Raw genomic sequence first — 52,736 nt, 5'->3', positions numbered from 1 at the left:
CATTGCACCATCCATAATTGTTAGGCAAAGCAGTGGACAACGGCATGATGTGTAGTTCAATGCTGCATTTTTCAGCATGGTGTTGTTCATCACTTCTTCCCAAATGCTGTGCTGCCCCAAACAAGATGGGACGATGTTATGAACAAGCCCTGGGCATGCACTATTGGGCATGCACAATAAGTGATCCGCATGATATATCGTTCCGATCTGTGTCAGAATGATGCATTTTGCAATGGATTGCATAGTGTGTACTTAAGGGGCAGAACTATGGGTGATAATGGAGGTGCCTGCCACCGGACTCCAGCACTGAAGGGGCACCTCCTCCATTGCCCACAATATATTCATCCCACTTAGGGCTATTTTATATTAGTGTTTTTTTGCATATGTAAGAGATAGATATGAGATAGATAGATAGATAGATAGATAGATAGATAGATAGATAGATAGATAGATAGAGAGACACCATAATTATTTACCCTATTTTTAGAGGTGGGGGGGCAACAAATTATAACTTGCCTCTGGGCTTCTGGGATGAACTTAAGCCACTGTCTGGTAGAGGGATGTAAACAATTCCAGCTGACCTAATCTGTCATGTAGATACTAGAGCTTATACTCTTTAATACCAAATTACCAAATGCTGGTTTCCAATACCAGAGAGGCTTTATGATATTATATACTGTATGTGCTCGGTAAATTAACTTAAAATTAATATGTAAGTTTGATAAAAGGTACCCAAATATGATGGTCAAATACAGAAGCAAGTTAGGTTCAATCCAAAGCCTGGTAACAAGTATCAAATATGCTTGGCAAAGATAGAGGCAGGTCATGCTCATTCCAAGGTCTGGAAAAAGGTAGCAGCACTGCTGACAGACACAGGAGTTAGGAGTCAAACATGGTATACTATATAGTCACCAATTTGATGGCTGGAATCCCCCTAAAATAGGCTACCCCCTCCCTAAGGACAACCAATCTGGATGTTTTGGGTACAGAGATAATGAATTATTGATAATATTAAGACTGTTCTTTTCATGTAGACTACAGGTCCCAGCAAGCCTGTCAGGGCATGATTGTAGAAGCGTTAGCATGCATGGGCATTAAGGACCTACTGGCACCTGCAATACAATCTATGGATAATAGCAGTGATGTACAGGCAGGTGAGGCAGGTTTGCAGAGCCTTTCCTATCATATTATATATACTCCAAAGTTTTGACTATAAAAATGATAAGAAAAGTTATAGAAAATGTTATAAATATCTTCTTTGTATTATTATAATTATTTTTATAGTAAAAAACTTTGGAGTAAAAAGTGTATGACAGGTGAGGCACTGCCTCCCCTGTCTATACTTTGCGCACAACAATCATCAAAACACACCAAATTTTCAGTACAATATACAGTACTTCTGTACCTTTGTATAATACCCACGTGTACCTTTGGGTTCATATATGTATCTGTAAATCTGGATCTTATACCATCCAGTGGCTCCACAGCCATTTACCTCACTGCATGTCACTGGATAATAGCAAATAGAAAAAGAAGACCAATTGATGTCTATATGGAACAAAGAGGAGTACACCAAAGGATTTGGTAAGTACTAGGGATGTGCAGGTTCAGATTAGTTCAGATTTTCCCGCCAAGTTTGGATTTTTCCTGCCAGAAATCGGGTCTTAGAAAGAGGCAAAATGTCATCTTTCATGGACAACCATCATCATTCCTGGACCAAAGTCCATGAAAGATGATGTTTGTCTATTAAAGAAGACATTTTGCCTCTTTCTGAGACACGATTTTTAGCGGGAAAAATCAGAACTTGGTGGGAAAATCCAAACTAATCCGAGCCCACACATCCCTAGTAAGTACGTAATTGGTGTTTTTTTTTATAAAATACCACAACCTTCAGTGCATGTGTACTGTGGTTATTTTAATATTTTTATTATAGGTGGACCACAGGTGCCAATGGGCCATTGATGTCTGGGCATGCTGGCATTTGTTGGTCCACAAGTGCCAGGATCAAATAACAGCTAAAAAATAATACTAAACAGCCACTTATACTAAACCCTCTCTAGGTGCAATAATATATGTGGGAATAAAAATAATGTATTAAAAAATATTTAACTGTCTAATCGTCTCATAGTTTGAAATTAGTATAAACAATAAGCTAATAACTCTCTGGTATGGTCATCAACACAACATAAAATAGTCAAGTTGTCAAAAATTATATTTAATTACACAGAAATAAAAACATGGATACATATCAAATATTTTAAAAATTGAATAGAAAATGGACACGTCATGTCATATAGCATTAAACTTTTTCCCATATATACCTCTAGTGAGTTTCAATAATAAAAATGTTACAGATCTCTTGGATTACAACAATATACTGTAGATCACCTCTGGATTTTGGGTCCAGTCAATACGAAAGTCAATTGAAAGTATATCATAGAATACTTCCCAACTGGATACATATGAATCAAACCAGCTGGGTGGTGAATATTGTTTATAACAGATGTATAGCGGTCTTAATAGTGATTTAATATTGATAATATCCAACACAGACTAATGTTCCTATATCAATGGTGTATGGTAACTCACAGAAACTCCCATCATCCGGAGTAGGTATATCCGCTTATGTCAATATACTCACAGTCCCAGCAGCTATAATCCTTGTTTTAGACAATCGGTGGCTAAATAATTCAGCTGGCTATGTGTTGCAGTGTCCCTGCCAGTGATAAAACTTTGAGGGTAGAGTATGTCCGTATAATGCGGGGGGCCACCCTGTTGGTCATAAGCCTTGTCAGGAATCCTATGCTTTTAAAGTTAGATTTTTTTTGTTTTAAAAATATTGTGCAAATTAGTAATAGATTAAAGCAATAATAAAAATGTTGGTCTATTGAAAAAAAAAACCATCCCCAATGCCCCAATGATAAATTGTAATTCTCAGAATCAAACAATTGAATTAAGTTAACTGACAAATCAATCCATCCTTCCTTTTTTTCCTGTTTTCTACTACTTACATAATCCATCTCCCTCTAAGCCTCTGATCTAGTTCTTGATTAATGAAAACATTCATGGTTTAAACTATTTATGGGGCTGTATAGTTTATTAAACTGTCATCCTGTCTGAAGCTGCAGCGCAACTCTGTTTCCTAGATGCACCATGTTTGAAGTTGAACTGCCACATGTTTTTCCGCCCACTGCTGTGGCTTATTTTAGACAGCCAGCTAACTTGGTGCAAACTTTTGGCCTAACCTGGATAAAAACAATATTGTGAGAAGTGAGGTGGTCAAAATTGACTGAAAATTAATGTTCTTGATGTTTATAATACATTAGGAACCAAAACAGGCCCAAATTATATGACTTTAGCTGTTTTATTATTTTTTTAAAAAATAAATAAAATACAGATTCAAAACCAAAACACATTAGGGGGATGTTTTGTCTTATTTTGGGAACCAAATTTGGGGGAAGGACACATACTGTGACTCAGGGCCTGATTCAGACCCGGTCGCTATTTGTAGCCGCTCGCTGGCTAAAAGGGGCTGGATATTTATATCATGCGCTCGCACTGCATCGCATAAAGCCGCCCACTAAGTATTAGTGAGCGGCGGCACTATGCGCTCGCACCTGTATAAAGATGCCCCTTTGCCACTCTCAACACACGCCATCGGAGCTGCTCGCAGCGCTTGTGGTAGCCTTTTTCCACCACAACATTGCGAGCAGTTCAGGCTAAAATACTACCCAGTCACATGTGTAATGAGGCTACTTTGCTAATTATGCACACCCATCAAACTCCATTCTGACGGTTGGGCACGCCTGCATTCGCACATCCACACCCCCGTTCACAAGCACCTTCCCCTGTTACCACCCACAAACGGCATAATCTGTCAATCAAAATAGTGACCCGACTGCGGGCTATGGGTGAACACTTTCCCATCGCACTGACTGCTTCACGCACGTGCATTGCAAATTATACGCATGAGCAGATTGCAAAAAATTGCTCAATGCGAGTGCAGCATAGCGTCCGGGTCTGAATCAGGCCCTCAGTTCTACTCTGAAACCCCAAATTCAGTACTATGGGATATGTCAGAATCTGAAACTTTCATCTCTATAAAAACAGAAAGATGACCTAGTATAAGCCAGGCACAAAAACTGCCAACACAAGAAGGTAAGGGGGGGGGGACACATCTCTAAATTACACACACATCTCATAAACATCTAATTTCCAAGGTCTGGAAACAGGTAGCAGCATTACTGCTAGCCACAGGAGTTAATCGTCAAACATGGTATAGTATATGGGTAATGAGGAGAGTGCAATCATGGGAAAGGTTTCAAAACAACTTTACTAATAACAAAGCTCATGTACATCAAGGTTTAAAATCTTGCATATTACCTAGTTCTCAGCCCTTAAACAGCCGTTCATAGGACCTACTGGGTATCACTGCCTCTGGAAGTAGCAGAAGATGTCACCATGTCTCACGTCAGATGGTCATGCCCAATGCATTTCATCTATGACTTCAACAGGGGGTGTGGCTTACCCTTCTATAAGCTCTTTTTTATACTGGCTTCATCTTAGATGTTACAATTGTAATTAATGTCTAATTTTCTATATACAGCTTTAAGAATCGATACATAATATACTAATGATACTGCCTCTGAACCTCTATACACTCCTGCCTATACCTTCTGAGATCCTGCCTACAAACCTCTAAGGATGACGCTATTTTGCGTAAGCAGTTATACAGTAAATAAAGACTCCAGACCTAGAACCTGTGGTTCCAAAGCACAAAGTATTATTCAAGTAAAAGTACAGTCAGTTACACGCTAGTTATAAGTACAATTTAGCGCAAAGGAATTATACAGACCCAAGTACAGTTATACATACGCAGCGCTCTGAACCAGATGTAGGCATCAGCAAGAAACCCCTCGTCAATCAGCATTCAGCACGAAGACTAGAAACCCAGGGTCAGAGCACACATATTTATACCCCCCAGAAATAGACAACATAATAGAGAAGTTTGTTGCTAATACCATTGGTCCTAAAGGAGAGGGCATATGTTACAAGGCATCTAACAGGTTGGTTCAAATAGACACAGTCCAGCCTCTAACAACTGGTGGTCTCTGGTTTCCCGCCTCATGCAAATCCTAACAGTTGGTCATATAAAGTACATTTTGTTGCTTGAAGTCTCTGTGGTCCATAAGTTGAGAATGCCTGTTGTGATCTCTACATCGATGTTACCGAAATACTGTTGAGAGAGTACGCATCAGTACAATACCAAACATGGCTTACTTATCACATATAAAACCATAGTTACGAAATAATCTTTATTTCATAGCAATTATAATAAATGTGCATACTTGAATCTTATACCTTAAAGCTTATGGAACCTTGTATGTGAATATGTAATGTGTGAATATGTGGGGTTCGATGTAAAGATGCTAGTTAACTTGGGGCATATGCGTGTGCATGACCTAGGCATTCGCTAATATGCGACTAGTTAACAGCGCAATTGTGCGTAATAATGTGTGTATGAGAAATGGTGAAAGACGCAATCGCATGATGCTAATAGTAATATCGCCACATGTACTAAAGTGTGAGTTTATCTAAAATGGCGCTTGGGCGACCATTTGCAAAATGGCGTCTTGCGATCTCATTTCCAAGATGGTGTCTTGCGGCCAATCGCAAGATGGCGTCGCTGCAGTTCAATTTTAAACTGATCTTGTTTCAGCCAATTATCCAGCTTCGACAAAACATATGTTGAACTACTTTGTTTCCAGCATTATCAATACTTTTAACAATTCATAAAAAACATTGCAAAGTATAAAAATATATAAAAGAATATCAATTACACGTTTTTCATTCATTACAATTAGAATGCAGCTGTTAATAAAAACACACTCAATATGATAAAAGACATGGTGTAACACAAAAGGGGAGTCAATCAACTATAATAAATTGACAATTGTCTGAAAATTTGAACATATATCTTTTATCTTTCCTGAAAGGAAAATAAGAAATATATTATATAAAATTACGACACAAAATTGTCACATCATTCCATAAAAAATACATATAAATACATATAAATACATATAAAATTAATATATAGACAATATTCATAATCTGTCTCTAATATTTGTATTGGAGATTTATCCATCAATACTCACAGAGAAAGCTCTGATGGTAATTAATAGACATTTTCCAGAAGACCAAAAGATACAAAGAATATTTTTCTAAAATCCATATCAACCAAGGCATTATTAATATATGGTATCAATAAATGGCCCAGATAAAACCTCCACCCGCCATCTTTAAATATCATCCTATTTAAATTCGCTAATAAATCTGGATTTTTTACAATGAACAAGAATAACGGGGGGGATATATGTTATATATAGATAATGGGAATGAAAAAATGACATCTAATTCAAACACCCTAATCGCATCATGAGGCCATATAAGAGGACGACTGGGATATAGATCCAACAACAGATGACACTCAAAGGTGCCAGTGCCTTGGACTAGTCATGCAGGAAAGGAGTGATGTCATAGTTCTCATTAAATCCATATGGTACAAGACTATTCAAGGTATAGATCCAATAAGTCTCATATTTTGACAGTTGTTTAAAGATACAGTATCTCCCTTTCTTTCATCCAATTTTATTTCTTCAACAGCTTTAAAACTAAACCCTGCAAGGTTGGAATTACAAAATTCGGTGAAATGCTGTGGAACAATATGAGTTTTTAATTTGTGTAGGATGTTCCTTGGATGTTCTAATATCCTTACTACTATTTAACACTTTACTTCCCCCATACCAACAGCCCAGGGGGAAGCCTGGAGTTTCAGGAGAGGGAGGACCCCTTTTAAATATAGGGAGATCCCTACGCAATTTTTCCCCCTATATTTAAAACCAGGACTGGCCCTGCAGCCTAGTGCTGGTTCCTAAATTATGGAGGAACCCTACTCTTTTTGCTCCCCCAAATTTTTGGAACCAGGAATGGCTCACAATTCCGGGGCTGATTATGCTTTTGGGGGGGCACTATGTCATTTTTTTTTAACAATTAACCCATTTTTTACAGGTACAACACACAAGCAGCCTTCAGATATCTCACTGATATGTGCAGGCTGCTTGCTAGGGAGAGTTTTGCAGAGAGAAAACACTGCAATCTTGGGTTAGTAATCTCCTTCAAAACTTGCTACTCGGGGTAGAAATCTTGATCTGCTTCACCATCAGACATCTCACTCTCAGCTAAACTCACTTCTTTGTAAATTTGTGAGTTTCAGGAGCCTCAAATTACCTGAGTTTTGGTGATGCTAATTGAGTTAAAAAAGAAAACTTGACGACTCGATTCTTAGTAAATTTACCCCCTTGTGTAAGTCAGGCACAATAGCTGCCAACTCGGGGGAAGGGGGGGTGGACATCTCTAAAAGTGTTTTACTTTACATAGGCTGTGTATGTAAATATGCTATTTTCTCCCTTGATTAATTTACCCTTGTTTTGCAAAGAACTCTGAATTAGCCCCTTACTCTTTTTTTAAATTGCCTTCAATGTTTTACTTTGGTATGATATGTTAATAATACCCCTAAGGTATAGTTAATGCAGAGGCAAACATTATTTATACAAAACACAATTTAATATAAATGTATCATGCTGTGAGAAAGGTAAACAGAAGGCGAAACAATATTGTAATGAAGAAGACCAGTAGTTGTGTTATTCTTTCATTTTAATTGCTGATACACAGTAATTGTAAAATATTTAAGTATGTATTATAACAGAGGGGTCAATGCAATTAGATACAAAGTTTTCATTGTAACATTGTGGAAATGCCACCAATTGCACTGTAACTGGCCCCCCTTTGTGGCCCTATGGGGCTGCAAACAAAAAGTTCATAGCTATCATATACAGTAGCCACACTTACTCTTGGCATGGCAGTGTTTCTGGAATGCTTACAGTATAAAGCTCCAAACATACAAATAATTTAAAATAAATAATTAGTTAAAATGTTACAAAATATGAAAATATGTAAAACATTTATAAAAGTAAATGTAAATTGAAAAGAGATGATGGAAAAATGGGGGTAGGTAAGGAGGAATCGGTATGTAATACCAACAGAGACGGGATCAAGGTGGTCAGAATCCCGAAGCCTGGATCCCGACAGGGTTAACATACCAACATTTGGTGGTCAGTATGATAACTCTCCCCATCTCCCTACCCTAACCCTCTCTCACTGGTGCCTGAACCTAACCTCCCCCTAGAGCTTAAACTTAACCTCCCCCTCCCTGCACCCTAATGCCTAAACCTAACCCTATACCCCCCACCATGCTTATTACCTTCAGCATCTTGGCGTTTGCGATGCTGGAGTTTCGATTATGACTCTCATCAGTAATCTGTTGCTGGTAAGATAAGCATCGGCATCCAGACCACCGGGATGCTGAATGCATACTGGAAAAGATAGAGACAGGAGTCCCCTCTAAGTGTTGCATGTTTTACTGGACACTCTACTTCTTTGGATACTATGAGGAGAAATTAGGCCTTCTGGGGTTATATAGGAGAGTAATACAAGGATAAAGATGATGTACAGATCTGGCAGAGGGATGTAAACAATGCCAGCTGACTGACTCTGTCATGTAGTTGCTAGAGTTTATACTCTTTAATAACAAATGATGGGTTCCAATACCAGAGAGGCTTTATGATATGATATATTTGCTCAGTAAAATATTGTATAATTATTAATTAAGTTTGGTAAAAGGTACACAAATATGATGGTCAAAGAAAGAAGCAGGTTAGGTAGAATCCAAGGTAACATATATCCAAATATGCTTGGCAAAGATAAAGGCAGGTCACTTTCAGTCCAAGGTTTGGTAAGAGATAGTGATGTGTGCCGACCCCATGTATTTGTTATAGCTCTAATTTGTGTTTTAGTTTTGGATCTGTATTTTTAAATAAAATTATAAAAACATCTGAAATCACATAAATTGGGCCTATTTTTGAACTTACAGTCTTAATAACCTCAATGATATTCATTTCCATTCATTTCCAGACAATTTTAAACAACTCAAAGCTTACAATACTATTTTCATCCAGTTTAGTCCAAAATGTTGGATTGAGCCAGCTAGCTGACTAAGATACTGTAAGCAACAGCAGTGGGTGGCAAAAACACATGGCAGTTCAACTTCCAAAATGGCACATCTAGGAAACAGAGTGGCACTGCAGTGACATACAGGATGGCAATTTAATAAACTATATGACCCCATATTAGAAACCATAAATGTTTTTAGTAATTAAGTACCAAATCTGAGGACTGAGGGAGGTAGACTATGTATGTAGAGGAAGGCAAGGAAAGGAAAGAAGGATTGATTCGTTTACAAATGTAATTTAATGTTTTGATTCCTGAAGCAAATTTATGAGGGGAGAGCATATAGTTATTATAATTATAATAAAAGAATATCAGAGAGTTGGAAAGGATTGTTAAAAAGCCTGCATCCAAAATCCCAATGAATGTTATTTGATTTATTAATTAATTAATTATTACAACTAGGTAAACATGTCTCATCTTTTTCCTTCAAAATTAACTTGGTGGTTTATAATTTAAACAAAATTATTAATAGGGCATGCAGAAAATGTCTGTAGCAATAAAAATTCTGGACATTTTCAGCATTTGGAAGTTCCAACATGGCACATCTAGAAAACAGAGTGGCATTGCAGTGGCCCCATATTAGAAACCAAGCTTTTTTTTATTAATCAAAAACTAGATTAAAGGCCCACGGGTGGTGGAGCATGTATGTAGTGGAAGGCAGGGAAAGGAATGAAGGATTGTTTTGTTTGTAAACTTCATTTTATTGTTTTCTTGCAAAGCTAATTTATGAGGGAGGAGGGGGATCAGATGGGATCTGAGTCCCGGTTCAGGTTTTTCATGCCAGGCTTAGATTCCAAATCAAGGCAAAACGTCTTCTCCCCGGCATTGGATTTTGTGGGTTTTGGATTCAATATATGTCTCTTGCATGGGGATTTGGGTGCCATTTCACACAGGACCACAGGAAGGAAAGCACACACTGCACTGTCAGGGCAGAAATTATTTATGAATTACAACTGGGTGAACATGTCCCATGTTTTGCAGTTTAATAAACTCTACAACCCCATATTAAAAACCAAGGGCAAAATGTGATAGGGCGCAAGTTTTGAAAATGTGCTAGTATAGAGCTATACTTATTATTATTATTATTATTATTATTATTATTATTATTATTAATTTATTTATAAGGTGCCACAAGTGTTCTGCAGCACCTTACAAAGTACAAATACAAATAGGTTGACCAGTGACTTATAGTACAATACAATACAGGATAAGGACAAGGATAATATACATTACTACATTTACGACCATGACACCCAGATAAGCAAAAGAGCAAAGCAATCAAGTGTTAGGTGCCCTAGTGGGGAGTAAGAAGTAGATGAAAGCAAAGTAAGGAGAAGTACAAGAGGGTAGAGGGCCCTGCTTGAAAGAGCTTACACTCTCAAGGGGAGGGGCAGAAAGGGAGGAAAGAGCATTTAGCAGCAAGTTAAGATGAGAGCTGGAAGGCTTTGATGAAGTAGTGGGTCTTGAGAGCCCGTTTGAAGGATTGTTGAGAGGTGGAGAGTCTGATCAGAATAGGAAGAAAGTTCCAAAGGTGGGAAGCATCTTGGAGGTGGGAGTGGGGTGGAAGTAATCAATTGGCATTTGTTGAACAAAGAGGGTAGACAGGAGAGTGAAGGGGGATGAGGTCAGAGATGTAAATTGGAGAGGAATGGGTGAGGGCTTTGTAAGTGAGTGTGAGAACCTTAAATTGGGTTCTAAAAGGGAAAGGGGGCTACTTGATTGCTTGTAGGAGAGGGGAGGCAGATGCAGAGTGTTTAAAGAGGAAGATCAGCCAAGCAGGAGCATTAAGGGTAGACTGGAGAGGATAGAGAAGGAAATTGGGGAGGCCAGATAGGAAGAGGTTACAGTAGTCCTATCTGTAGATGACCAGTGAGTGTATGAGGGTTTTTGTGGCATCCTGAGTGAAAAATGGTCTAATCTAATATTTTTAAGATGGAAATGACAGGACTGCGAGAGATTCTGGATATGTGGTTTGAAGGAGGGGAGAAGTCCAGGATAACTCCAAGACAGCACACTTTGGGGATAGAGGAGATAGTTTTGCCATCAATTGATTAAGAAATGGTGGGAAGTGTGCTTATGTTGGATGTTGGGAAAAGAATCAGCTCAGTCTTTGACATATTAAATTTAAGAAATCACTGGTACATCCAGAAAGAAATAGCAAGAGGCAGGAGAGAGGGGGAGAGGTCAGGGGAGGAAAATGTAGATATGAGTATCATCAGCATAGAGATGATATGTGGAGGTCAAAAGAGCTGAATAGTTCACCTAGTGAGGCATGTAGAGTGAGAAGAGTGGTCCAAGAACAGAACCTTGGGGAACACCTACTGTAAGAAGCTGCAGAGGCGAAGAGGAGTCATGAGAGGAGACAGAGAAGGATCGGTCAGAGAGGTAGGAGGATAGTCAGGAGAGGGCAGTGTCACGTAGACCAAGGAAGTGATGGATTTGCAGCAGGACAGGGTGGTCCACAGTGTCTCATCAGAGAGGTCAAGAAGAATGAGCAGAGAGTAGTGGCCCATGAATTTAGCAGCAATTAAGTCATTGCTGACTTTTGTGAGGGCAGTTTCAATGGAGTGGAGAGAACAGAAGCCAGATTCAAAAGAGTCAAGGAGGGAGAGGGAGGAAAGAAAACTTGAATATTTTTAGAACTCATACTATGTAAAAGGGTGTGAGAACATGCAAACTCGCATGTTTCTCACACCCATGCAACTTGAAATGACAAAACTTGCATCCAGATGTTTTACCATTGTGAAGATACAACTCAGGCAATGTAATAGAGTGCGAGTGTTTTACTCGCACACTACAACTGACTTGAAACTCATAAAAAACAGACCTGCTTCAGGATAGTAAGTATAGTCTGGACAGTTCTGAGTTACGCAGAAACATATACAGATCCATGGTATCCATGTATGCATCTGTGTTTAAAAAAATATTAAAATGTAAAATAAAAAAATAAAAATGTAGGGTTCCCCCTAAAAGCATAATCAGCACAGGCCTTTTCTGAGCCAGTCCTGGTTGTGAAAATACAGGGGGGAGAAACCTAGGGTTCCCCTGTATTTTCATAAATTAGCACCGGACTCTGTGAACCAGTCCTGTTTTGGTAAGTACAAGGGACAAAATAAGTAGGGATCCCCTGGATTTTCCACAACCAGCACCAGACTCTTTATAGTGGGGGTGTAATGCCACAGCTAGGGTACCCTTTCACTGGGTCCCATGGCCAAAGCTTTCTCAACAATATAGGGGTTCCTCCTCTCCAGGGAACCCCAAGCCTGGGCTGATAGCCCAGGGTTATCCCCAGCACTCCTGATGCCAGTGGGTGCCAGGTTGATTGTGTAATAGATATATTTAATAATATTGTTTTTTCAGTAGTACTAGTTGGCCCAGCAAGCCTCCCCCACATGCTGAAACATGGAGAACCACAAGTACCAGCATACGCGGCATTATTGGCCCACTGGTACCACTAGTTCACCTGCAAAATAAATATTAAAATAAAAACAGGATACACCCACCGTGAAAGTACAAGTTTATTTCACACACATTCAAACTAACACACACTCACCTATAATCCCTGTAGATATTCATGTCATTTTCTCCATGTAGCATCCATGACAACTGAAAATAAAAAATCCATACTCACCTACCCCTTGGTTCCAGTCCTCTTAGGTCCATGTAGGCTTCCAATTCTTTGAAAAAATCAAACCAAAATAACCCAGCTGTGTCTTTTCACATAGAAATTAATTGGATGAGCATTCATTAGCTGAGATTCCAGCTCTCTAAGCCAATAAGCGGTTCCTACCATTGACTTCAATGTAAACCTTTGTAACAAATGACTGTCACCAATGGCCTCAAACAGCCCATAATTTAAAAAATACTGAGGCAAGATGGAGATGTCCTGGGGCCCTCCTTTCCACCCATATGTTATATATTATAAAAGGCATTCACAGTTTAACAAACCAATCACTTTAGTGACAGGGACTGCCACTTTTGTGGCTAAAGTGATTGGTTTGTTTGGGCCCCCAACAAAACAAGCTACCAATGGGTAGCTAACAGTTTTGTTGTTCATTATGGGCTTATGGCAGCTATGCTAACATACTGTCAATGATCTCTAAAGTGGCAAGATGTCATTGTAAAAGTCAATCACCCTTACCCTCATCTGTGTTTATGTTATCTTCACACAATACTAAATTTATCCCTGCTGGAATCCACCATAATTGCTATTATAGGTGTTTTTCATGGAATTTTTTTACATCTTTTCCACATTTTGAGGAAGTAGCCTCCTACTCTGATCACTGACTAGGTTCCCTGCTGTGCTAAAAACTCTTTAAAAGTACACACTGGAGGGTTTCATGTAATCTTTTGTTTGCCCAGTACCGCTTGTATGCATATCTGTTTAAGTGGACAGTGGGTACAATGGCATTTTTTTAACATCCTGGTACAGGTAAGGAATTGCTTTTCTAGTAAATGGAATCAAGATGGAATTTGGTAGCGAGAACAGAAGACCTCAATTAACAGTCTAAAACCCAATACATTAATGGTGGCTATTGGATGAAGATCTAATACTCGCATAGCCATTGTGGCATCAGTGATTCGCTGTGTGACTGGATGACAGCCATCATACTTTCTTCCTCTTGCAAAGGATTGTTTTACAGTCAATTGTTTTTTCATCTACTACTACTAATATTTTTGTTCCCCTCGTGGGATGAAGATCCAGCTTCAGCAGCAGCAGGCCTAGCTCTCAAGGATTCTATTGAGGAACCCAGGATAGGGAATGACTCAGTTAGCTTTAGCAAATTGGATGCAGGACTAGCTCTTATCAATAATGAGGATATTTATGATGAAGGTGTTGGTGGTGGAGATTGCAAGTGCAGGGATCTAGCTGAGGGATGGAAGCTAGCTGATGCTGGACTGCTTGTTGCTTGTTTTTTAACATAATTTTTGTGATTTTACCAAAAATATTTAATGAAAGCACTTTAAATGACATAGCAGGGAGGAGGTTCCTAGATGGTTAAGGTACCTACCTCTACTTACTGTGGTTTTACAAATGCTACAGATGGCAAGACAATTGTTGTCAGGATTTGGGTAACAATAATTCTGCACATAAGAGGTGGGTTTTTTTATCTATTGCCAGGCATGACAATGTCCTTCTTCTTAACTGTTTCCACTGGCAACTGATTTCACAAACAACATACTCATCATCAAAATCCTCATTAACAGCATCAGCTACACACATATCCCCCTCACTCTGTTGCACTTCTACAATAGCGTCCTCAATTTCTATGTCTGCATCTTTACTTGTCCTGCTCATCCCCAAATTTGCAGAAGGTGCATAAATGGAGGAAGGAGGCTTCTCTATGAGTACAGTATCAGAAAGGTCAGGCTCAAACATAGCACTCATGGACACACTTATACTCTCCTCAGGGATTTGTGATGTTTTAGAAGAACACAGGTTGTTTTTCTGCCTTAGGTGTTTTTTAGTACTGATTTTCCCATTTTCATTTTTTTACACCACCTCTAGCAACTGAGTGAGAATGTCTTGCATCATCATGTGATGCAGAAAAAGATGCCTGACTGATAGCAGTTGCAAAACCACCACCACTCTTAAATAAATGCCAAGGCCTGAGCCTTGCAATTGTGTGTGGTGAATGGCATGTTGGCAATTGTATGTTTTTCTGCAGGAAACTTTCCCTTTATTGCAGGTGGGTTTTTTTCAGTAATGTAAAATATTGTTTTGATTTCAGATATCCTGACTTAAATCCTGAGTACCCTTTAACACCTGCTTTAGTAGATTCCGTTGACTGGTGGCAGCAGCTGCATCACTAGTACTTGTTTGCTGCTCCTGCTGTTCTATTGATTGATCTTCCTGATCCACATTTACACATTGTGTGCATCTTTTGCCAGTGTTGCGAATGCGACTTTATGCTAATCGTACCTCAAACTGTTCCTTTGGGTAAATGCGTGTGTCTGATTGTGCAAGGATGGAGATGCCCACTTTGAGCGGCAATCCTACTTGGTACATCTTTAGATGTTACCATCAATCGCATTATCGAAACTTGCACCAGGCCCATGCTAGGTGCAGATCTCTGTAGATGCCTACATGAACCAAAAAGGAGGACACCCAAGGATTTGTTAAGCACATCATTAGTGTTTGTTTTAATAAAGGACCACAACCTTCAGTGTGTGTGTACTGTGGTTATTTTCATTGCGGTTGGACTACTGGTGCCAGAGAGCCATTAATATCCATACCCATCTTGTAGTTCCACAAGTGCCTTGAACATAGAAAGGCTACGCACTGGAAACAATGTAATAGAAGAATTTACCTTAGTTTGCAGTCAAAAAGAAAAATAGGGGATTCCCAACAACCCCACCAAATTTCTACAGCAATTAATAATTTCTTTGGCACCAACTAGGGTATTTTAAAGCCAAAATAAAATGTATATCTTTGTTTGGCAATCTTTCATCCTCTGTGTGTTTATTTGTAGACTAAGGCCCTCATTCAGAGCCGTACGCTCTGAGCAGAGCGCACGCTCTGAATGAGGGCCGGGCTCCATTTTCTTGGAGCGTCCTCCTGGACGCTCGTATAGCTGTGGGTCACCACCCACAGGCTATACGAGCGTGCATTGTGATGGTCGCGATGGTCGAGACCATCGTGACCATCGAATTTGCGAGCCGGAGCCTGCGGTTGAGGTTTTCAACCGCAAGCTCCTGAGTGATTTTGACTCTATCAGAGCCAAAATCACTCCCACTGACAACACTAGTGATGTCAGTGGGCCGGCTTCTGACGGGAGGCATTCCCGTGGGAACGCCCCCGTCAGGGAGGCACGCCCCCGGCACGCCCACCAAAGGGGGCGTGCTGTCAATCAACATTGACAGCACGCCCCCTTTGATCGGACACAACGAGCAAAGGACTTTCCTTCGCTCGTCGCGTCTGGCGCATGCGCACGACGGAGCTCCCTCCGTCGTGCGCATGCTCAGTGCATAACATCGACCCACCTGCGAGCGGACAGCCGCTCGTGAGTGGGTCTGAATCAGGCCCTAAGTGGGTATTTGTATAAGTGTAAGATTTGATTTGCAAAGGATAAGAATCATCAACTGATAGGTGGATTATGGTAATTTATTCCATTTTAGAAGATCATCATACCAGCTAATGAGGAAGATAAGCCACCATGTGATAATATTGGTTTTCCAACTCTTGATGAATATACCTCCTAGTGAATATAAACAGAATTCCAGGGCCTGTCAAACCAGTCTGAGATACAATAATACAAGATGTATTCCAGTTGACCTAAATTGTATCATGAACATGGCTTTGATTCTAGAGAGCATCTGGAAATATTTTTTTCTAAAAACTCAAAAAAGCACTTTGCAGAGGAAGTAATCAAATTTCCAATGAAGAAATTACACAGTATTTTCAAAGAGTGTATGTATACTATAATATACTATACTATACTGACAAAACTACCCCTAGTGTGTGCATGTGGGCAGTTGTGTGTTCAGGAATTTAGACTATAAGCTCCAATGGGACAGGGACTGATGTACATGACAATTATATTGTCTTTACAGCACTGAATACAATGCTGGTGCTACATAAATTAATTATAATAATTATATTTTATGGTGAAATTAGGATTATATATGTTTATTTTTAGATGCATTTGTTAAAGTACATTTTTAATTTTCTAAATGCAATGCCTTTGATGGTGGCTTTAATGACAGAACATATTTACATATCAATTGACATTGAGGAAGTAATGTTAATGCTACAACATATGTACGTCCTATTGAGATGCCCACCAACTGCGGTGTGAATCCGCCAATGTGCATACAAAGATACACTATCGGCAAACCATTGATCGCACCATCAGATATTGCATTTGATGATGGCCACCTGGGTGCATGCGGAGTGCATTTTGGATACATGCACAGAGGGAAAACATTGGATACTTGTGCCCAGTGCTTTCCCTGTGTTTGACTCAGAATCACCACTTGAGAATTACAAACAAACACAACATCTTTAGATCTCTGACAAAGGATTATATTGATAAAACTGTAGCTTGAAGAATCCTGTACAATCAGACTGCCAAATGACAACAAATAGCAGATCGAGAACTTTGCATACAGTAGGTGAGTTCAAGTCAAAATTAACCTGGCCAGAACAGCATAATCTTTAGCCACATTAGTGGCAGGAGATTTAAATGCAATACACAATGGTAGATGAGTCACAAAAGTGGCAGAAATTTTGGTAACCTATAAACAATACAGAGAGCATCCTTGAAACTTTCAACAATATATATACAATTCAGAGAGAATAGCAGTATCTGGATGCTCTGTGTATTTTATTACTGTAACTGGGGTGTTCTCTGTAGTGTACAGTATATTAGTCTGTGTGATGCTTTCTGTTTTGTAAGTCATTCTCAAGTTAGCTTTCTATATGCAGGCAGTGGTGTAACCAGGCAGTAAGTAGCAGGGAAAGTGAATGTTATCCCTAACATAAAACCTGTGGCTAGTGATGCCATCAGGTGATTGGCAGCAAATAAATAGCTCTACCCCCCTTGTCCATTGCTTTCAGCTGTGGAGCAGAGGCTGAGGGCCTGATTTAGACATGCTCGCAAGTGCTTGACGCTCACAAGTGGGTCGATGGTGGGCTCTGCGCATGTGCAGCGGCCGCACTGCATGTGCACAAGCCCCGGAGCGAGAGAGAAATTCTCTCACTCCGTGGCTCACTACAAAAGGGACGGCTGTCCATGTTGATTGACAGCTCGCCCTGTTTTGTAGGCATGGTGGGGGGGTGGCTTCACAAATGGAGGCGTTCCCAAGCAAACGCCTGCAATTTGTGGGCGGCCCCACTGACATCACCAGTGATGGGAGAGCTCCGGAAGCTCTCTGGGGCTTGCGGCCATGAGACCCTACCACAAGGGTCTTGTCGCAAGCCCCGATGGTTGGGCATCCACTATACAATTTTCTGTCAGATATCTGTACAATCTGGCTGGTTGGAATTAAAACCTGGTAATGTATAGGAGCAAATGACAGTCAATCATATGGTTTTAAACACTGAAATACGGACAAAAAAAAATGTTAAAATTAGTTAAATTTGTGTGTTTTATCCAATTTGTCTGAACAACAATTGTTGTCTGTTTTCCAGTGTTTGTGATCAAATGGGCAATTGTCATTTGCTCCCATACATTACCAGGTTTTCATTCCAACCAGCCAGATTGGAAAGATATCTGCCAGAAAATTGCCACTGCACTGTAGGTTCATTATGATTTATTGAACTCAACCAAAGTGCTTGTTTATTTTAAAGCCAACTTATAAAGTGAGGCTGGCTACAGGTTAGTGTTATGTATCACTATTCAGGACCTAAATGCCATTCTGGCTATTATTTAATTGCAGTTGATCTTGACAATTCTCTGTCAGGACAGAAACATTGATTACCTTCTCACAGGTAGAGATGTGCTGTTTGGATTCCCTGTAAACCAAACACACCTGCCCTTAGGGCAAATGAGTGGATCCAAGTGCCGGCTATGGTCTTCCCACCAACTTCAGATCCCAAAATAAGGCAAAGCATCATCTTCCCAGTTTTGGATCTCATGTGTTTTGGATTGCATTTAAAAGCCCCTCACTCATGACCGGGCGCCTTTTCGCACAGGAAAGCAGAGAGAGAGGGTGTGGGACTGTGTGTTGTGGCACTGTGGGGTACTGTATTACAACAATCCTTTAGCAAGCCATCAGGTCACCATTAGGGTTCCATTAGGTTAGGAGGTGTTAGTTAAGTTTAGGTTAAGAGTTAAATATGTAGATCTAGAGACAGGAGTAGGTGTCTGGGAAGTGTGACTGCAGTGTAGACATCATTATCACTTGTCACTCAGTGTATGTGTTTGTCACACACATTGCACACTCACACACTGCAGTAAAAACAAACAGGCTACTGTTTGTGTTGCTGTTGATTGTTTTTTGTTTCTTAAAGTGAACTGCACCTTTTTTTTCTCACTACAGTGTACTTTATTGTTTATCTGTCCAAAAATACTCTACTGTGTTTCAGGCTGCTGTACCCCAAGAAGGACTCTTTGTTTTGAGTTTTATTTATATGTAAACATTTTTCCTGTGTAAAACAAAAAACCTGTTGTCTTTTCCAGTTAAATTTAAAAACTACATTGTGTATTTAAAGAAGTTGATTGTACTACAGTGATGTAGTGAATATTATTGTCCTGTGTGAGGTGGTGTCTCCCATCATCTGCACCCCAAAACAATTCTCACAGAGACCTGTTCCTCCAAGTGTGTGCAAACAATTGCCAGTGTTGTCTGTGTCTAAAAAAACAACGACATTGGGGTAAATGTAATAGGGTCCAAGTTTGGAAAATGTGCGAATATAGAGCTATAATTGGACATTTTTACAAACTTGAATGTTTTCCCTGTACCCTCGCAACTCACAATGGCAAACCACGCATTCAGATGTTTTGCTATTGTGAGCATACAAGTTGGGCAATGTAATAGGGTGTGAGTGTTTAACTTGCACACTATTACTGCCTAAAAACTCTGAAAAAACAGATCTGCTTCAGTTTAGCAAGTCTAGCCTGAGGAGATCAGAGTTACACATAAATATGCACATATCCATGAGATCCATGAATGTTTCTGTGTCTTATAACAAACTAAACAGTTAAAAACATAAATTAAAAAAAACATGTGCATTCCCTTTCCCACACACATAGCCAGCCCCAGTTATGTAGAGCCTGTCCTAATATGCATTGCAGGAGCCGCCAACCAATCAGTAGGAGCCTCCATTGGAGCTGCCCACTGATTAGCTCTAAGAAGTCAAGCTGCTTGTCAAACTTTCCCTTATAGACTTCAAAGGTGAGAAAGCTCCATTGAAGCCTACAGTGGGAACCCCTACATTATAACCTATGATGGTAACTGCAAGGTTAATTGAGGTGAATCAGCATAGGACTGGAGTGCCCTAGAGAAGGGGAACCCATTTTATTGGGGGTATCCCTATCTCCCCAGGGAACCAAGGCCCGGGCTTAGTCAGATGTAATGCTTTGGCTGGGGGATCTGGTAAAAGGGTTCCCCTGCTAGAAAGAGTCCGGTGCTGGTTATGGAAAATATTGGGGACCCCTACTCATTTTTTCTCCTGTATTTCAACAACCAGGACTTGTTCAGCAGAGCCCTGTGCAGGTTCATTAAGTACTGGGGTACCCTATGCATTTTTCTTCCTCTATTTTAAGAACCAGGAAAGGCTCTACAGAGCCTGGTGCTGTTTTTTTAAATACAGGGGACCCATACACATTTTTCCACCTGTATTTTAAACACCAGGATAGGCTCTACAGAGCCCTGAGTTAGTTATGCTTGTTGGTGGAGGGGTGCAAATTATTTAAAAAAAATTACTGCTACTAATTTTTTACACACAGGACCTCACTAATCTCTGAAGGCTTTCTGTATAGTTTATAAATTTGCATAGGGAAAAACTTGCACAGATTTGCATAATGTAATAGCCTTGAACTCACAAGTTTGCAGACTAGTACCTTTGGTGAGTTGAGGGACAAACCTGGACATTTAAATGTGCGAGAAGGTCTGAGTTTGTCCCACAGCAAAAACCCATACCCTATTAAATTTTTCCAATAATTTCCAAAAAAACGTAATTGTGTTTTATCCTAGCAGTTTAAGCAACGGTGTGTATTGTGAAAATAGCTCTTTTCACACCCTTTTCACATTATTTTTGTATTACCTAAATGTACTAAAAGACAATTGTAGGATAATTCATAAAACGCTCCTCCAAGCACTAGTTATCACATTTTCTTTTGTAAGCAGATTACATTTCCCATAACTGTAATGGGAAAAGCGAACTGCTCAGATTTTCTAACAATGAATGGTGACAAAATAATGGGGAGAGCCTTGTGATAACAGCACCACCTGGAGATAGCATTATTAGGACTTTCCCCTATTTCACTGGCTCCTGCTCTGCTCTGATAGGCCGAGCAGATCTGGGAGCTGGCATCTGTGAGCAGCCTTGTATGTTTAAATAGACCACCAAAAACCTATTTAAAAATGAAAAAACACCTACCTGCACCCAGGACTGGTGGGATTGGTATGAATAACTGCCTGACAATCCCGTCGCCGGAAGACCGGCAGCAGTGAAGATCCGAACAGCTAAAAAAGGTAAGGATAACTAACCTTCTCCCCCCCTAACCCTCCCTTAGGGATTTCTAACCCTAACCTACCCCCCTAGTGCCTAATCCTAACCCCCCCGTAAATGCCTATCCCCCCAACCCCGCAGCCTAAACCTAAGTCTTCTGGGGGGATGGCTAACCTCCCCCCGGGGGTGACTAACTCTAACCCCCTCTTCCCCTAGCCTACCCCTAACCCTCCTGGGGGGGTGCCTTTCCTTATGTTCCCCCTGGGAGCCCCTAACTCCCCCACTGCAGCTGTCTGCACCCACTGCCCAGCTTATTTTCATTTGGTATGCTGGGCATCAGGCTCCTGGTGTGGGGATAATGATAGACATCAGGATTTCCTCTGTGACTCCAGTCAGCTGATTGCCAGGCTCCTGCTCTGTGATCTCGGTCAGCTGCTCTGTGCCGTTAACTGAGATGCGAGCAGGGTAAACTTAGCGGTATAGAGGGGGCAGTGGCACATGCGCAGGCACAGTCTCAGGATATTTTTTGCAAAAAAATCCCTGATATGTGCAGGGATCTGTCCCTTTAATCAGCTGGAAGTCTTTTGTGTAACTCCCAGTGTATCTGTATTCCACAGATGATTATTTAGAACCAGACATACTGTACTGGGTTGGGTATGGGATTCCAGTGATCATGATGCTGAGAGTCACGATAGTGACATCCCAACAGTCAGAATCTCAATAGAATTTGGAAAGTATCCTAACCATTACCCTAAATCTGGATACACACTAGATGATATATATGAGACAATTTGTGATTTTGAGGAAAATCTTAATGACAAATCATCCACATTGTCCAGTGGGTATACAATATTGCATGCTCCCATGCATCGTATCTTCAGATATATAATAACATAAAATCCGATATATCATGCCTTCACTTTGCACTCACATTGACTTGTGTGTACCCATCTTAACCCTCCCCCCAACCTTAACACAACTTTCCTGTAGCTTATCCCTAACCCTCCCACTGCAACCTAATTCTAACTCTCCCCTCCTGTGGCCTAAACCTAAACCTCCCCCTGGGATGTAGTTATGAGACCGGCAACTGCAATTCCGCCGCTCTCAGTACTGACAGGGGAATCCCGACAAGGGACTTAAGATAGGCATCAAAGTACCAATGCTTATCTTTATCCTGATGCCGGATTGCCAATGGATGCCAGCACAAATGAGGTAAGTCCGGGGCACCCTTAACAGTAGAAGCGGGGGGTGGGTTAGGTTTATGGTGTGCACCGGGGCTAGGGTTAGGTTTTGGGGGGAGGAGGTTAGGGTTATGCACTACTGGGGGGTTAGAGTTAAGCACTAAGGGGGGAGGGTTAGGTTTAGGCATAATGGGGGGAGCCTTAGGTTTTGGCACTAATGGGGAGGGTTAGGGTGCGGGGTGGTCAGGATTAGGGTTAGGCTACAAAAAACAGAGGGTTAGAGTTAGGGGGTTAGGGGGATTGAGTAAGTATACTTACCTGACCGCTGTTGGGATACCATCTATTGGGATGCCGCCGTCAGTATACTGACAGGAGGCATCCCGACAGCCAGCATTACATACCTATTCCCTCCCCCTAATGCCTGACCCTACTCACTGTCAGGATGTCAGCATTTGGGATTCTGTAGCCGGGATTCAGTCTACTGTTGGCATTCCAGCATCAGGATTCTGGCTGCCGACATCTTGACCATCTGGATGCTTACTACATCCTACTGTACTAAGAAGTGTAATTTGCAGCATTGTATCCAGCCAAAATAATCTAGCTGGTTACTGTTGCAGAAGGAAAGCAGCTGCAGTTTAATTATGAATGTCTTTACCAGTGTTTCCCAATGTCTTCTACCAGTGCTAACAGTCCATGGTTTCCATATTTCCTCATTGGTGCACAGGTGTATTCATTACTGACTGACACATTTCAAAAGCACAGGTGGAGCTAATTATTTCACTTGTGAGTCTGTGAGGTGACCTGGAAAACATGCACTGCTAGTGCTCCCTGAGAAATTAGTTTTTGAAACACTGGTCTATACAATAACAGGTTAACACAATATTAAAAAGGTACAATTGGTGTTTATATGTTTTCATTCTATGATGTGTCTTATGAATGATTACTGGGAACAATCTATAAGGACTTGATCTTTCAGAATCCTATATAATTTCTTATTACACCTATAAATATAATCATTTTACCCATATAGACCAGACCAGTAGTCACTGGGTAATATTCTTGCCTCACTGATAAGGAAGGTTTCTTTAGTCATCTCCTGCATATTAATACTGAATAGACACATTGACTAATACACAAATAAGGGATATTATAATCCTAACACTCCAGTGTACAAAGAAACATATAGTGAGTGTATACTAATGTGAGAAGCATTTCTGATCTGTAATGCTATATAATACTGGTTGCACACCTCTTCAGACAAGCTTATCAGATTCCAAAATGGCTCACATAACCTTCATAGCTTCCCTATCTAACTCCCTTCCTACAATATAAACATATCATCACATATTTTCTCTTTCTTCAATTTCACATCCTCCTAACGTTAGGCCAACTTTCCTTTGTGACTGGATCATACAGCTCACCAATAACCTCTGCAAATTGGCTGGACCAATTTGCAATATTTAGCATCAGGATGTAGTCAATAGACTGGTGGACGCCGTTCTAAATCCTGACACGACCTGCCCGACAAGGGACTTGAGATAGGCATTGAAATGCTGACACCTATCTTAATCCCGACACCAGAAGACCGACCCCTGCCATCCCAATCATCCTCTGATGGGTAAGTATTACACTTAGCCCGGGGATGGGGGGTAAGGTTTAGGGACCCCGGGAGGACTTAGGGCTAGGCATCCCCCCAGGAAAGTTAGGATTAGGCTAGGGGAATGGAGGTAAGGCTTAGGCACTAGGGGGAAGCTTAGGGTTAGGCACGCCCTGGGAGGGTTAGGTTTAGGGTGTGGGAAGGGGGGGTTAGGTTTAGGCACCGCTGGGGGGAGGTTAGGGTTAGGCACTAGGAGGAGAGGTTAAAGTTAGGCACCCCAGAGGAGGGTTATGCTTAGGGGGGAGAGGGGAGTGTTAGGGTACTTACCAATGCCAGTCAGGATCTTGATCTGTCGCACTGTCACTTTCGGGATTTGAACCAGAAGCTGTTGAGCTGCCAGGATTTCAATCCCATTCCGTAGCACCTATCCTTGTATATCAACACCTATTTCCCTATAGATTGTATACTTGCAAGCAGGGCCCTCTTACGTTTATGCCTGCCTGTTACTTCCCAGTGTTGTTCTATTAATTTGTTTCTGTTTGTAAAGCACAACAGAATATGCTGTGCTATATAAGAAACTGTTATTAAATAAATAAATTCAGGATATTGCCCATAAACCAGCTGTCATCTCTCTCAGTGAGAATATGTGAACTTTTACATGAATAAATCACTGTGAAAAAATAGTGGGGATAAAAAACAGGATCCTGCCAATCTAGACAATATATTTCAACATGTTTGTTATTTTCTCAGTGTACAACATTCAAAGACTTAAACAAATACAGTCAGGTCCATAAATATTGGGACATTTACAGAATTTTCATATTTTGGCCTCTATTCACCACCACAATGGCTTTGAAATGAAACAAACAAGATGTGCTTTATCTGCAGACTTTCAGATTTAATTTGAGGGTAATTACATCCAAATCGGGTGAACGGTGTAGGAATTACAACGGTTTCTATATGTGCCTCCCACTTTTTAAGGGGCCAAAAGTAATGGGACTATCAACTCAAAAGCTATTTCATGGACAGGTGTGGGCTATTCCCTCATTATTTCATTATCAATTAAGCAGGTAAAAGGTCTGGAGATAATTCTAGGTGTGACATTTGCATTTGGAATCAGTTGCTGTCGACTCTCAATATGAGATCAAAAGAGCTGTCACTATCAGTGAAGCAAGCCATCATTAGGCTGAGAAATCAAAATATACCCATCAGAGAGATAGCAAAAACATTAGGTGTGGCCAAATCAACTGTTTGGAACGTTCTTAAAAAGAAAGAACGTACCGGAGAGCTCAGCAACACTAAAAGACCCGGAAGACCACGGAAAACAACTGTGGTGGATGACAGAAGAATTATTTCCCTGGTGAAGAAAAATCCCTTCACAACAGTTGGCCAAATCAAGAACACTCTCCAGGAGGTAGGTGTATATGTGTCAAAGTCAACAATCAAGAGAAGACTTCACAAGAGTGAATATAGAGGGTTCACCACAAGATGTAAACCATTGGTGAGCCACAAAAACAGGAAGACCAGATTAGAGTTTGCCAAACAACATCTAAAAAAGCCATTACAGTTCTGGAACAACATCCTATGGACAGATGAGACAAAGATCAACTTGTACCAGAGTGATGGGAAGAGAAGAGTATAGAGAAGGAAAGGAACTGCTCATAATCCAAAACATACCACCTCATCAGTGAAGCATGGTGATGGAAGTGTCATGGCATGGGCATGTATGGCTGCCAATGGAACTGGTTCTCTTGTATTTATTGATGATGTGACTGCTGATAAAAGCAGCAGAATGAATTCTGAAGTGTTTCGGGCAATATTATATGCTCATATTCAGTCAAATGCTTCAGAACACATTGGACGGCGCTTCACAGTGCAGATGGACAATGACCCGAAGCATACTGCAAAAGCAATCAAAGAGTTTTTTAAGGCTAAAAAGTGGAATGTTATGCAATGGCCAAGTCAATCCCCTGACCTGAATCCGATTGAGCATGCATTTCACTTGATGGAGACAAAACTGAAGGGAAAATGCCCCAAGAACAAGCAGGAACTGAAGACATTTGCAGTAGAGGCCTGGCAGAGCATCACCAGAGATGAAACCCAGCGTCTGGTGATGTCTATGCGTTCCAGACTTCAGGCTGTAATTGTCTGCAAAGGATTTGCAACAAAGTATTAAAAAGTGAAAGTTAGATTTAGGATTGTTTAGTTTGTCCCATTACTTTTGGCCCCTTAAAAAGTGGGAGGCACATATAGAAACCGTTGTAATTCCTACACCGTTCACCTGATTTGGATGTAATTACCCTCAAATTAAATCTGAAAGTCTGCAGGTAAATCACATCTTGTTTGTTTCATTTCAAAGCCATTGTGGTGGTGAATAGAGGCCAAAATATGAAAATTCTGTCAATGTCCCAATATTTATAGACCTGTCTGTATATCATTGATAAACTGGCTAATTGACAAACTAAGATGTAGATGAAGCATTTATTGAGCTAAGTGATTTCTATCATAAAATATAATCTGCCTCCTACCCTTGATACTCAACAGTCCCTATCACTTGTTTTAATACTTTATATTCTTTCTTTTCTCTATTTTATATATTCTGAGTGTTTTTCTTCCTTTTGGAGAACCATTTTTGTCTTAAATATAGATTAATTAAACTCTAGTTTTATCTACAGTATTTGACCAGTGCACTCAAGTATTGTAATATCTTCTTTCCGCATTTTTGTTAGACTAGCCATACATTCTGGTAGTGGATAGCACTTCCTCTCCAATACAAAATCATATTTCAACTCTATTAAATTTGAAGAGATTGTCAATAAAGTTGGTGCGGTTGTCTCTCTTTCAAGTCTACTTTTTGACATTCACTGTCACCAATTGATTTTTACACATGTTTATTACTTCTCTTGTTTCATTTTTTTACATTATGTTATTGTATTTATATTTCTTTCAATAAAATTGTATACACCGTTATAGCATGTCTACAGCAATGTTCTTTGATTAGACCTCTACATATTGTAAGAACGCAATGCTAGTCAATTCTTACTTTTAGTTGTTGGCTTGGTTCATTTGTGTGGGAATTCAATTAGCCACGTTAATTTAATGGGTTTGAAAAAGGATGACAGCCGCAGTCTTTAATGCCTTAGGTTATTTAATTATAGCCCCTTTTTCTCAGCAATTAAATTGCCTTGGTAACAGCCGTTAACACATAGAATCCAGGAAAAGTTCCCAGCCCTATGTGTTAATATAGCCATGGCACTGGTAAAAAGATTATTTGGGGTCTATTTACTAAGCCTTGGTTGGATAAAAAGTCCCAACCAATCAGCCCCTAACTGGCTTTGTTTGAAAATGACAGGAGCTGATTGGTTGGTACTTTATCTCTGTTCACTTTATCTTAATCCAAGGCTTAGTAAATAGAGCTTTGTATCAAGGTTTTCTTTCCAGATTAGATAAGAAAAAAATCCCCATTAACTGCTGCCTGCGGGTTGACTTCAGGGCTAATTGAATAGCCCTGGGAAATCAATTAGCCTGTGGTAAATTATCAAGGCTAATTAAATTCCCCGCTTATTCGGACAAATTTAATTTCACGTAAGGTTCTAACCAGCACCTTTAGAACATTGCTACTATTTCTATGCCAGAGCAATCGTGACTGCATTAAACTCAGGATCATCCCGTAGAGCATGTTTTATTAATATATATTCTCAACTACCTTAACATACAGTAATACAGTAAACATGTGAGTAACTGTCACAGGTGGTGGCCAGTGCTGCCTAGTCACCGTTACTGATACTCATTATGTTATCATATGTTACCAGTTTATGTTGGTCTCAATATATGCTGGGTTCTTTTTTCAGTCAGTATTTTTGTTTCTGGAAAATGTGAGTTAAAATTATACTTTTAACACTGCTCCTGTTCTTCACTGAATTTCAGTAAATGGGCATATGCTTTTCTCAGTTGCAACCAATAGATGCAGCCGTCATCAGCAGCTGTGAGTCATCACTGGCAAGTTTTACACTAACTCCAGGGGCAGAGCAGTCACAGCTCAGACCCTTCTGGGATGCTGTACAGTAATTGACACTTTTTAGCGGCCATGTTTGTCCTAACATGAGACCACAGGCCCAAATCATATCCATACTGTACTGTCATTGTAACTGCACTCCACTACAGTCCCATTGACAGCCACTTTCTATGAGGCCATGCCCATTCCTGATCTGGTCTAAGCCCCTGAATCACAGAGAGTCTCAAGTCAGACGGGGACAAAAAAATAACCATACAGTAGATTGCGAGAAGTTGTGCGAGTTAAGACAGAAAAGAGTTTCAACTTGAGATTAAGACTGACTTTTAATAGGGCCCACAATGATTACATTCCTGAAATATTTTTGTAAAATTGTTTGGCATTTTATGTTGCCAGATGTACGCAGGGTATAATGACACGTAATTTATAAGGTTCTTTCATTAATCATAAGGTTTGTGAACATCAGTTTACATATTTTAGAAGGGTTTATATTGTTGCCTATTGTGAATGCCTCTTGGTAATGTAAATATATGCCTGTTTTCAGTGTTGGACTGGGGCTTTAAGGGCCCACCAGGGAATGCAGTGGTAGGGGCCTAAGCTTAAGGGGTGTGGAATGCCATCAGAGGGGGTGTGACCCAGCACAGAGGGAATTGGCCAACCATTAGAGAGGACATGCAAAGAACAGGGCTCCTTTATAAAGAAGGGAACAGGGGTGTGTCATAACCACCCACTTAATTAGCAGAAGAGCTAATCTTGGTGTAGTTTCCATTGAAACAAACCAACCATGTTCCTACTCCACCAAGTTATTGATCACTAGAGGAGGGGGTAAGGTCCTCAAGCAGTAGGACCCACTGGAGATTTCTCCTGTACACCTGTGGGCCAGTCCGACCCTTTTTCTGTAGCCCCAGAAACAGGGGAATGTTACTCAAATAATTATTTACATTAATCATACATTGAAGATTTAACAGGAGTGTTGTGACTGAAGCAGTTGCGTACCCATTACAGAATGATGCACAGAAGAGATGTTATATACAGTAGCATACTGTATTGCAGTGTGTAATCATTGGAATCTCTCCCTGCAGGTATCATTAAAGGAGACCTTTTGATTGACATCAGTATTGGATCCTTCATTCATCATCTCTATACAGCCAGTGACTTTTTCAAACAGATCTGTGTGCTGAAGTGCTCCGAGAAATGCATTATGGAACTGAACAGATGGATTAATACACGTACAGGAGCTTTTGATTGGTCTCACCTAAATGAATATATCAAAGAAGTCCCAAATGAAATCTGGTTAAGTATCTGCCCAAATGTCTCTCTATCTAAAAATACCTCTAGTTTTAATACGCACTAAATTTTTAGCCTGAGCTAAAAAAAAAATACTTCCTATTGTGCAGTGCTGTACATGCCAGGGACTGCTGGTACTTGTAGTTATGCAAGCTTAGCTTATATTAATTAACTTCTAATCTTTGAATCATTTATTTGGATTATATACTGCACTTTCCCAAATCCCTCTGCTTAAACTTTAGTCATCATCTAAATCCATATGGAATCTTCTCTTCTCCCCTGTATTAATGAAAAACCCTTAATGAGCGACATGAACTTGCAACACATGGATGTTTGACATTAATTAAATGGGGCCTTGCAGCAAATAGCTGATCTGTGGGCAGTGCTCTGATTGGTTGCATTATGGGAACCCATTCTGACTGTTTGCCTAGCAACCTCTCCAGTGCTTAAAGTGGTCCTAGAGCAAGGGAGTGAGGGTGGTTCCAGTGGAGCATGAGCTCCGGGTGCCAAAATGGACAGAGGATGCCATTCAGACTTTTGGAATTCATGAGGTGCTGCACAGTATGACGTCCACCTGTTAGTTTTATTTTGGTTTGATTGCTCTATATCCTAAATAAGTTATTGATCTAATATCAATTTCTACATTTTTTGCCCTCTCAACTGCCCAGATTGCCTCCCCTCCGGCCCTCCCTCCTCTTTGATCATCTTCTGTCACCTCCCTTTTCCTGTCAGATTGATTACAATCACTTCTCACCTCATTAATTACCTCCCCTCTCTACCATGGGATCAGCTTTTTGTCCCTGTCCACTCCTTTCTTATTGGCTTCTGTCACAACCCCTCTCTGATCGGCACATTCCTCTCTGATCCCTTCCCTCCTCTCCTCATTCATTCATTGTGCTTCAATGGACTTAAAAGTGACATATCTGAGGTACAATCCTAAACTTCAATTTTAAGGTTTGAGTTTGAGGGTGATACTACCACAGTATGCTGTTTTGTTTTTCTCTTCACTTCAGTATTCCACCGCAGGCTGGCCATACCCCAGTTTCACAGATCAGTACAGGGAAGGTGTGGGGCGCTATGACATGCACTTTCTCCGGGCACCATGGTTCAACGCTACTCCTCTGTCCTAGAGACATTGTGAAACTCACCCCCCAGTCTTCTCTAGATTCTCTACACCCTCCCCTGGGGGTTCTATGCCCCCAGCCTCTCCCCTTTGTACCCACCTGACAGATGTCATGCCTTTGCCCACCTGGCGGGTGTCCAAGAAACATAAAGTTAGCCACAGTTTGGCTGTTAAGCTATGTAAGTTTGTGCTTACAAGCAGTCTTGATACAGAGATGCATTGTTCAGTGAAATATTCCATATCCCATTTTACCAGAGCCTAAAATATTTGTTTCAGCAAAAGTCATAGACTTATATTTCAATACCTACCTATATAATACAAATATACATATACACTAACAACAAATGAAGTGTGTTTCAGCTGACCAAGGAAGAAACTAGCATATTGACAGAACCTTAGTAACAAATGTACACTTCCTGGACTCCACAGCACAGTGACAGTGTGCCCCTTATACAATCAATGCCCACTGCAGTACAGTCCCTAATACAATGCCCACTGTAGTGGTGCCCCTTATTCAATGCCCCAATAGTGGTGCCCCTTATGCAATGTCCCCAGTAGTGGTGCCCTTTATGCAGTGCCCCTATCCAATTCCCCCAGTAGTAGTGCCCCTAGTAGTAGTGCCCCCAGTAGAAATGCCTCCATTAGAAGTGCTCCCAGTAGTAATGCACCCATTGATAGGGCCCACAGTAGTACATAAAGAAACACACAATACTTACCTTAAGCCCCGCTTCTGTATCCACTGCCATCCAACTGCTCCTCAGAATTATGGGAGATTGGTTAATGACATCTCTCACTTCAACCTCTGTAGGAGCTAGAAGGCAGAGCTGAGGCGTGAACTCCAGCCTCTGGCTGCCACTGTAGAGAAGGAGCCGGGAGCCCGCTGGTAGCAAAATCTCAGCGGATGCCCGGCAAAATGGTGTAGGCAGAGACATCGCCTCTTCAGCCCAGTGCCTCCCTGTGGTGCAGGGCTGGCTGAGCACTGGCCCTGGTGGCTGGGTAAGGAGGGCTGGACCTCTTGATTAGATCAATTAAGGTGTTGGTTTGTATACATGCTGGGGGGTTGCAGTATTAGTGGGAATCAGCCTCAGCTGTAGCATTGAGGCAGTCTACTCATTTGAGTCTGTTGCACTTTATAAAAAAAAATATATATATTAACATTTTCACCTACTTTTGTAGCAATTAAGGAATGGGACAATCCATTATAAAGGTATTCACAGATATCTCCTGTTTAACTTTCAGTCCCAATGTGCTATGCCATCAATACAATAGTATGGGGACCTAAATTCATCAAGCGTTAAGAAATACAAAATCTTCAAATCTTGAATGTGGGAACTGACAATATCTTCAGATGTCGTCAGTTCCCAGATCTACAATTCTTTCTATTATATTGAGGTAAAATTTGAGAAAAAAAGATCCTTTTGGATCCCTGCACCCCCATCTGGATATTTCTGCAGTCCATTGGGTATCTCCTAATGCATGTATGAACTGCGAGATTATCAAGTCAGGAAAAAGCATTAAGGATTCCCTTTCTCAATAATAGACATCTGCTGTTTTTCATATATTCACACTTGGACAATACATATCTGGATTTGTTGCCAGGAGTACTTCTGCCGCTAACATCTTTTGAGCCAGAATGATCTTTTTCACTAGGCTCAGTACGGTCAAAGAGACTACCCATCGATTAGTGCCAATTGAATACGACTTACATGTCCACTTTACTCTGACCCACTTCTATAGCTTCAGTGTGTTGGAGGAGCATGCTGCCAGTCTGTTTCACCTCAACAGTGTGATGTCTCAGCCATCTGACCTTTGCTCTGAAATTAGCTAAAATCTCTTTCCTGTGGTTACCGGCTTAGTCCTCCTGACCAAAATCAACAATGAAGAATAGTTATCACTATTACCATTAACAAATCCCAACAGATACTCTCACTTATACAAATCCCCACAGATACTCTCACTTATACAAAGTGGTGTCCTGGATGACTGTTTACATTACTATCTTCGTAAAAGGAACTGAGGATTTCTTTAAAGGAATTGCTTAAGTGAATTGAAATTCAAATTCAGTATATGTACCTAGGATATTTGTTAGTATTTGTAATACTGTATATAAAGCAATTTTAAATGTGCATATTTTTATGTGTTCCATTGCATGTTGATGTGTTAATTATGAGTGATTCCAAGTCCTGGCTCGGGTCTTCCCACCAAGTTCAGATTATTTTTTAAAAGAAAATTGTAGATAGGTCCAGTTCACACAAAGTCCAAAAATTTATTAGCAGAAGCTGTTAGTAGTTAGCAATTAGATTGTTAGTTTTAGTTATGGAGCTTGGTACAGTAAATTTTATGTCCCAGTGGATCAATCCACACAGAAAAAAAACCATACAATACTTGGGTAGTTTTTTGTTCTTGTTTTAAAACACGAATGTCATCCTCACCTCCCAGCTGCTGGAGATCCTATTATGCAGCACTACAGGAGGGCAGTGCAGTACTATAAATACATAAACAAGTTCTTACCTCCCTGCTGCTCGATTACGGAGCCTACAGCTTAGAGAGACCAGTCCCACGTGCTTATAAATGATCAGCTTCTTGTTAGGTAAAAAAACCTGATGTCTGCTGTATAAACTGCTGAATGCCAAGACTCTATCTCCATTTCACAGACTAATTTTTTTCCCTCACAGCTGACCAGCTTCCCACTTAAGCAGTTTGACTCCAACTTCAGAAACATGGTCCCTGGCTGCACCAATCTCTAGGTTGTGCGGTCAAACAGTGTCTACATGCATGACTTGATGCATTTTTCCACCTTGTCTAATTAGAGGCTCCCTCAAAAGTAATTGCCCTGGAAATCTGCTTGCCCTGTTCCATCCAGTATACCAAGGCAGCTGAGTTGCATGAATCTTGGGGCACCAAAAGGGTCTATTTGGCACCAGCTGAGGCACATAAAACATCTACATAGTACATAGGGTTCATGACTCATCAGATGTTAGGATTCTTGTTCTTTTCAGAATTTAGGCACAAGTAATATCTTAGACGAAAGACAATAGTTAAAAACATTCAAATGCATTATTTTTAATACAATATCATCATAATATGACAATCTGTCTTATATATCTTAATGCATTTCTCAGATGAATGTTTGAAAAGCATTGGCTTTCAATCTAAAAAAATGTATTCTTGTAAAATGAAATGCACAACCTTTACACTTTACATGTGCGGCTCTCTGAACTTGATTATGGACACATATTGCTCATAACCTCAGTAATAAAAAAGATGACCACTGCATCTACCCATATAGTTTGCACCTTCCACATAAAACTGAGGCAACATGTTCAACCTAAAATTCCCCCACATGCTCTCAAACCACCAATTCGCTCAAATGCCCCCATATGCCAATCATAGCTATACATGCCACAACATTTTCCCATTAATCCAGACATGCCACAAATGCTGTCAGATGCCACAAGATCTCCATGCGTCATGTGAAAGAAGTTAAGTGATTAAGAAATCAGACACTTGGATCATGTTCAGTCTTATTCTCTGCTTATAATTTATTGTAGCTCATAGATTATAAATTTGAAATGGAAAAAAAGTGGAAAGCCACAGCTGCCCTGAGCCCTGTGAACTTGGACTGCAGGTTCTATTCTTAAAGCTTATTAGAATTGTCCATCACTGTGACCAGGAAAGAGTAGGAGATTGGGTAGGGGGGACGTAGAGGTGTTAACACAGTGCTCTGAGAATGGTTTCTTCAGGAAAATTGTGTAGGCATTTCAGACGGGTCATACCAGATGTTACAGTGTCAGTGAAATCCAGATTTGTAAATGGTTAAAAATATTGTCCCACAAAATTATATCTTATTTTTCATGTGGTCTCATGGCTAATATTAGATCTGAATAAACCTTGTTGTGTTTGTAATTTTCAGTGACCAGTATGAGGGCAAACACATAGAATTGAAGACGGCAATAACTAATATCATGAAATGTGACATTGACAAAGAAAATCTCACAGACCCGGTGGTGCTGCCATTAGCAGACTGCCTAATCAGTGCATGGATGCTGGAAGTCATCAGCAAAGATGAAGATGATTATAGAAAGAATCTGAGAAAATTTCTGAAGCTACTAAAACCTAAAGGATAGTTTATATTGATTGGGTCTTTCAATGCAACCTATATGATGATTGGTCAGGACAAGATACATATAATGAGCTGTAATGAGAATTTTTTAAGGAAAGCTCTCACTGATGAAGGGTTTATTATTGATAAGTGTGAAGTCCAAAACAGAACAGCAGTGAGTGATATCATTGACTATGCCGCAATTGTAATTTTGGTGGCTCACAAGGAGAATTAAGGCTGGGAAGCTAATAAATGCTAATAAGCTAATAAAACAGGCTGGGGAGCAAATAAAACATAAATGTAACAGATTTTCAAATCAATTTCCAACTTCTGAACCCTAATAAAAAAATATTAAACTATATAACTGTAGTTTTGCAGTTTATTTGACTTTGGTTGATTAACCCCTTGACTGGTGTGGTCATATTCCATATGACCAAGCCAAGCCAGTATTTCCCCGGCATAGTTAGAACTAAAATGACTGTGTCAGAAACACCCATCGGCGGTTGCTAAAAGGTAATCAAGCATCGGCTGGGTTTATTAGTCTGTGCCAGCCCCCTTGTTATGTCAAAGCACCCCCAGTATCCTTCTCCAACCTGTAAAGAATGAGGCTACAAGAATCACCCAAATGCATCAACAGGGAGAGAATGTTACTGTAACCCAGGACTCAGGGCAATAGTGGCCTCTCTTTATGGCCATACAAATGGCAATCACTGATCCTAATAGGATTGCCCATTGCATGATATCTCAGCTCCCCCAAATATCTTCCCCCTTTCCCAAGCAGTTGCCTCAAGAACACCCACCCCCGATTTTCTCTATTATACAGTTAAAAACATTTTTATTCCCCTATTTTTCTCTGTCTTGACCAAAAGTGTTAATTTTTTAATTAGCAAATGACAAATATAAGGTTATAAACTTTATTCACTAGAATTTCATAAAAAACATATGCATATTTAAATAATATACAGAATCAGGTTTAAAAAGCTAATATTTAAGTAATTTGATAATTAAAAAAAGTTTAAAAAAATATTAGCCAGTTAAGTGGTTAAAGAATCTCATATTCATTTATAATCTCTGAGAAGCTCAGTTAGCCCATCAACAAACTCATGGTTACCACAATAACACACACATTTTGTATTATTATGTAACTGATATATTTTATTTTCAAAGAATGGAGGGTACAGATACCTTGAGGGAAATTTGTGAATGTCTGAAATTTTCTATAAAAATCTTCTAACATTTCTGGTTTAAAAATGTATCCAAATGTTAACTTTGATCTTTGTAAATGACCAGCATACTCGTACATTTACAGCAAGATCACACTTCTATCTAATAGGTAACACTCTAGTAGGTTTCTAGATCTGGACTGTCTGTCAAGAATTTTAACTAACTGAGGAGTATGTTATTAACTTTCTGTTGGCTGTCAGTTAACCACAACGCTGATAGTTAGCCATCAGTTAAGTTACTGGCACTCAGTAAAGATAAGTCACATGTTGTGTTGATTTTTTAATCCATTAAAAAATCAGCTAGATGGCCTAGTGCAGGCCGTATAGCTGATTTTTTAATGGCTGGGGTGCCTCCCAATAGCCTGCACCTTCCATGATTATGGACTAAGAGCTGCACACAAATGTAATTCCGTGTAGCATCACAAGATCCTGCAATCCACATTCATGATAAGCTCTTAAGAGCAGGGCCTCTACCCTCTTGTGCTTCTCCTTACTTTGCTTTCGCCTACTTCTTACCCCCCACCAGGGCACCTAACACTTGGTTGCTTACGCTCTGTAGCATATCAAGGTGTTATGGTCACTAATGTATCAATGTATATTATCCATATCCTTGTCCTGTTTTGTACTGTAAGTCAGTTGTCAAATTATTTGTTTATGTACTTTGTAAGGTGCTGCGGAACACTTGTGGCACCATATAAATAAAGGATAATAATAATAATAATTATATGCTTACCATTGATACTACTGACTAAAGTAACACTATTAGATGTTAAGAGATAATTTTGTTGCAGAGTCAATAGAAGGAGACTTATATTCAAAATGTCAGATTGACTCTCAAGATTTGTAAAAGTTTTGGTGCTGTACTTGACATTTTATGCCTGCCCGGGCTGGCACACAGCCGCCATCTGATGGCTTACTGGCTTGTGTATACTAATTACATTTTTTAGCCCTTTTTTCAGAGCATGCCATCATTCAGGTATGGAGGGGGTGACACTCCACCGGTCAACCTTATATTGGTGAGAAGGGCAAGCTTGGAATGTATAAGGCTCCATATTTTTATCATTATCTCTCTGTTCAATCATTTTCTGGCAGCCGCATGGGCTATACATAAATCTGAAAAGCCTATTCCTCACATGGCATACATTTTAGCCCTTCAGCTACATTGAAATCCCAACACCTGTCACTTTACTTATGCTGGGAGCCTGCTGCCTGGCTTCCTGATCAAATGTAAGCTGGGTGCCAGGCGTGGACAGCTGCGGGGCAGAGGGTTAGAGGCTCCCAGGGGGGATGTATTGTTAGGCATCCCCCTGGGAGGGTTAGGTTCAGGCTAGGGGAAGGGGGGGTTAGGGCTAGGCACCCCGGGGGGAGGTTAGGGTTAGGCATCCCCCCCAGAGTCTTAGGTTTAGGGTGCGGGAAAGGGGGGTTAGCTTTAGGCACTTAGAGGGGGAATTAGGGTTAGGCACTGGGTGGGGAGGTTAGGGTTAGGGGGGAATAGATGAGGGATAATTACCTAAAACTCAGTTTGGCATTTTCACCCTTGTCGGGCTGCTGCGGCTGTGTGAATTTCTGGTTTTGCTGTGAACCCGGGTGGTATTAGGAGCAGACACTGAAGCAGACTTAAAAGAGAATATAGAACTTTTAATGAGTGGTTTAGTAGACATGGATATGGCAACACAAAAGTCCGGGTAGTATTAAGGTGCATTTGGAACTGTAGTGAGGCAATGGGAAAAAGTCCAGGTAGTGACAGACAGGAGACAGTCCAGTATTCCAGGTTTTGTGAGGCTGAAGTGAAGTGCAGGCTGAAGAAAACAAGATCCAGTGGAATGCAAGTGGAGGCAGGGTGCAGGGTACAGGAAACTCAGATAAGGCAAGGGAGAGGTAAATGGAGGAGGCAGGGGAATCCAGTGGAGTAGGAGCAGGCAAGGTGAAGCAGGCTAGGCAGGGGTTCCAATGACAGGTGTAAGAGCACAGGAACTCTCTCTCAGCTTCCGCTGAGAAACACGTTGCACTGGCAATGAAAGGGAGCTCTGAACTCTCTTAAATACTCAGTGCTCTGCCATGACAGGCAAGAGACAGAGCATGTGACACACCAGGATAGGGTGACTAGGTCATGGCCAGAGGCAAGATGGCAGCGCCACATGCCGGAGTGGAATGGAAGCACCGCCAGGCCTAAGCTGCCCAGAATGACAACATGCCTGCACAAGACCATGCACAGCCAATGATCCCCACCAGACACCAGCACCACCGCCAGACGCCCCTCGCCATAGCATCCTCACAGGTATCACCCACTGATCACCATGCCAAGAAACCCTGGTCGTGACAGGCCGGTGGTGATTCATACCAATCCCTCTGGAGAGCCTATTGTGATTTTAAGAACAATTTCTCAGCTGGCTAGTAAAGTTATATTGTTGCAGGGTTAGGCTTTATCTTAGTAGCTTTCCATTATCTCCAGATATCCTGTTCAACCAACTAAGAGTATTTTGGTCTATAATGACAGTGAAGTCTCACTATGGTTGAAAATTCTGCAGGGCCCATTCTATGGCTTTTATCTATGGAATAAACCACCTCTCTGGGGAGCAGTTTCTTACTTAGAAAAAATACAGAATGTTCTTCCCCTTGTTCAGTTATCTGGCTGAGCACAGGCTTAAAATCAAGAGCTTGCAATACAGGAGTTTGAGTCAGTGCAGACTTCAATGCAATGAATGCTTTATCACCACCTGAGGTAACTTTTTTGTTAAGTCATATATGGGTTTTGCTAGTGTTCTGTAGTGGAATACAAACATTAGGTAAAACTCAGCAAACCCCCCAAAAATGCATGGATGGTTTTTAGTCTTAGAAGTAGGCCATGTAGTAACTTATTGTGCAGTCTCCAACAAAATTGCTCCTCAAGGAACACTTCTGTTTCCTTATCAAGATGGCCACTGAAACTAACTTTTTTGTTTACTGCATTAGAGCGATACATTGGAGGACAGCTATCCTCCCATTAGCTCTTGAGACCTGCAACACCTAACTGTATATAATGTTCTAAACACCATTTTTAAGGTCCCACTGTTTGGATGATATAGGCCAGTGATCAGGCAGTCTGCTTGAATCCTCTTACACAGGCTCTGCATCAGGTTAGATAAAAATGGTGTACCCTGATTGATTAATATTTCCTTTGGCAATACTACCTTAGAGAAAATAAGTGCATAAGCCACCTTGCCTGCCCACATCTAGGGAGGGTGACAGCTTCTGTATAGCTGATGGCATAGTTCACCACTGTCTCTATGTATTCCTTCCCAGAGCTATTGGGAACAGCAACCTACTCAAAGGGCTCTGTGATGATGGGCAGTGGTATGAAAGTGGCCTGCCCTACATCTCCAATATTGACAGTAGTTGGCTATTTCAGTCAGCATTCCTGGCCAGTAAAATTGTGTAGTAAGTCTGACTTCATTTATTTATGCCCAAATTTCCTGCCAAGGGGACTTTCTAAGTGACTCCCACCAATCATTCTCTATATGTATTGAGTATTACAAACTGTTTCTAAGCCACCCCAAACTCCTGCAAAGATTTAATCTGTTCATCCTTTTAGAAATGCTACTGAATGGTCTGTTTGTTGTGCAAACTGTAGAAATCCTGACTTCCAGCTTTCTGGTTAGTGTCTTGGGATAGTGTGTGTGTGCAGGGTCTGTTGGAAGAGGTGTGAGATTGGAGGAATATGTGTCAGTGACTCATGGTGCTGACAATTCACTACCTATTCTCTCAGGGGTTAATGTGGAGGAATTATCTGCTTACTGTCGGCTAATCATAGTGAGAACAGGGAAGCTATAGCCGTCATTATCAAATACAGACATCCTATACATTACTATGTCAGATACATTTACACACTATTTTTCCCCATAAAGTCCCTTGTGAACCAACATGATTATTCTCCACAACAACAGAAAAAAACAACATCATCATTAGATACAGTTGAATATATTTTTCCATGATAAGACTGGGGTACCTGTGAAGAAACAGGGTAAGTTTACTCCACAGCATCATGAATTACATCACAATCAATTATATACTCAGAAAGAATTCTCCCTAAATCAATAACACATTTGTAGAGAGATTATTCAAAACACAAACTTCTTGCACACCTCTCCCTGATACCCAGTCCAGGTAAACCCTTGCCATTGGCAAGGTTGGATGCAATTCACCCACTCCTATTATGGAAATCACATTTCCCTGGATAAGGTACTCAAGATCCACTAGTGCAAAATGCACAAAAGTAACATCTGCCTCTGTATCTCTCAAACCCATGGTTACCTGGTCATCCATAGCGACTAACTGCAGGTTGTCCCTGGTGTGCTTTTGAGGTCTTTCAACATACAGGGCAGCAGTAAAAATATATAATGGTAGGTACCCCCACAAAAGAGGGAGAAGTTTTCATCCTCTCTGGACAGGTGATCTTGAGTTGCCCCATTTTGTGGCAAGTATGAGACCTTGTAGATATCTCCCATAACAAGCTTTACCCCCACTCTTCTAAAGTGTGAAGAAACAGCAGGTGCAAATGCAGGGGGAAAATGGGGGTGTTCCCCAGGTCACCTTTCATTCTAGGCAGATTACTCAATCATTCTAGGCAAATTACTCATTCATTCTAGGTAGATTACTCATTTTGTTGCAGGAGCCCTAGTGATGGTGTACTTGTCTTCCATGTTGGCTGCCTCCGTGGATGATTTAGGGTCACAATCCAAAACCCACTATTCCACATCAGCTGGGCATAGCATGAAAAACTGCTCTTGAATAATTAAATCTATGAGTCTATCATAGTCAGTACTCTTAATCCCTCAATCCACTGATGAAAACAGTGGACAATTAGCCTACAAGTCCAGAATAGATATCAGTGGCATTGCGGTTTAACACTCTGAATGTTTACCTGTGAGCCTCTAAGGGGGAAATTAAATTACTGCATCAAAGCTTTCTTGATACAGTAGCTGCATAATCTCCATTCATTTATGGGAGACAGTCTGCAAAGACCTCCAGAGCTTTATCTTTCAGTCCAGGAGTTGCATAGTATGTCCACTGACTATGGGTTGGTGCATACTGTCTAAAGTAGGGCGGTTAAGGGGGGCCCAAATCCTCAGATTCTCCCTGGATAGGGAACTGCTCTGGATGTGGTCTTCTGATATTTGAGTCTCTGCATCAAGACTGGCTGTGAATTTTAGTTATCTCTAGCTTGTACCTGCATTCAGGCCCAGCGACAGGGGATACAAAGTTTCGAAGCTGGATTAGTGGCTGAGACGGAATCAGCATAAAAATTAGCATGTGGGATGCCATCTTGCGAATGGCAGCTAGACTCCATTTTAGAAATAAGAATCAGTACAGATGGCAATGTTTTTGATAATCTTTTTAGAAGCCATGACAGGCCCATTCTGGGGACAACCTTGTATAGAGAAATACCAAAACAACTAGGAAAACAGCCTCCTGAGAAAAGTAAATAGAATAGACAATACACCAGAATACTGCAAGTGTTTTACATACAAATTGGGAATCCCTGTATATAGACAAGTATAGTTGTGGCAATTGTAATATAACCCAGACATTGATCTACACAATTGAATTTGTCTGAATCCTAAACAGGTTTTAGTCTCACTCCCAGACAGAATGGCCCCAGCTTCACACCTGGGGGTCTCCACCTTGTTTGAGAAGTGAAACTCACTGCCCATAACACATTTGCATTGCAGTTTGAAACTGTTAGTAAGGAATGAGATATGTGTGTATATATATATATATATATATATATATAATGTTAAATCCATCATAAATAGAATCTCATGCATAAACACCGCACATTACGCACAGTAGCAAATGCACAATATCCTGCATGCGAATGCTGTTTATTAGCTGCATGCATGCACATCTGCCCCAAATCAGATAAACCTAACTAACATCTTTTCCCATATCCCTAATACTAACATAATGCACACTTACACAAAAGGTTCCATAGCTATAAAGTAAAAGATCCAAGTTTTATTCATTTATTACAAATGCTGTGAAATAAAGACTATTTTGGTATCTAAGGTTTAATACGTGATAAGTAAGCCATGTTCGATATTATACTGATCTGCACTTTATCCACAGCCTTCCGGTATCATCGGTGTGAAGATCGGAACATGCCTTCGCAACTTATGGACCGTAAAGACATAAAGAACCAAAATGTACTTTGTAAAACCAACAGTCTAGGTTTGCATGAGGTGGGAAAATGAAGGCAACCAGCTGTTGGAGGCTGGACAGTGACCATTTGAATCAACCTGTTAAATGCCCTGTAATAAATGCACCCACACTGGGAACCAATGGGATCAGCAACAAACTCCACTATTGTGTTGTCTATTTCTGGGGGGCTATAAATATGTGTGCTCTGACCCTGGGTTTCTAGTCTTCTTGCTGATTGCTGACTGACGGAGGTTTCTTGCTGATGCCGGTATCTGGTCCAGAGCGCGTGCGTATTTAAGACTGTATCTTGGGTCTGTATAATTTTTTGCACTAAATTGTACTTAGATCACAGCGTGTAACTGACTGCAATTTGCTTGAATAATACTTTGTGCTTTGGAACACATGTTCAAGGTCTAAAGTCTTTATTTTACTGTTTGACTGCGTACGCAAATAGCATCAATTTTAGAGGTTTATAGGCAGGGTTTAGAAGGTATAGGTAGGTGTGTATAGAGGTTGAAATCCAGTATCCTTAAAAGGATACTCCTGTCCTGGGCCCCAAGGTTTAGTTGAGCCCAAGGTTCACACAGGGATATAGTGCCGCCAGACTTGAGCACCCCCTGAGATCTGACATCGCTGGTTTGGATCTGTTACTGCCAGGTGTTGTGAGTTTCCCATCCTTACTATGGTCAAATATGCTGTGTACACTGCCAGGGTGGAGAGCCGGCAGCAGGCAATGTGGAGGGAGAGCCCCATGACTTATGTTGCCAGCCCTGCCTGCATAATACAACCTCTGGTTCTGCAGCCTCCCATACATTTAGATGTTCTGCAGCCTCCTGTACAGCTGTGCATTTTGCAGGCTCTCCTACATCTTGATATTATGCAGCTTTGACTTTTTGCTTGAAACTATTGTAACTGTTGGATCTTTGTTACATTGTCTGTATCTCCCATATGTGTGAGTGTACTTTTTATATACATGTTTAAGGTAGAATCCTCATATGAACTATTAGAGGCTTCTGAAAGCTGAAGGGTATTTGTACTAAAGTCCAATGCCAAATAATTCTCAAGAGCAGAGCTGGTGTCTAGCTGGCACCCTCTTGCATCTGAGCTTTGATTTGCCCCCAAGAGGCGCTTGGATCATTTGATTGTTGGTTTTGCCATCACTGGAAATTCCTTTATTCACACATTGTGCAATAAGCATGTCCTTTGTCAGTTGTTTATGTTCAGCTACAGTATCATCTGTGTCTTCACTTTTTGCCAAATAAAAGATAGAAAAGAAAAACAAGAGAAATGGAGGAGAGAAAATACTTGCACTGTATTTCTTTAAAATATTTTAAGCATTGAATTTGGTGCCTGATTCAGCTTGAAATGCAGGTCTGCATTTGCATGCACCTGCACATTGCAAAAATATGCAAATGAATGGGATCGCACAGCGATTGCAGCACTATACCAAGATGCCTATTAGAAGCCCACTTCCCATTACATACATCTGCAAGTCAGTGAAACATTGGTAACATTGAGAAATATCGGACCCATAGTTGTGGTTGAGCTCGACATGCCTCACAACCAGAAAAGCTTCCTGTCACCATGAAGTGCTCTGGCTGCATATGTCATCACTGGGCTTAATTTTGCATGCCCCTGTTATGACATTTACATGGACTGACACGCCTGCGTTTCCCCAACCACCCCCCCATAACCTCCCACAAATGGCACTTCATGTCAATCACTCTGCAATGGGTCTGCGTAGTCATTGCACTCACAAACCCAATCACAGCAGCCGGTTCATGCACGCACACTGTGGGGCATATGCATGCACAGACTGAAAATATTGATCAGTTGCGTTCGACTGCAGACCTGCGATCCAAGTTGAAACAGGCCATTGGTGTTTTGTGATTAGGCTGCTACTGTATTCTTCTCTCAGGAATCATAGACCATTAATTTACTTAAGTTTTTATACAAAACTATCTGATGTACCTGGTTTCACCTGGGTAGACCTTATATATTTACTGTTTCCATTTCCATCTCACCACACCAATAACACATTAATCCTTCACCTCTATATTAATGCATCCCTGCTATAGTAACACATTACCCTCACTCACAACTGTAGTAACTTATTCCTCTTCCTCACTTCCGGAGTAACATATTCCCCTACCTCACCTCTGGAGTAACATATTCCCCTACCTCACCTCTGTAGTAACACATTACCCCCGCTCAGCCCTGCAGTAACATATTCTCCTCCCTTGCCCTTTTTGTAACACATTCTCTTCCTTCACCCCATAGTAACACATTTGGCATTTCCCTCCCTAAGCCCTGCAGTAACTTATTCTCCTCCCTCGCCCTTTTTGTAACATATTCTCTTCCTTCAACCCATAGTAAAACATTTGGAATTTTCAAACACATGTATTTTCAGGCCATGTAGTGGGATGGAAAGAACTTGACCTGTGGGTCGGATTACCCACTTGGTTGACCAAAATTGAGTAGCACAGTTTGCAATTGCTTTTTCCTAGGCCACCAACTTAATGGAAGTGATAAATAAAATGTGGAACTTCTTCCTACCAGCTATGGTGTGTAGCGTCTTTATTTTATTGGATATTAAGAGTTATTAATGAAGAAGGAATCTATAGGTGGCTAACAAATTATGCAAACACACGGAAGCCATCATACTTAAGCGTCATAAATTAAACCCGAGATTGTAATCTTGTTTCTTAGTAAATTCTTGAGTTGTATCTTTTTCATGAAAAGTACTTCAGAATCTGGCCGATGGTGAGTTTAATCGAGTTTGCAAACTCACCCGAGTTTTTCAGTGAAAAATGAGAAATCTCTCCCAAACTCACTCGAGTTTGTCTTTAGTAGATTTGCAAGATGAAAAACCTCCATAAACTCACTTGAGATTGCAATCTCGACCACATTCGAATTTTAGTAAATTTACTCCTTAGTGTGTCTTGATTGCTAAATGTTTGAAATGCAGTGCAAAGGTTACATTTTAAAAATATATACTGTTGATAAAATAATATTGATAACAAAATTACATTGCTCAATGTCCCTGGACTTAATGGGAATCGAACCCCAGGTGACAGCTGTGTTAAGCATTCACTTTACCCACTAACTCATGGAGGTTACCATCAAGATGAGTGACACCTGTTGTCTATGACTTGATGAGTTACACCTGTTGTCTATGACTTGATGAGTGACACTTGTTGTCCATGACTTGCAACTCAGCGCATGTAGTAGCAATTTAACAGGCAGGAATACACAATGCTGCAAGTTTCAGAATATTCTTTAATTGAAAGCTTAAAGTGCATCTTTACACCACTAATCATTTTTATCCATTTGCATTAGCAAAGTTCAAAGTGATCCCCCATCCCCTGCACATTTTCCCGGTGACCTGTGCATGCACAGTGGACTCTGGGCCTGATTCAGACCCGGTAGCAAGCATTGTGCGCTCGCAACCGGGTCAATGGTGGGCCAGTGCGCATGTGCGAGACCCGGATAGCTTTGGGCACTCCATCACTCTGGGTCTTGCAACAAAGGGGGCGAGCTGTCGATGTTGAGTGACAGCTCGGCCCCTTTGGTGGGCGGACAGATGGAGTGGCTGCCTAAACTGAGGCATTCCCATGTGAACACCTCCATTTGGGGGCGGCCCCACTGACATCACGAATTATGTCAGTGGGAGAGATTTTGGCTTTGTTAGAGCCGCAATCTCTCTGGGGCTTGCGGCAACGAGACCCTACCACAAGGGTCTCGTCGCAAGCCCGATGGTCGCGATGATCTTGACCATCGCAACCATCTTCCTGGCCACCCACAGCTATGCACACAGCCAGGAGGCCGTTCTAAAAATAAAAGACCGGCCCTGATTCAGAGCGAGCGTTCTGTTAGAGCGTCCTACTCTGAATCAGGGCCACTGTGCACAGTCTAGTGCCCAGAGTCTAGTGATGCTGTCAGATCACTTACAGCAGCCAGGGAAAGAGGAAGAGGCCCTAGATGGGGAGTAAGCACAGGCCCCCTTCCCTCTTAATACACCCCTGGCTGCAACCCAGAATATAAATGACAAATGTAAAAAAAATATATAAACAGCCAAAACCACATAATTTGGGCCTGTGTTTATTCTTACAGTATTAGCAGAAATCTTTGGTTTGTTTGGGCCCCACAAAACATTTTTTGGAATGACTACCTCCAACATTAAGAAGAAGGTTGATGATGAGGGTGTTGGTGGTGGAGATTGCATGTGCTGGTCCAAACTGCTGGTAACTAATACTGGACTGCTTGTTATTAATTTACAAATTATTATAATTTTGTTAAACAAATTGCATGAACTCACTGCAATTGATGTAACAGGGAGAAGGTGCCTAGATTGTTAATATCCCTTCCTCTGCTAACTATTGCTTTACAAATGGTACAGATGTCTTTACAACTGTTGTCAGAATTTAGATTAAAATAATTCCACACCCAAGATGTGGCTTTTCTGTATTTCTTTTTTTCACAATCAAGAACTGCTGCCACTGGTGGCTGATTTACGCAAAACCATCCTCATCATCAACATGCTCATTAGTGCCAGGACACAAATTTTCCCCTCATCCTCCTTTTGCACTTCCTCCACACTGTCATCCTCATTTTCTATTATTTCACCATCTAATACTAGCACAGCAGTCATGGCGTCAGTGATCCGTTGTGCAATTTGGTGACAACTGTTATACTTAATTCCTATCTCAAGGGATTGTTTAATAGTCATTTGTTTTTTTTTATTACTACTAATAGTAGTCTTCTTGGTCACATTCTGGGTTGAAGATCCGCCCCCAGCAGCATCAGCAGGTGTAGCACTCAAGTATCCTTCTGAGGAATCATGGATAGGAGAGGAGTCAGTCATGCTTATGAATTTGGATGCAGCAGGGCTACTTCTGATCACAACTGAGGATGTTGATGATGCAGGTGTTAATGGTGGAGATTGTAGGTGCTTAGATCTAACAGAGAACAGGGAACAGCTAGGAGATGCTGGATTGATTGTTTTGTTTTCACCCAAAGTTTCTGAATTTTGTAAACACTTTGGAATTTTGTCAATGCACTGCAAGTAACGTAACAGGGAGGAGGTTCCTAGATGGTTAAGGTCCTTACCACTACTCACTCTTGTTTGGCAAATATTACAGATGGCATGACAACTGTTATGCAGATTTTGGTGGAAATTTTTGTTTGTCTTTTGCTTTGGCATGACAAAGAGCTTTATCATAAGATGGACAACAACTGTTACCTGATTTACACAAACATAATCAGCATCAACATCCTCATCATCAACATCCTCATCATCCTTTTTAGCGCCAATTCTCCTCATCCTCCTGGCGCAATTCCACAGAAGCATCCTCGATTTCTACATCACCATGTTGACTTTTGCTGCTCATCCCCACATTGCAGAGGGCACACAAATCTTCAAGTACAGTATTAGAAATGTCAGGCTCACACATGGCAACTGCAGACACATTTGGACTCTCCTCTGGGATCTGTGACTTTTCTGAGCACACAGTTGGTTCATGTGCCTTAGCAATTTAAATATTTTTGACACTTCTACATGGAGAAGGGCTTACATCATCATAAGATGTAGAACCACCAGTCATAAAAGCCAAGGCCTTATTCTTTCCTTGGTACTTTGTGTAGTAAATGGCATATTGCCAATTTTTTGTTTCACTGCTGCTAACTTAGCTTTTATTTTTTTTTCTTTAACACTGTAAAACATTGCTTGTTTGATTTTAAATGCCTTGTCTTAAGCCCTTGGGCATTTGAATTCTTAGATGATGTTGACGGCCTTGCATCATCATTATGACCGCTGGCAGCAGCTGCAAGACTTGTATGTGGTTCCTTCTCTCCACTCATTTGATCATCCTCCATGTCTATAAACTTACAATGCGGTCTGACCAGCAGTTTCAACGAACAATATTTTATTACACTGGAATGAGACAGCACAGACAGCTCCCCTTCTTTATGGACAACAAAGCAACCATGCCGAGTTCAGACTGTGGTCTTGCTGGCAGTGTCACCAAACAATAATAGCACAGCTAAGTTTCTAATGCACACACACATAAAAAAAAAAAAAAATTATATATATTATAAATGGCACAAATAAATGGAATGGGCACTCACCAGTCAGTTGAGAAGGAATTTTAATATCTTACAAAGTACCAAAAAGTAGTCGACGTTTTGGTCCAATAGACCTTTGTCAAGACAAGAATTACAGCAGCATGTCACACACGTGGTGACTTATGGTGTGTGACACACTGCTGTAATTCTTGTCTTGACAAAGGTCTATTGGACCGAAACGTCGACTACTTTTTGATACTATGTAAGATATTAAAATTCCTTCTCATCTGACTGGTGAGTGCCCATTCCATTTATTTGGACCTTGTATATATACTCCACGTGCAAACTCGAACCTATCCGAGCCTGCACATCCCTAATATATATATATATATATATATATATATATATATATATATGTATATATATATATTAATATATTTAATTTTTTGTGGATTGATAATATTAATTTTATTTCACTTTTATTTTTTTAACAATAGGGAAGAGCACCCCTGAAAGAGGCAGCAGCCCCTTGTTGAATAACGCTTTTTTACGGTCAACAAAGCACCCCGGCAAATGCGGACAGACCACCTGCAGAGTCACAAATATGTAGACGATAAACTGCGGCAGTGTCAATCAACAATAATAGCGCAGCTAAGTTGTTAATGCAGTACACCAGTCAAACCATAACTCAGGTGTCCTAAGACGAGCTCAGGGAGGACAAAAACCTCCCATGTAGCAGGGGCAAAAGCTTCCATAAAGAAAGATAAAAAGCACTTTTATTTTTTTTACACTGGGGAAAAGCACCCCCTTGACAACACAGCACCCCTTTATGGAGTGGAACCCTACCCTGATGGACAAGCCAACAACACAGCAGCAGCACAAGTTAATTGACAGGACAAGTAACACAACCTCTGTAGCACCCACTGAAGGAAGCCCACCTTTATATAATGCAGCCTAGGCCCCTTTATGGACAAATCAGCAGCAGCCTTCAGCCAAAAGACCCCAACTGGAAACACACACTGAGTGACAACTGTGACTACATGTCTGCTAGCTTTCTCGCTCCACAGTCGGTGTGAAAATGATGCCGATCACGGGAACCTTTATATAATCCAAAACCCACGAGATTTTGACAGTGGGAAGATGATGTTTTGCCTCGTTTTGAGATTCGAGTCACATGAGAAAACCCAAACCGGTCTTGGATCTGACTCATTGCAATGTTCGGGGGGGTCCAGTTCTCGCAGAACCGGACCCGCTCATCTCTAATTATAATGGGGTAGTCAATTCAATTAGACACAAGGGGGAAGTTGCCATTGTAACATCATGGAAATGGTGCCAACTACACTTACAACTCCCCTCTTGTGGCCATATGGGGCTGCAACAAAAATCCACAAGTCCAGAGCTATAATAAGTGATGCATATACTGTAGCCACACTTACTCATGGCACAGCAGTGTTTTTGGAATAATTATAGGATAAAACTCCAAACATATACAAATAATTTAAAATTACTAATTAGTTAAAATAATACAAAACAATAACATATATCAAACATTTATCAAAATAATTGACAATTGAAAAGAGGTGATGGAAAATAGGGGTAGGTAAGAATGGGGGTAGGTGTCCCCTCTAATAACTGCATGTTTTACTAGACACTCTGCTTATTCAGATAGTGTGAGGAAAATGAGGTCTGCTAGGGTTATATAGGAGAGTAATACCAGGAGAATGGACAGATCCTGAAGCAGTGGCGGAACTCCCGGAGACAATGGAGTAATTTTCCACCAGGCGCCAGCCCTGAAGGGGGCACATGGCTCTATTGTCACCCAGCCATTCCGGGGCCACCTGCTGCTAAGAAACAGAAGAGCATCAGAGTGCCAATCAGCAGCGGCATTCGTTCTTCAAGACCTGCTGCAGTGCTACTGCCAGAGTGGCGCTCTATGGTCGCAAATGTCACATAGCATGTGACCGCCGTGACCCGCCTAAGCCTACCCAACTGAGGAGCAGGCCTGGGGCTCCAAGACACCCACCACTTACCCTGCAGGGGGGCGGCTCAAAGATTTCCTCTCCCCGGCTGATAGCAGGCACTTCCAGGCTGCTGTTGCCTCCATGCTGTGTTGATGCGGTTCGCTGCTGTGGTTACATCGGTGAGGGAATAAGTGCTGACCTGGAGTCACCTGCTGCATTGCTCTGTATCTGCTGCCCCTGCTACAAGGGCACACGCTCAGGACACCTGCAGTCCCTGGTCACCTGCCTCCTCTTAGCCTGTGCTGCCCATCAGTGACCATTAGCCTGCACTCTGCCATGGTGTCTCTGAGAATATGAGACCAGCTCCAGGTGGACAGCTCTGAGGTGGACTGGTGCGAAGACAACCACAAAATTGTCCATCTATAACAGAGTTCTACAATATGGTCTGTAGCAGCCGTGCTGCGCTCTGTGCCCTAACCTTTCCCCTACTATTATCATAGATACTGACAGCCCATGGCACAACTGTTATGGGTATTAAGGTATTTTTAGTACTATTTTTTTTTTTGTATCAAGAGTATTTTAGTACCGACCTCATTTTAGCCAACAGCTGTTTCTGCTCTTCTGTATATAAGAATTGCTTCTAGTGCCACAAAAAGTCACATCTCTGTTGTGGTATGTGCTGGATCATTCTTTCTGTGTTATTGCTATAGCTTTTGCACAACTTCATAGACCCATTGGAAATAAATATAACAGCGGTAGTAGCCAATTTTATAATTTAGAGATCCCCATGTTTCTAGTTCTGTTTGGATGAAAACTACTTTATGATTTTTAAATGTGTAACTGTATATGATTACAGCAGTACCCTTCCTGGATAGTACTTAGGTACACAGCACACGATGTGTGTACCCAGCCACGGTACAATACATTGCACCATCCATAATTGTTAGGCAAAGCAGTGGACAACGGCATGATGTGTAGTTCAATGCTGCATTTTGCAGCATGGTGTTGTTCATCACTTCTTCCCAAATGCTGTGCTGCCCCAAACAAGATGGGACGATGTTATGAACAAGCCCTGGGCATGCACTATTGGGCATGCACAATAAGTGATCCGCATGATATATCATTCCGATCTGTGTGAGAATGATATCTTGTGCAATGGATTGCATAGTGTGTACTTAAGGGGCAAAACTATGGTGACAAAGGAGGTGCCTGCCACCGGACTCCAGCACTGAAGGGGCACCTCCTCCATTGCCCACAATATATTCACCCCACTTAAGGCTATTTTATATTAGTGTTTTTGTGCATATGTAATAGATAGATAGATATGAGATAGATATATATACACCATACATTACCTCTGGGTTCTGGTATGAACTTACGCCACTGACTGGCAGAGGGATGAAAACAATTCCGTCTGACCTAATCTGTCAAGTAGATAGTAGAGTTTATACTCTTTAATACCAAATGACCAAATGCTGGTTTCTAATACCAGAGAGGCTTTATGATATTATATATGTGCTCACTAAATTAACTTATAATTAATAGAGATGAGCGGGTATGGTTCCCCCGAACTTCGGGGATCGGGGGCAATCTGAGGCGCCCCTCGGATCTCTTCTCCTGTCCCAGATCCCTAATTGAGGCAAAACCTCATGATCCTCTGTCAGATCTCGAGGTTTTGCCTCGAGTGGCCAATTTTAAAAATCCCTTTGACTTTAATGGGCAAAGTGCTGATTGCCTGACAGAGCCGTCTGCCACGGCTCTCAGCCAATCAGCGTTAAACCCATTGAATGCAGGGAAAAAGTAGATGGTGCTGGTTCCCATGGCCAGCACCCCCTGCTGCTGAAACACCTGCTGCCAGCACTCCCCGCTGCTGACACATCTGCTGTTGGCACCCCCACTGCTGACACCGCTGGCAGCCCCGCTGCTGACACCTCTAGCTCCCCCATGCTGCCGACACCGCCAGAACCCAGCATTGGGAAAACCCCTGCACTGCCAACACAGTCAGCAAACCTGCACTGAGGTCACTGCTGGCACCCCCGGTCTGCCAACACCGCCAGTACCCTGCACTGAGGACACTACCTGCACTCCCACACTGCCTTTCCATGTACTGAGGACACTGTCAGCAACCCCCACACTGCCTATACAGCCAGCAAACCTGCATGAAGACAATTCTTGCATCGCTGCTCTCCTGACACTGCCGGTACCCTGTGCTGATGACACTGCCAGGACCACAGCACTGCCATTCCATTTATTGAGGACACTGTCAGCATCCCCCGCACTGCCGACACAGCCAGCAAACCTGCACTAAAGACACTGCTTGCACCCCCGCACTGCCGACACTGCTGGTACCCTTCACTGAGGACACTGCCAGCACCACAGCACTGCCATCCCATTTACTGAGGACACTGTCAGAATCCCTGCACTACCAACACAGCCAGCAAACCTGCACTGAAGACACCGCTGGCACCCCCACTCTGCTGACACCGCCGGTACCCTGCACTGAGGACACAGCAGCAACACTGCCATTCCATGTACTGGGGACACCGTCAGCAACCCTGCTCTGCCGACACTGCTGTCACAGTAAGTGCACTATTGGTGTATCTAACCCACACTGTATAACATACTGTATCCATGTTGGAAATTGGAAGCTGCCCGCTGTGCTTAGTCAGCCAGCTAGCTGGATGCAACCTTTTGGCCTTAACTAGATGAAAAAAAATAATATTCTGAGGTAGTCAAAATTGATTGGAAATTACTGTAAATAAA

General features: G+C 41.2%; 1 pseudogene; it reads left to right on the top strand.

Moving 5' to 3' along the window:
* Positions 1 to 16,389: 16,389 nt before the first annotated feature.
* Positions 16,390 to 34,784, top strand: LOC148509641 (nicotinamide N-methyltransferase-like; annotated as a pseudogene).
* The last annotated feature ends 17,952 nt before the right edge of the window (positions 34,785 to 52,736 follow it).

The sequence above is a fragment of the Taudactylus pleione genome, unplaced genomic scaffold (genome assembly GCF_031769625.1).
Source record: "Taudactylus pleione unplaced genomic scaffold, aTauple2 ptg000318l, whole genome shotgun sequence".
In the NCBI taxonomy this organism is placed as follows: Eukaryota; Metazoa; Chordata; class Amphibia; order Anura; family Myobatrachidae; genus Taudactylus; species Taudactylus pleione.
This window is presented reverse-complemented; position numbering and strand designations above follow the sequence as displayed.